Source organism: Sus scrofa, chromosome 6, assembly GCF_054392235.1.
Source record: "Sus scrofa isolate SSC_HxYL_T2T_F1_AM1 chromosome 6, Sscrofa_HxYL_maternal_Yorkshire_Landrace_v2.0, whole genome shotgun sequence".
NCBI classification, from domain to species: domain Eukaryota; kingdom Metazoa; phylum Chordata; class Mammalia; order Artiodactyla; family Suidae; genus Sus; species Sus scrofa.
The window spans coordinates 88022777-88085994 of NC_139388.1; the positions used below are offsets into that span (position 1 = coordinate 88022777).

At 52.1% G+C, this 63218-nt stretch overlaps 6 protein-coding genes across 11 annotated transcripts; 4 read left to right on the top strand and 2 right to left on the bottom strand.

Annotated features, from left to right (window-relative positions):
* The first annotated feature begins 12785 nt into the window (after positions 1 to 12785).
* Positions 12786 to 15869, top strand: FAM110D (family with sequence similarity 110 member D). Of its 2 annotated transcripts, NM_001243479.2 has the most exon segments (3): positions 12786 to 12871; positions 13874 to 14055; positions 14659 to 15869. In NM_001243479.2, coding segments are annotated over 2 exon segments (921 nt in total). In that variant the 5' UTR covers positions 12786 to 12871; positions 13874 to 14041; the 3' UTR covers positions 15566 to 15869.
* Positions 15870 to 17067: 1198 nt separating this feature from the next.
* On the bottom strand, positions 17068 to 20925 carry C6H1orf232 (chromosome 6 C1orf232 homolog). The gene is made up of 4 exons (XM_084963421.1): positions 20710 to 20925; positions 19079 to 19162; positions 18871 to 18968; positions 17068 to 17420 (listed from the first exon to the last, which is right to left on the bottom strand). Exons 1-4 carry the CDS (start codon positions 20791 to 20793, stop codon positions 17138 to 17140), a joined length of 549 nt encoding a protein of 182 aa, XP_084819547.1. The 5' UTR covers positions 20794 to 20925; the 3' UTR covers positions 17068 to 17137.
* Positions 20926 to 22356: 1431 nt separating this feature from the next.
* ZNF593 (zinc finger protein 593) lies at positions 22357 to 24720 on the top strand. The gene is made up of 3 exons (XM_021095611.2): positions 22357 to 22613; positions 22848 to 22910; positions 22994 to 24720. The coding sequence occupies exons 1-3, from the start codon at positions 22414 to 22416 to the stop codon at positions 23133 to 23135; spliced, it is 405 nt and encodes a 134-aa protein (XP_020951270.2). The 5' UTR covers positions 22357 to 22413; the 3' UTR covers positions 23136 to 24720.
* ZNF593OS (ZNF593 opposite strand) lies at positions 23619 to 29877 on the bottom strand. Its single transcript, XM_084965701.1, has 3 exons — positions 29714 to 29877; positions 24034 to 24181; positions 23619 to 23765 (listed from the first exon to the last, which is right to left on the bottom strand). Exons 1-3 carry the CDS (start codon positions 29875 to 29877, stop codon positions 23619 to 23621), a joined length of 459 nt encoding a protein of 152 aa, XP_084821827.1.
* On the top strand, positions 29819 to 40035 carry CNKSR1 (connector enhancer of kinase suppressor of Ras 1). Of its 2 annotated transcripts, XM_021095612.2 has the most exons (21): positions 29819 to 29927; positions 32911 to 33068; positions 33170 to 33351; positions 33946 to 34030; positions 34451 to 34492; positions 34572 to 34676; positions 35230 to 35280; positions 35394 to 35462; positions 35731 to 35832; positions 35926 to 35996; positions 36075 to 36151; positions 36304 to 36410; positions 36489 to 36519; positions 36862 to 37034; positions 37875 to 37948; positions 38094 to 38165; positions 38433 to 38506; positions 38652 to 38713; positions 38793 to 38892; positions 38977 to 39158; positions 39412 to 40035. In XM_021095612.2, exons 1-21 carry the CDS (start codon positions 29876 to 29878, stop codon positions 39679 to 39681), a joined length of 2139 nt encoding a protein of 712 aa, XP_020951271.1. In that variant the 5' UTR covers positions 29819 to 29875; the 3' UTR covers positions 39682 to 40035. The 2 variants fall into 2 exon arrangements, with proteins under 2 accessions (XP_020951271.1, XP_020951272.1); XM_021095613.2 differs by lacking the exon at positions 34572 to 34676.
* On the top strand, positions 39019 to 59296 carry CATSPER4 (cation channel sperm associated 4). 4 transcript variants are annotated; one of them, XM_084958411.1, is made up of 12 exons: positions 39019 to 39158; positions 40744 to 40888; positions 41017 to 41091; positions 41560 to 41703; positions 46166 to 46267; positions 53856 to 53953; positions 54104 to 54224; positions 54425 to 54558; positions 56575 to 56749; positions 57537 to 57748; positions 58076 to 58241; positions 58839 to 59296. In XM_084958411.1, exons 2-12 carry the CDS (start codon positions 40817 to 40819, stop codon positions 58887 to 58889), a joined length of 1350 nt encoding a protein of 449 aa, XP_084814537.1. In that variant the 5' UTR covers positions 39019 to 39158; positions 40744 to 40816; the 3' UTR covers positions 58890 to 59296.
* The last annotated feature ends 3922 nt before the right edge of the window (positions 59297 to 63218 follow it).

Genomic DNA, 63218 nt, shown 5'->3' on the forward strand with positions numbered 1-63218 from the left:
GCAACTCCAGATCCTTAACCCCTGGGGCCAGGGATGAAACCCATGTCTTCATGAATACTAGTCGGCTTCCTTACCACTGAGCCATAACGGGAACTCCAAGAGAGTCACATTATGTATGGACCCTTGGAATATTGGAGCTGGGAAGAGAGCCTACTGGTTAAGGCAGATAGGGAAAGCCTCTAGAAGGCTGAAGCCTGCCCTCTGGTGGATGAACCTGGAATAACTTGCTCAAACACATATCTCCACTTTCTGGGTGGCCTTGGGCCCTCTTCCTGATGGAACTTGGGAAGGAGTATTAGTGGGAGGAATAGCCATCACCACTGCAGCTGCTCTAGTCATCTCCCTCCTCCTCTACGCATCCATGTTCCCCTCACCCTCAGCTACCACTGAGGCTTACATGGTGGCATGATCCGTGGCATGGTCCTTCTCAAGCCAGAGTTAACTTACCAGTCCATATATAGTTACGACAGGGCTGGGAAGTACTAAGAAGCACCCAAGTAGATCACCTAGAATCCAGACTTATTTCGCCATGTCCCTACCATGTAGAAACAACCTATTTAAATGAAGTCAAACATTCCAGCCATGACAGTGAACCCACTTCTTGACTGCTGGTCCCTGGATACAAGAAGCTCAAAGCACTCAAGAGGCAGATGTAGCTTATAATTAAATGTAGTACGCCCTGTTTTTTTTGGGGGGGCCTCCCCGCAGCATATGAAGCTCCTGGGCCATGGATCAAATCCAAGCCACAGCCACAAACCAAGCCAAATTCACTGTGCCAGGCCAAGGATCCAACCCACATCCCAATGCTCCCACGCTACTGCCGATCCTGTTGCACCACAGCGGGAGCTCCAGTGTGGCCCCTTTGAGGACCAAGACCCTTAATCCTGCAGAGTGGCCAGGCTGGGAAGTGTAAGGTCTCCAGGGGGTTATTAGAGTAAGGATAATTGGAGTCATTCCTGCTTCACCCTTTGGTTCCTATACTCCTACATTCTTCCATATGGGGACATAGCACCATACAGGTCTTTGATTCAGCCAATGCTTTGGAACAAGTACTGCCCATGGGTGTCCCATTTGGCCAGAACTTTACACCCTCAGCTCCTTCAATCACTAGACGTGGGCCGCCCCAACAAGGTCGTGACCTTGGGGAAGGGAAGCAGCTGAGGCATTCAGCTAACTGCACTGCCCACAGATGGGGGCAGCGAGGCCTTCCCTAAGGGCATTGTGAGTGAAAGACCCAGTTATCCATGTTCCCCTCCTCCATGTTCCCCAACCCACACACCTTTTTCCTTAAACTTATTCTCCTCATGGTCCCAAGATGATAGAACAGTTCTAAAAAATCACATCTAGGGGAGGAAAAGAGCCATCCCATCAATGTCTCCTTGAGAGCAAGGAACACTTTCCCAGGACCCTGCAGCAGACTTCCCCTCTTGTCTCACTGGCCAGAAAGGGAAACTGCATGGTTTTGGAAAAACCTCTGGGGCCCAAAATTTATATCCCTTTGGTCCCAAGACCCACCCCTCTCAAGAGACTCTCTCTGACCCCCTCCACAGTCCCTCCAGGGTCTTTTCAAAATTCATCCATGAAGAGTTCCCATCAGTGGTTCAATGATAACGAACCCAACAATATCCATGAGGACTCAGGTTTGATCCCTGGCCTCGCTCAGTGGGTTAAGGATCCAGCATTGCCATGAGCTGTGGTATAGGTCACAGACATGGCTCGGATCCTGTGTTGCTGTGGCTGTAGTGTAGGCTGGCAGCTACAGCTCCAATTCGACCCAGTGCCTGGGACCTGGGACAAAAAAATGGTAATTCATTCACGAAAACAACATATTGAGAACCCACTGGGCACCAGGCACTATTCTAGATGCTTGGGGTATATCAGTGAACCAGAGATCCCTGCCTTCACTGAACTTACATTCTAGTGAGTGGGGGAAGTACTTATAAGCACAAATAAGTAAATTATTTAGTATGTTAGAAGTACTAAGTAAGTCGGTTTTGGAGTTCCCTTTGTGGCTCAGTGAGTTACGAACCTGACTAGTATCCATGAGGATTCGGGTTCAATCCCTGGCCATTCTCAGGGGGTTAAGGATCTGGCGTTGCCGCAAGCTGCGGTATAGGTCGAAGATTCAGCTCAGATCCAGCAGTGCTGTGGCTGCTGCAACTCCAATTCAACCCCTACCCTAGGAACTTCCATACGCTACAGGTGCAGCCCTAAAAAAAAAAAAAAAATGGAGCAAGTTTTTAAAAATCAAGAAGGGGCAAAGAAAAAGTAGAACAAAGTCAAAAGGATTGGGAATGCTGCAGAAAGGGGCTGACTGACTTAGTAAATAAGGTCAGGGTAGGTTTCACTGGGTAACATTTTAACCAAGTTCTAAAAGAAGTGAAAGAGGTCTCAGGGTGGAGAAGAAGAGCAAGGCCATTCCAGGTGAAGGGTCAAAGGCCCTAAGGTGGACATTCAAGAAACAGGCCGGGAGGCCAAGCGTACCTGAGGCAAAATGGATGAGAGGGAGGATAGTCGATATCCCGTCAGAGAGCTAACAGCAAGGTCACGTAAAATCATGCGAGGAGTGAGAATTTTGGCTTTCCCTCCAGGGAAACAAGGAGAAATTTTCTAGGATTTGAGCAGAAAAGTAGCATGCTTGACTTTTTTTTTTTTCGGCTGTGCTTTTGGCATGTGGAAGTTCCCAGGCCAGGGATCAAACCCAAGCCACAGCAGTGACCCAATCCTGCTGCTTCAGTGACAACACCAGATCCTTAACCTGCTGCATCACAAGGGAACTCCTTTAAAGGACTGATCGAGCTGTTATGTTGAGAATAGACTATTGGGGATGAGGTTAAAAGAAGGGAGACTTAGAGACTATTACCGCAATCCAGGCAAGAAAGGGTGATGGTTTGGACCCAAGTGGTAAGAGTGGAGTAGGATAGAAGTGATTAAATCTGATGGTCTTCTGAAGATGGAGCCAACAGATGCTGCTGCTGAATGAGACCAGCATGCGAGAGAAAGAGACATGTCCAAGATTATGCCAAGGTTTTGGCCTGAGCATTTGGAAGGATGCTGAGATGGAGTGGGATCAACTGAGATGAGGAAGGCAGTAGTGGAGAGATTTGAAGGCACTGAAGATAGAACAATAGTTTAGTTTTGGACATGCTGATTCTTGGGTTCCCAGATATTATCATCAATTCAAAGCTAATGCTAGTAGCTGCTGAAAGATCTGGATTTCCCCTCCCCCCTTCTTTGGAGGAAGATTTACAGTATATGTCTGTGGCAGTGCTACGAGTCCTCCCTTAAAGGACCTAACTCCCTCTTCAATCAGGATACCAGGTCTGTAAAATGGCTTAGATGTGGAAATTAGCTGAAAAGTTGAGATGCTCCATTAAACAACAATTTAAGTTGGTCTTCTGGCCATAAGACATGGAGATATTTGTTATTTAACTCAACAATATTTAATAAGTTGCTCATCTATTCCATTCCTAAGGACACACTGATCAAAGATCCCTGCAAGCCAAAACATTCTGAAGATCACTTCATCCTGCTGCTCATTACAGTTTAGCAGTTTAGTCACTTGGCCTCTGCTCCTCTAGGACCCCATCATCCCTAGTGAAGTCAGAGAGCCCGTCTTAGTGGTGCCTCTTTCAATATCCAAACTACAGAGGACATCCATCATAAAATTGTTCAAGGAAGAGCTCCCATTGTGGCTCAGCGGTAAGGAACCCGAATAGTAACCACGAGGACGCAGGTTCAATCCTTGCCCTTGCTCAGTGGGTTAAGGATCTGGTGTTGCCGTGAGCTGTGGCATTGGTCTCAGATGCGGCTTGGATCTGGTGTTGATGGCGTCATTTAGGGCGGCAGCTGCAGCTTCGATTCGATCCCTAGCCTGGGAACCTCCATATGTTGCAGGTGCAGCCCTAAAAAGACAAAAAAAAAAAAATGGTTCAAGGATACTGATGCTCTTCTTACTCATGTTTATCTCAACACCTAGGTGAAGAACTACTCTCTGTGAGCCCTTTTGGGAATGTCCTTGGTAGGAGGAGGGAGTACATGCAATTTCAAGTAATAAATCTCTGCCATTCCTATCTTTTTAGATATCAGACACATTCACCAGGAGAATGCTGGCATATCAACCTCACTGAATACAGATCACGTTGAGTATTGGGTCCAGTCAACCAAATAAGCCAACGCTGAGAGCTACTCTCAGCTGTAGAAGACAGCTCATTAAATCTAGAGTCTCTAGTAAAGGGGCTCATAGCAATACAATCAGTCTGATCCAGTCTTGTAGTCTTTCCTCCTTGATGCCACCTAAGCTCAACTCAGTTAGGTTCTCCAAGGGTAGAGGCCTGGCATCTGTCCTGGTAACAAGCACCCCAGGTAAACTTCCTGTACCCAGCCGGCATCCACCCAAGGAACAGCTTTGGGGAATCACTGGTCTAATCCACTTTCCTCTTTTTTTTTTTTTTTTTTTTTCTTTTTTGGCCACCTCGAGACCTATAACATTCCTGGGCCAGGGATCAGCCCTGAGCCACAGTTGGGACCTAAGCTTCATCAGAAGCTGTGGCAACGAGGGACCCTTAACCCACTGTGCTGGGACAGGCATTGAACCTGCATCCCAACGCTCCCAAGACACTGTCAATCCCATTGCACCACAGCAGGGGCTCCTCCACATTCCTCTTTTTAAAGATCAAAATCTAGGCTGGAGAGAGAAAGTGACTTGCTCCAGATCAAAAGAGAGTTCATGTCAAAGTCAGGACCATAACTTTGGTCTCCTGACTCCTTTTGGAAACCTCTGCTGCTCTTCCAGGCCAGCTTTACCACCAACCTGGAGGTCTCTGGCCAGCACACCTGAGAAATTAGTGTGGGAATGGGTGGGAATGGTGGGTAAACCAAGGTTGCACATGCTCAATGCCACGGCCACTGTAATGAAGGTGACTTAGTTTGGGAGGGAATGATGTGCTTCCTTCGGGTTGATTTTGGTTGTAAGTGACTGAAAAATCAACCCAACAGGGTTAAGCCAAAATCACATGTGCTGCCTTCCCCAACATAAAGACCACATATATGTCTGCCTAGGACATGAGATATGGAGACTCATCAAGATTGGTTTTTACCGTCTCCACTCACCACTGACTCTGTCCTCAAGCAGGCTGCCTCTCAGGGCTCTGTCTTCCCAGGTTCCTGCACAGCAGAGAAGAGAGGGAAACTTTATCCCAGCCATTGCAGCAAAAGTCCCACCAGCTGTAATCAAGTTACATGTCCATCTTTAAATGAAGTACTGTAGCCAGAGAAATGTGATAGGCTTTTTGACCCAGGCCTAGGTCAAGTGCCCCATGGAGCCATGTTACCCCCTCTGGGAGCACAGAGACTGAAAGTAGGAGAAAGGTGGCCAAGAATAGGGTGAGAATATCAGGAGAAAGATGAGTCATCCCTGAATGGCAAAACCTGCAAATGTTTACAGTGCTAGGAAGGATGGGGAAGCTGCTGAGGGCCATGGGGAAGGTGACCGTTGTAATCCAGTGGTGATGTGTAGGTGTCATGTGTAATGTTATAGTGGTGTGAGAGATAGTGGTTATATAATATCCACCTCTTGGAGTGTCTGCCTACCCCTCAACCCCCACCCTCTCTGAGAACTGCCCCCCTCACAAATAAAAGGGTAGGTCCTCCCCATCGGGTATGTTCAGTGTGACACGATACCTCTATGACCATAGCTCAGTGCCACCCTTACAAGTTGCTAGAGAGGCTCCTGCTCATTAAAGGGTCCTTGACATCAAAAGCACCCAAAATTCGTCTATTAAAAACCACATGGGGAGTTCCTGTCGTGGCGCAGTGGTTAACGAATCCGACTAGGAACCATGAGGTTGCGGGTTCGGTCCCTGCCCCTGCTCAGTGAGTTAACGATCCGGCGTTGCCGTGAGCTGTGGTGTAGGTTGCAGACGCGGCTTGGATCCCACGTTGCTGTGGCTCTGGCGTAGGCCGGTGGCTACAGCTCCAAATCTGCCCCTAGCCTGGGAACCTCCATATGCCGCAGGAGCGGCCCAAGAAATAGCAGCAACAACAACAACAAAAGACAAAAGACAAAAAACAAAAACAAAAACAAAAAACCACATGGGCATGTGCCACTCAGGAACCAGTGCTCAATGCTGCAGTGTAAGCTGTAACCAGCAACATCTGCTCAGCCCTAACACCACTCTGCCCCACAGAAACAAACACTTCTTCACATCCTCCAAACAAAGGGTGATTGCATCCCAATGCCAGAAGGTTTGCACTGAGGCTGACATTGCAGACAGTTACTGTTTGGAGTGTGGGGCAGACTGTTGAAAGCACTTAAGTAAGAGAAAAAATTAATTAATTAACTCATCAAATCCTTCCTCTCAGAGAGCTAGAATGCATAGATTCACACATAAAGAATATTGTTTCCCAGCAAGTGCTGAGTATCCATTTTCTTTTTTTTAAAAAAAAAGTTATTACTATTTTCTTGGCCCGTCGCAGCATGTGGAAGTTCCTGGGCCAGGGATTGAACCTGCTTCACAATAGCGACCCGAACCACAGCAGTGACAACACCAGATCCTTATCCCACTGAGCCACCAGGGAACTCCTAAGCACACATTTTTTTGCTTCACTTTCTTTTTTTTTTTTTTTTTTTTTTGTCTTTTTAGGACTGCACTTGCAGTATATGGAAGTTCCCAGGCTAGGGGTTGAATTTGAGCTGTAACTGTCAGCCTGTGTCACAGTCACAGCAACACCAGATCCAAGCCTCGTTGCTGTGACCTGCACCACAGCTCACAGCAACGATGGATCCTTAACCCACTGAGCGAAGCCAGGGATCAAACCTTCGTCCTCATGCTTACTAGTCAGATTTGTTTCTGCTGAGCCACGACGGGAAGTCCTTGCTTCACTTTCTGACTTCACTTTTTCCAGTGTATCACATGTTATCTGCAGTATTAGCATATGATGGCAATACTCTGCAATGTTACATTGTATTTCACATTTAAATTTGTAAATGAAGGAGAGGTATAATATGCAAGAAGCATGTTGCCAAGTTTTTAGTGTTATGAATTCAGACACTGTTTTATGAGAAGGTAAAAATTGTGATATAAGAGACAGGGATTTATACGATGCCATTAAAATACATTGAGGGAGCTCCTGTCGTGGCTTAGCAGTAACGAACCCAACTAATATCCATGAGGACGTGGGTCCGATCCCTGGCCCCACTCAGTGGGTTAAGGATCCAGCATTACCATGAGGTGTGGTGTAGATTGCAGACGCAACTTGGATCTGGTGTTGCTGTGGCTGTAGGCCAGCAGCTGCAGCTCTGATTTGACCCCTAGCCTGGGAACTTCCACATGCTGCCCATGCGGCCCTAAAAAAATTTTTTTTAATAAAATACATTGTAATATGTTCTGTGCAAATGATAATTTGTCATATACACACCATTGAAATGTTTGAACATGTTATGTAACATTCATAGTTCATCTCTAAATTTAAGTATTGCTTTAAGAAATTTATTTTCAATTCTAGCTGTTATTACCTCAGCAGAACAGTTCCCCCAAATTGGAACTTTAAAAAACTAAAAACAAAAACAGACTGAGGGGAGTCCCCATTGTGGTTCAGCCAGTTAAGCACCAATATTGTCTCTGTAAGGGTGGAGGTTCAATCCCTGACCTTGCTCAGTGGGTTAGGGATCTTGTGTTGTGTGGCGAAGGCCTGCAGTTGCAGCTCTGATTCCATCCCTGGCAAGAAACTTCCATATGCCGTAGGTATGGTGGTGGTGGGGGGAATAGAATGAGGAAAGCTTGTCTAATTAGGCATTACTGCCAGTAGAATACAAATTATGTGGAAATTTAATTATACCAACACATTGGTAATTTTGGTGAAATCAAAGCAAGAAAAATAGATCTTATGGAATGAAGATGTAATCATTCATGAATTATTCACATGTTTGTTTTTTCACTCATCTAACATTGCTGACCTGTTAATGAAATGCCCGTATATGTTCAATGATAATTAAATTTAGTCATCTTTGGTACTTGGATGACTTTCTCTGTATAAAAAAATCAAAACATATTTTTCAACATGACACCATGAAAGAGTATCTGTCAAGACAGGATAGATTTCTTGTCCCGGCAGTCTATAAGAAGCCCCTGATTCCTTTCCACGCATTCGCCTATTTTCTTGAGTGTAGGTTGGTTGTTTTTGTCCCTTATGCTCCATAGTTGGAGACAGTGGTAGAAGGTAGAATACTTGAGATGCTGATAAAGACATGATGATGGAGGTGTAAGTGGCTAGGTCGGGAGCCGGAATGCCTCACTGGAGCATCAGGGCTGCCCACCTAATCCTTGCTTGGGTCCAGAAGACTTGAAGTCTTGCAGACCCAAAAGAGAAGCAAAGCAGCAAGGCCAGCAGGCAGTGAGAACAGATGTGTTTGAGGCTGGCCTGAGAGGTAGAACCAAGTGAGGCCGTGCTGCTCAGTGGTTAAGAGCTGGCTCTAGACTCCCAGCTCCATCATCTGCAAGCTGTATGAGCCTGGGTGAGTTTCTTTGCCTTTCTACCTGTTTCCTCCCCCATTTCACATAGGGTTTTTATAAAAAGTTAGTGAGGTACTGAGTATCAAGCACTTAGCATAGTGCCTAGCACAGAGTAAATGGAGTTGGTTTTGCAATTTCAACTCTAGGTTGTAAACTCCTGAGAGCAGAACTCCGACCTATTTTATTCCTATTGTCAGGAGCAACTTCTGCGTGCCGGGGGCGGGGGCGGGGGGCGGTGTTTAACGACCCGGTCCTGGTTGCTCCCGCCTCCCGGGCCCGCCCCCGAGCCACGCCCCTGGGGGGAGAGGGCGCGGGAGCCGGGCTATTGTTGCCGCTGAAGCCTCTTTCCGAAACGGAAAGCCCTGAATTAGGGGTTAGCGGCTGTAATCTCTGCCGGCCTCACCCACGGCCCGCGGGGGCGGGCTCGTCCGGTGGGGCTGCGGCGTTTCGGACGCCAGCCTGAGCTCCCGTCCTCTCTTTACCTCTCCTCCTCTCACTGAGCCCCGTCCCCTGCTCTGAGCCCCCACCTCTTTTCTAAGCCGTCTTCTCTCACTGAGCCGGCCTTGTTCCGTGTCCCCATCTCCTCACCGACCCTCCTCTCTTCTCTGCACCCCGTCTTCTCTCTAAGCCCTTCTGAGCATCCCTCTCTCTCTCTTCTGGCTTAGCAGCTCCTTCCCTAGCCTCTTGCCCTCTTTGAGACCCTGACTCCTGCTGTCCTCTTGGCCTCTTGCTCTCACCATCCCTCCCCCACCCACTCCTCTCCTGCCTCCCACCCCCCTCCCTCCTTTCCATCCCACCCGGTCAGAAATCCCCTCTAGACCCAGATCAGATACCTCTCTTCTTTGGAAACATCCCACCCCACCCTGGGCAGAACAAATATCTCCCCCCGCCCCACTATGTCCCCTGCTTTGTTCACCTCTGTCACAGCAGCACTGCTCTCACGAGCTGTGATCAGAACTTCACATCTCTGTTGCATCCCACCCCTGAGGTAGGTTGAGCTCCCTGAGAGCAAAAGCCAGGTCTGACCCATCTGCTAGCCCCGTGGCACAGAGCAGTGTTCAAAATGACTTGTTGAAGCCAGCTGAGAGTGAGATTGTGGGATTAGAAAAAAAGACTTAGGCCAGAGGTGTCAGGAAGGAGTGTGGGGGGGGAGATCGAAGAGACAGACTCCTGTGACATTCATCAACTCCTGAGGCGCCAGGTGCTTTCTCAGGCACCACTTTATGTGCCACACAAGAGCAGCTCTTATTCCCATTTTACACAGAGGAAATTCAGAGAGGTTAAGTTCTTGCTTGAGGCCACACAGCCAGTGAGTGTTGGACCAGGATTAGAATCGAAGTTATCAAAATGTGATGGCTGTGGTGAAAGGGCTATAGCTGGCTGGTGAGGGAGATGACACACATTTCTCCTCTGTGACAATGTGGGCCTGGGGCCTGAGGCTGGATCTGAAGGGTCTGTCTCCCTAACCTGTTTCATCATTCCCAACACTGACCAGATCTGTGCCCCCATCCTCCTACCACCCTCTCTTGGAAGGAGCCACTTCTGACTCAGACCCATTCCCATCTATCCTCATCCTCAGGGCAATCCGGGAATGAGCTCGGAAATAGGAAGGAAACATCTCTCAGATCTCGCCTCACCCCTCAACTGAGGTCCTGGCTCTGGGGCTGGAAGGAGCCTCTTTAAGGCTCTCCCTGGAGACCATGACCAGAAAGACAGATGATCCAGTTCAAGTTAAGTGTGGCCAAGAGACAGGCAAGGCACCTAGAGCTCCGCCTCATTATCTCCCCCCACCGCCCACCCTCTCTCAGGACTGACTCCTTCAAGGCTCCCTCACCCAGAAAGCAGATCCGACCTGACCTCACCCCCATGACTCTCTCTCCGAAATGGTAGTTTGTGTCTATTGACATCCTGTGATAGGGTACTGTCACCCCTCAGACTGGGAGCTCCTGAGGGAGGGCTCTTGGACCACCCCCTACCCCAGAGGCCTGAGGGCAGGGCTCTGTCTCCTGCCTCTGACTGGGGGCTCCCGGGGCTGGGGCTGTATCTCCCTACTCTGAGCACTCCTGAGGGAAGTGGGCTCACTTCCAGTCACCCTCATCAGACCCAGGGCTACCCCAGGGCAGCACCTGTGTTACACTCTGAATCGCCTCTTTCTATAGCCCAGTATCTTTCCAGAGCTGAGAAGGCGGCCCCTGCCTGCCCTTCCACCCAACCCGGATGCTCCTTTGAGACCAAAGGGATGGGGGTTGTATAAGAGTCAGACACAACAGCCCCATCCTCCCCCTCCTTCACGGGCCAGGTTTCCTGCCATTGACAGCATCCCAGCTGGGCCCTGCCCAGCCTCCTGCTTAACCCCTTCATGGCTAGATCTCAGAGCCACTGGGCTGCACCTTCGACTTTCAGCTATAAGATTAAGAGAATGAAAGTATCTATTTATTGGGTTGTTTTGAGGATTAAATGTGTTAGTCATTGTGTGAAGTACTCAGAACAGCACCTAGCATATATTAGTATCAATGAAATTTAGCTATTATTCATAATTGTGTGAGTTTGGATAAGTCATTTCACTTGATCTGAGCCTCAGTCTCTTCAGCAGTCAAATAGAAAAAATCATAAAGCCTACCTCCCAAACATAGTCCTGGGGATGAATTGTGATAATGTCGGAAACTAAAATAACTCTGGCTGGGGTCGTCAGTGTTGGAAAATGAGACACAGGGACGAGGAGAAATCTCGACAAGGCTCTTTACTTCTGCAGAAGGGCGCTTTTTGGAACACCCACGCCCTTCTGCAGAAGTAAAGAGCCTTGTCGAGATTTCTCCTCGTCCCTGTGTCTCATTTTCTAACACTGACGACCCGAGCCAGAGTTATTTTAGTTTCCAACAATAATGAACACGAAAGCATTTTGTAGAGTGCTGTAACAACACAATATGGAACTATCATGGACCTACTCACACTCACACAATACTCCCTTTAACTAGGTAATAAAAATCTCTTGGAGTTCCCTGGTAGTGCAGTGGATTAAGGATCCATTATTGACACTGCTGTGGCTCAGGTCATAGCTGTGGCTCGGGTTTGATCCCTGGCCCAGGAACTTTCACATGCCATGGGAGCAGCCAAAAGGAAAAGAAAAAAAAAAAAAAATCTCTTACCTGGAGATGGGCCTTCTCATTTTCAAACTTATTACCTTACTTGACAGGCAGAAGGTGCAATGGAAAGAATGGATCAGGGTTGGAATTAGGTAAATCCCTCCTCCAATCCTGTTTCCTTACCTGTTAAGTGGGGTGGTCACCCCTGCTGAGCCCTCTCTTTAGGGTCCTTGGGAGGGACAAAGGAGATCAGAGAGCACTTGTATGAATATGCTTTGCAAACATTAAAAAGTGCTAGAAGGGAGAGAAAGGGATTTGATAAAAGTAGGCAGATCTGGGGGGAGGCAGGGACCCCTTGGGAGGGGCATTCCTCTTTGAGCTCTGGGTACTGCTGGGGAGAGAGGAGGAGCTCTCCTGGAACCAACATTTTGGGGACAGGGCTTCCCCTTGAGACATGAGGTGTCAAATAAGAAACTGTGCCAGCTCTAGAAGTCCCCAATGGGGCAGAGAAGGAAAGAAGTCCTTTACCCAGTAAAAGGCCCCAGTATCAGCCCTTCATCACCTCTTCCCAGCCAGTTCCATTTGTCGTCAGAGGACCTTGGGCAGAGGCACCTCTGGTGGGCTCCTTTGTGACCTTCATGCCAAGACTTGCTGGGAGGGGCTCACCCTGGATATCGGCAGCACCACTACCCCCCTTAAGTTGCAGATTCCTGGCCTCTCTCCTAGGGAGAGCAAACTTGACACCATCCACACACCTGGACAAGGCAGGTCTAAACCTGTTACAAAAGGAAAACAGCATGGTTAACTAGAACCCTGCCCTGCCTTCCCATCAGAACTAAGAGGATCTGCCAAGACCCAGCAGAGGGGGTTGACCCCATATAAATAGCATGTCCCCCACCCCCCAAGACCTGTGGAGGAAGTATGGGAATCAAGAGACTTTGTTTGGGGTGCTGGCTGTGCCCAAAGCTCACTGTGCCTCTCTGTGCAAATCACTTAACTTGCCAGGGCCTGTTGATTATCTGGAACATGAAGGAGCTGGACGTGGTCCAAAGGTCCTCCGCAGCACTGAGACTGTGACCAGGAAGGAGTTAACAGAGGCCAGGCTCCAGGTCAGGAAGGCAAGGGTTAATCCAAGGGGGGTGGAGGCTCTCTCTGCTTTTCCTGTGGAGAGTGAGGTTTGGCTGCCACCAAAGTTACTTCCAGTCGCTGCTGTCCCTCCTGCCCTCAGTCTAGACCTGCCTTGGGGACCCTGACATTCAGCCTCCCCATGCAGAGGTGAGTGTTTCCTAAGCCCAGAGCTGGGGTGGGAGGGCTCCCAGGCACCCAAGGGCAAGGAGGCTGGCACCAAGCCAGTGAGCACAATCCCCCAGCCTGCATCTGCATCCAGAGCCAAAGTTTGGGCCAAGTTTGGATCACTAACCCCAGTCCTATGAGAAGGTGGGCAAAGGGGTGGAGGGCACAAGATGTCTGCCAGGCGTCTAGGGGTGGAACGTCTGTGGTTGGGCACCAAGGCACCCCAGCAGGCAGAGAAGAGGCAGTGGACAGCAAACTATTTTGGTCCCTGTATTTAGGAACTTTTTATAGCCTCCTGCTTAGGGCTGGGAAGAGGACCGGACAGGAGAGTACCCATGAGGTCAGACCAGCACAGTGCCCTCCTGGGACCTTGGAATCTGACCTAGGCCAGGTTGAGTCCTTGGGAGGCAGGGAGGAGGGCACTTTTAGGCTCTCCTTGCTGCTTGGATTCCCAGTCCCCAGCTACTTATGGGCTGACTTGCTAGAAACTCAATGGGTGTGTGTGTGAGTGGGTGTGTGTGCGTGCATGCGTGTGCATACACAGGTTGCACTGGGGTGAGTGGAGTTGGCAGAGTCTCTGCCCCCATGACCCTCACATGAGGTCCCTTCCCCCCATCTCTGGCAAGTTCTGTCCCTTTATTGCCTGGGGACTGGAGGTCTCCTTAGCCCCCAGAACTGATGTGTCCCTCTCAGCTGAATGGAGGATGGGAGGACCAAGGGGAGCAGGGGTTGGGTGGAGTGTGCTGAGCCACGTGGGTGGCCCATTCTGTTACTGCCAAGGGAACTGTCAGCTCTTGATTTACAACCCCTCCTGGTCCTCCTTCCCCAGCAGAAGGGAGGTGGAGGAGAAGGGTCAGGGGGTCTCAGGATGAGAGACCCTGAGGGCAGATTTCTGGGAGTACAAGTTATTAGGAAGAATTAGTGGAAGGAAATTTTTAGTGAGGTAAGGGTCTCATTTCTAATGGAAATTGCTTGGTTTTATAGCAGCAGGAATAGAAGTGAAACGTAGAGGCAAGTTCTGATGGGCAAGTGAGAGATTCATTCTGAACTAGTTCTGGACTGCAAAGCAAGAGATCTGGGTTGCAGCCCTGGGCCCCAACTCTCAGACCTGAACAAACCCCTCCTCTCTGGGCCAATTTTCTCTTCTATGAAATGGAAATGCAGAGGTAAACAAGTTGATGTTTACAGCTGGGCATTCTGGAATCCCCTTGGCAGCGACACAGAATGGGTGGCAGGTAGCTAGCTGATGTGACGTGGTGACCACTTCCCTTTCCTCTGATGGCCCCGCTGGGCCTGGGTAGGGCAGTTGGCTGCAATTACTGGAGGCTGCTACCCTGTGGTTATATCTCTGACCTCTGTGCTTGGGGGTGGGATGGGTGGGTCCTACTGGAGCCAGCGTGTGGCTGGGAAGCCTCCTGTCTTGGACTCAAAGTTGCTAGGTTGGGAAGAGGTATTTTTTCCGGTTGAGGCCACTTTCGGGAATTGGGCCGGGACCAACCCCATTTCCTTTCCCAAGTGTCCTACTTGCTGATGCCTGCTTGGCATGGCCCTGTAGCCAGAACGGGGCACTCTCAAAGGGGTATGTGTTTCTGGGTGGCCAGGGAGCCCCTGCCCATTGTCTTTGAGGGGCACAGCACCAGCCCAGCCGAATTGGAATGGGGGAGGGGTGGCTAGCTGGTCCTATTCCCAGGAATGCCTGCAGGAGAGGGACAGGGACATCTCTCACTCCCCCCACCTCCCCGCCCCTAACCGTTACTCTTTCCCCGAAGGCCCCAGGGGGCCCCAGCCAACTGCTCTCAGCTCCTCAACCATCTGCCTACTTCCAGCGGCTTATGGGGCACTGTCCTGCCCAGCTCGTCTAAGATGCTCCTGGCCTCTCCCTCCACCCCGGCCAGGGGACGGACCCCTAGCGCCGTGGAGAGGCTGGAGGCCGACAAAGCCAAGTATGTCAAGACGCACCAAGTGATAGCTCGTCGCCAGGAGCCAGCTCTGCGTGGAGCTCCCGGGCCACTCACCCCGCACCCCTGCAACGAGCTGGGGCCCCCTCCATCGCCCAGGACGCCCAGGTCCGCCCGCCGGGGCAGTGGCAGGCGGCTGCCAAGGCCTGATTCCCTCATCTTCTACCGCCAGAAGCGGGACTGCAAGGCTTCGGTGAACAAAGAGAACGCCAAGGGCCAGGGGCTAGTGCGTCGCCTCTTCCTGGGCAGCCCCCGAGACGTCGCCTCAAGCAGCCCAGGCTCAACAGAGAGACCTGCGGCCCCTGGGGGTTGGGTTGCGCCCCAAGAAGCCCCGGAAACTGCGGGAAAGCGAGCGTTGTGCCCCACGTGCTCGCTGCCCTTGTCGGAGAAGGAGCGCTTCTTCAATTACTGCGGCCTGGAGCGCGCGCTCGTGGAAGTGCTGGGCGCCGAGCGCTTCTCTCCGCAGAGCTGGGGCGCCGATGCCAGCCCCCAGCCCGGAACGTCGCCACTGCCTGGCTCCGGGGACACCAGCGACTGGACGTCCAGTGACGGCGGCGCAGATCGCCGGGACTGTGCTGAGGGCGGCGGCTCGGAGGCGGCGGACTCCACGCGGGACGGGCGCCCCCAGGTGTCGGTGGTGGAGCGCAACGCGCGCGTCATCCAGTGGCTCTACGGCTGCCAGCGCGCCCGCGGCCCGCCACGCGAGTCCGAGGTGTGAGCGCCACCGCTCGCGAGCGAGCTCTCGTGGAGTCTGAGTTCCAGGGAAGGGCAAGGGGCACAGGCAGAGACGCCCTGCCTCTGACGCGCTAGGTTCTTTTGGGCAAGCCCTCCCCTCTGGATCTCGGTTTCCCCTTGTGAACCTTGGAAGGATGGGACAAAATGATCCCCGAGAGCCCTTTCCAGTGCAGACGGCAGAGTGGGAGGGGGCTGGCCTCGTGGCCCCTGTGGAGGCCAGTCTGGGGAGTGAAGACTGGAGTGGGAGATCAGAGAATCTGCTGAATAAAGTCAAAATGTTATCCAAACGGGAGGCCTGATTAGAGAGAGACTCGCGTGGGTTTTGGAGTATGGGTTCCAGGCTGTGTGACCCTGAGCAAGCACTCAACCTCTTGGCACTGCAGCTAAACCACTCCGTGATCAATGTATTTCTGAAATGGTCATAAAGTGCTTAGCAAAGTTCCCAGCACACAGGAAGTGCTCAATAGAGAAAGCTACTAGGACTACACTACCGAATTAGTACTAAAGTGATTTTGATCATATACACCACCGATCCTCCAGGTGGGTCCAAACTACAGCTGGGGACCAGGAATAGTGCGTTTGCTAAGTTTTGAGGTGGAATCTGCTCCAGAAATTTGGGGTTCATCAGCCCCTGAAAGTCCCCCATTCCTGGACCTTTGCTGCCCATTTTGTTTTTGTATGATTGGGGCTGCACCTGCAGCATGTGGAATTTCTGGGACCAGGTATCCAACCCACGCCAAGGCATCAACCCAAGCCACAGCAGTGACAACGCTGGATCCTTAACTACTGAGCCACCAGGGAGCTTCTTTGCTGCCCATTTTGGTTACTAGATATGAAGGGCTGAGGTGTGGAGGATCCACAACTGAGGACAATAGAGGACCTTTCCGACCAATATTTTGAAGCCTCACATCCTGTCCCTGTCTTCCTTTTCCTCAAAGACAAACAAGGTCACCTGTTTTTCTCACACGTTCACACCTCTAAATCTTTGTTCTTGCTCCTCCTCCTTTTCCCTGGGTTGCTTCCCCCTTTCTCTCCACTTATCCTAAGATTACATATATGCATCCTCTGTCAGGAATTCTGGATTTCCCAGAAGGCCTCATCTCCTCTGAGCCCTGGAGCACAGTCTTATTTTTGTTCCTCAACTTCTCACCTTCTATGGGACCCACGGGTAGTCTGTGTTCTCTTCTTAGTCACTCACTGACTGTCCCCTAGTACAGGGATAACGCACCTAGCAGGGCTACAGGAAACGTTTGTCAAGTTAGAAGGGGCTGGACAAAGCTGCGGGGCCTGTCCCCTAGGGTTTCCCAGATTCCTGGAAACTTGTACCCTAAATCTATCCTGACACCTGGGATGTCTCTGGTCATTTTCCCACCACGTTTGTGGAGGAAGAAGGGGGGCACCACTCTAGCTGGACCCCGCTCTGAGGTTGCCCACCCGAAAGCAGCCTTCCCCGTCTGGACAAAAAGCACGCAGTCACACGGGGTGTCAGGCCAGGGTTTTTATCACCGAAGGGGAGGAGCGGGCGCTCAGTGCAGCCGGCTGGCTGGCTGGCCGGCTAGTCACCCTTGGGCGCAGCTTTCACCCTCATCTCGGCCAGTTTGTGGGTGAGGAAGCCCCACTTGAAACCGGCTGCAGGGTCGCCTTCCCGCGGCTCGGGACGCTCGGCGGCCTCGTCTCCGGCTTCAGGGTCGGGATCCGGGGCGGGCTCTGCGCCGCGCAGCATGGACACCGCCGCCGCCTGCTGCTGCTGCCACCTGCTGGCGACCGCGTCCCAGAACCCGGGCCCGCGCGGCTGAATCGCCGCTGCTGCGGGCGAGGCGGACTGCGCGGCCAGCGGGCTGCGGGAGAGGGGCGGGGTCAGGGGCTGGCCGAGAGGCCCTGGGGAGGACAAAGGGCAGGAGGCGGGGTCAAGGGGCCTGTAGGGGGACCCCTGGGACCCGAGTGAAGTCCGGGGCTGAGGGGCCCGGGAGGCCGGGGGCGGGTCAGGGCCTGGAGGCAAGGGTAGGATTCAGAGGCACTGGGAAAGGGGGCTGGGGTAGGACCGGGTCAGGGGATTAGGTGAGTGGTCGGGATCGGGATCTCTGGAGAGAGAGCCTGGGGCAGGGGGTTAGGGAAGGTACTCGGGGAGCAGGGCGAGGCCAGAAGAGGGCAGCCAGAGGCGCCGGGTCTGGGAAGCTGGAGGAGGAGCCCTGAGAGGGACGGGCCGGAGGATACGGATGGACAGTGGGACCGGGACCGGAGGGTTAGATCCGGAGGAGAGGCGGGGTCAGACTCTGGAGACGTCTGTCCGGAAAGACAGGGGTGGAGCCCTGGGGAAAGAGGCCAGGCGGCGACTGGCTTCTGATTCTGGGAGAGAGGGAAAGAGGGTCCAGAAACATGAGAGACACCAGGAAGAAGGACGGGTGGAGCGATGCCGAGGGAAGGAGAAAGGCCTAGATCAGAGGCTTAGGGGAGAAGGCGACTAGGAAGGTAGCCGGGCGGTGCGGGGAAGGGCGACCCAGGAGCACTGATGAGGCTTGAGGCGGGAGCCTGCGTCTGAGGAGGTCTTGGAGAGCTGGGAGGGAGAAGGGATGTGTATCGAGGGAGAAAAGGAACCCTGGGGCAGGGGAGATGGGTGGGGCAGGGGGCCCCTAGGGGAGAGAGGAATAGGGGATGTCAAAAGGGAGTGTGATTGGGCTGGAGGAAAGGGCGGGGACGGAGTGTGTGCCAGAATAGATTCCGGAGGAAGGCAGGACCCTGGGTCCGACCCCCCACGCCCTCAGCAGCAAAGGCTTGCTACCACAGTGGCTCCTGAGCTATTAGCCTCAAGTCCTCAGGGAGCTCACTGAAAATATAGAGCCCAGGCCTCAGCCAACACCTGCTGAAACAGAATCTTTGAAGGAGGGTCTCAGAATTGTCACAGGTTCTAGGAGAAGAAGAGGGTTTAAGCCAATATTTGGGAACCACTGATCTGAACCACCCTCCGTTCCAAACATCTAGAGCTTCTCTCCTGGGTTCCCTGATTCATTGGGGAGATGACCCCTCCCACGTGGATGGGGAGAGAGGCATAATACCTTCTAGCATCTCAGTCCCAACAGCTGGCAAATTCCTCCCGAGAGCTAACCTAATCTCCCAGATATGCTGATTGGTCCTCTGGCTGACTAGAGAAATAGAAACAGCGGGAGGCTGGCCCGTCTCTAGTCCCCCATGGTCAAAAAGACAAACAGACCCAAAGGAAAAGACATGTAAGAAGGGGGACCCCAGACCAGACAGACCCCCCCCAACACACACAAACACACACACACATACTGGTCAGCACAGGGCTCTGGTGGCAGCAGCTTGTCCTCGTCTTCTTTGTTAAACAGAGACGACATTGTCAGCCAACCTTTCATCCCAACCCCCTGAACCTGGGGGGAGGGGCCAGGAGTCAGGGAGGGGCCCCAGTGCCACCTCCCAGGACTCCAGAGCAGTTTCTGCCAGGCTTCCCAGAGCTGAGGTGGAAGAAAGGAGAACTCACCCGGCGGGCCAGCTGTGACATGGGATTGAAGTCCTCTTCATTTGGTTCTGCCATCTCAGACTCCACTGACGCTGGGGTCTCCCTCTGGGACACAAGACCCCCCACCCAGCATGAGATAGGCCCCAGAGGAATGGAATTCCCATCCCCCCTGCTAGCCCGGTACACACAGACCAGGCACCCAAACCCCACAGAACGAAGCACACACCTAAACCCTTCACACCTTCCAAAAATGCATACAGGTGTACCCCTACGCAAAGCTACCAGTCACTCACGTGACCTGTAGAGTAAATCCCTGCAGACACATACCTGCCCACCCACAGACACATCCCATTCTCACCCCAAAACATGAAGGCAAGGGCCTGCAAGCCGATATAGACACACACGTGTGCCTGAGCATGCCTCCGCATGGCTACACCTCTTCGCCTGTACATGCATATATGCACTGTGAGGCACCGACACAAGGACATTTCCACAGTTATACCATTCACACCTGTGTACCTCACAACTGCAGACAGCTGCACAGAGGCCCACCCACACAGCACCAAAAACTGCTCCACCCATCCCCAGACCCCAAGACACAGATATGCACTCACATAGACTGTACAGCCATAATACCTGCAAATGCCTGTATGCCTCCATAGACTTCTGCCCCAAATGTAAACACCTGAAAATACCTGTACCCAGCTGACACCTGCACATACACTTTAATGGAACTCCACCCGGACGCCAACCCTAAGACTGACCTGCAGATCTTCTACACAGGGCCAGCCCCAGACACCAACCTGTCTAGATGTACACTTAGTCACACTCACATCCACACACACCAGATGACCCCAGAACTAGTTCCTGCCTCTGCCATATGTATTTGAGCAATTGCCACTTATCACAGCCTCCAGAGGTAAGACTGTTTTGGAGCCTTTTCAATTTTTCTTTTTCTTTTTATGGCGGCATATGGAAGTTCCCAGGCTAGGGGTCAAATGGGAGCTGAAGCTGCCGGCCTATGCCACAGCCACAGCAACACAGGATCCAAGCCGAGACTTTGACCTACACCACAGCTCGAGGCAACACCAGATCCTTAACCCATTGAGCAAGGCCAGGGATCAAACCCACGTCCCCATGGATACCAGTCAGGTTCTTAACCCGCTGAACCACAAGGGGAACTCTGAATTTTTTTTTTTTTTAATGCCGAGACAAACATGGTCGAAGTATGGTTCTGACCTGATGCTGCCACAGTGACCCGCGGTGTAATAACACCACTTCCCCCAGTTCCTGTACTGTGGGCTCGCTTCCTCTCAAGGCAGGTCATCCCGCTTCTGCTCAGTGCTGCCCATTAGAAAGTTGTGTCAAGCTGAGTGTATCCATGTGGCAGCCCGTAGGTTCCAAAAGGATCCATTCCATGTGGTATCCTTTGAGATCTTTGTAGACAGCGACCACTCTGCCCCTCAAATCTCCCTCGGTTTTCTGGAGTGTCCTGGCTTTCTGACACTGCACTATGCTGCATCATCCCTGAATTGCTAGTGGCTCCTGCACAAATCTCACTCTCCCAGAGCCTGTCCCTTGCCCTTCTTTGCACCTTTCACTCATGCTGCCCCTCTGCCCGTGCCCCATCTAGCACACAGGACAATACCCACCTCCTCTGCCAGGTCCTCCTCAGATTCGCCACTCAGGGTCTGTAGCACTTTGGATTTGTAGGTCTTCCAAAAGGCCTGGTTCATGGCTGCAGGGGAAGCGGGCCTGGCACCCAGGCACGGGAAGGTGGTGGCTCAGTGGGCACCCAGTGGGTCTGGCTCCAGGAACTTGGTGAGGCTGAGAACCTGTCCCAGGGATCAGGTGACCTCATTAAAGATGCACCAGCCTCCCCAGATGGCACAGTGCCCAGCAGATGAACCTGATCCAAAGGAGTCCGTGGTGAGAGCCAGCTTCTGCCACCTCACCCCTTGTCTTAGCCCATATTGGCCAGGAATGATGAAAACTTCTCTCTCCACAGAAGCCTCCTTCCTGGGCCTAGGAGTTCTTGAATTTGATTATTTGGAATGGCTCCAGAAAAGTCCTCTTCCATTCATGAAGTCCATTTACAAAGTCCTTGGGCTCAGGACCCACTGTGGTGCCCCGATGACTGCAGCCCTACAAGCTGCGCCCTTAATAGGGCCCTGCCCTATACCTACACTCAGCCTCTGTGAACCGGAATGGGAGGTCCCAAGGCCCATGGTCAGTGCCCTGGGCTTACATTTCACTGCTTTGTCTGGGCTGGAAAATGATTCCTCTCCCCAGGGATGCACGTGCCTCTCTCCCTGTTTCCTGGCAACAGGTTCCAAAGAACTGGAGCCCCTGAATTATTGCTGAGTTCCTCTGGTCAACCTGGAAGGCACCAGGTTCTGATGCGAGGGGAAAGGCTCTCTGGCTCTATTCCCACTCTGAGTACACAACACCTAGGTTGTACCTCTCTCTGCCTTTGATGCCAGGCCAAGCATCAAAAGATGAGAAAGTAGTCAAAGATGAGAGGTCCTTCTGTGAGGACCTCCTTTCCTTGTGAGAGGATCTGACCCCTCTTAAGACTAACAGGATGCCTTCCATGAGAACACGGGTTCAAGCCCTGGCCTCGCTCATTGGGTTAAGGATCCTGCATTGCCGTGAGCTGTGGTGTAAGTCACAGACTCAGCTCAGATCCCGCATGGCTGTGGCTCTGGCATAGGCCGGCAGCTACTGCTCCAATTAGACCCCTCGCCTGGGAACCTCCATATGCCGTGGGTGCGGCCGTAAACACACACACACACACAACTCACAGGATAGGAAAAACCGGGGACAGGTGAGAAGTGCCGAGGCTTTCTCAGGAACCTGAGATGTCTCAGCAAGTCCTGCGAGGGCCGCGATCCCAAACGTATTCATTTTCATTCATTTATTAATTCATTAACATCACATTGTTCAGTGCTTCCAGGGAGATGTAGCATGCCCCCCCACCCCCATCCCAACGCGGAGTCTAAGATCTGGGAGCCTGGAAGAGGTGATGGGGCCAGAGGACGGCACTGAGATAGGTTGGGCCAGGCGGGGCGGGTAGGGCAGCGGACCACCCTGAAGCCCCCAGGGCACGCACCACCCGCCCCTCCAGCGACCTAAGAGGACGCGCTTCCCGGAGCCCCGCCCCGAGTTCGGTCACTGACGTCGAGGGCCTCCTGAGGGCGCTCAAGGGCGCTGCTCGCGCGAGTGACGTCATCAGAGGCGGTCCGCCGGAGCCTGCTCAGTCCCCGGCGTCACATGGCGTCACTGCACAGTCCGGAAGCGCCCACACGTGTCCTCCCAACTCGGCTCTAGGCCCGTTGGTCCCGCTGTTACCAGCAATGGGTCGCTCTCGCCGAACCGGCGCACACCGAGCGCACTCCCTGGCCCGCCAGATGAAGGCGAAGCGGCGGCGGCCGGACCTCGATGAGATTCACCGCGAGCTGCGGCCCCAGGTTGCCACAAGGACCCGACCAGACCCCGGCGCCGAGCCCGACCCCGACCTGCCAGGGGGCGGCCTGCATCGCTGTCTGGCCTGCGCGTGAGTCCCGGCCGGCTGCGGCCTGAGGAGGAGAAGGGTCCGCCGTTCGGGCTGGGGGTGTTGAGATCCGGGCTCTAGGGAACGCAGGGTTTTCTTTCCTGGGATTCATGGGTCTGCTGGCCTCCCATCCCTTCAAGCCTGGAGCCTAGCATCGGGAAATGAGCTAGGGTCAGGGAGATAGGTGTACCTGAGAGGCATCACCTTCTCACTTCTCCTTACCCCCCATCCCTACAGGAGATACTTCATCGATTCTGCCAACCTGAAGACCCACTTCCGATCCAAAGACCACAAGAAAAGGTATAAGAAGAGAATTAATGGATGGGTGTCGGGCAGGCGGGACTCGAATCTGGTCAGCTCTCAGTTCCTGTTCTTTTTCCCAGGTTGAAGCAGCTGAGTGTGGAGCCCTACAGTCAGGAAGAGGCAGAGAGGGCAGCGGGTATGGGTTCCTATGTACCTCCCCAGCGGCTGGCAGTGCCCACAGAAGTATCCACTGATGTCCCTGAGATGGACACATCTGCTTGACAGATCCTGAGAATTCAAGGCAGAAGAGTTGCCCATGGACAGTGATGCAAGGGCCAGTCTGGGAGAGACTGTACCAGTCTGTTTTGGCCCGGGGTTTGGGGAGTGGATGGCCTCTTCCCAGTGCCCTCCCTCCCAATAAAATAACTGGATAAAGGGGGCTTGCCCCTGACTCTAACCCCCAGGCCACTACTCCAAACTCATGTCCTGTAAGTTTCTCTACTACTCCTGTGCATGGGACCCAGGCTGCTTGGGCTTTATCCAACTTTGGTACCTGTATCCTTACCTTCCCTCTGGGATCCTGGCATCTGAGCCGAAACCCCCCATTGGAGCCTAGGTGTGTGGGCTGGGTAAGATCAGGTTTATAACAACCCTGCTTCTAATGAGGGCAGGGAGCGATCCCCAGAAAAGAAGTAGGCTCCCAAGATTATAGCCGTCGCTGAGTTACATACCCCCCCAGGGCCCAGGTGGAGGCTGCCCGCTTCATCATGGGGCCTGTGGCGGCCGTCGCTGCCCCACCATCTTCCAGACTGCATAGCAAGAGCCGCCCAGCCCGAGGACAGCCAGCAGTGCAGCCACAATCCCAGCCAGTGGACTCCGGGGCTCTGCCTTCAGCTCCCCGGCTATCTGCATCTGGAAATGCACAGAGGGTCCGCCTGAGGGGTCACTTGAGACCTCTGGGAAGGTGGGGGGTGGAAAGGGGCTGAGTTAGGGGAAGGAGATATGGATGCCACTGCTGCCCCAGGGAGATTCCACCCCAATCCCTCTCGCTTCATTGCCCATCTAGGCCCCGGCTGCTCAGGCGGCAGGGAACGTGACAGCCTGGCTGCCGGGTGTCAACCCAGCCATGGTAGGGGGAGTAAGGGGTCGTTGGCAGAAGCCATTGGTTAAGGGTACGTACCTGTAGCACTCGAAAGTAGCCAGGGGTCAGGCGTGGAAATCGCATGGTGGGTGCTGCTAGTGTCGCTGGTGTCCTGTGGGGCGGAAGCGGGAATGAAGACCAGTGGCGTTTGTGGTACCAAGAAGCGGAAATCAGGGCGCAGGGTTTCCTGACCTCTCATACGCAAGAGAGCCATGCCCTCAGAGGATGCTCACCAGTGCCTGCCTTCCCAGGTCTGGCAGGGGGCGGAGCAGCTAGACCTTTAAATCTGTCCCTTCCCCCGCCTGCCCGCCCTGCCAGCCTTAGGAACAGCTGTCAGGAGAGATCAGCATCAGGCCTGAGCAGCACCTCCCCCAGCCACACGGGCAGTCCAGGCTGGGCAGGCAGGAGAGGTCTTGCCTGGGAGTATAGGGAAGTTTCAGACTGGGACCAGGTACGGGAGGGCCTCCCCAGCCCTGGCCTTGGCCCAGTCCCTGCTTTAGTCGATTGGATGTCACCAATCAGCTCTCAGCAGAGGCGGGATTGGGTGCCGTATTAGTACCCCCTTCCAACTGGAGTAGGCCTTTTTCACTTGGTTTCTCTTAATCAACCACACCTATGCTGGGGGAGGGCACATTGCACCCCTTTCCCTTGGAGGAGTCCCTGTAGGGACTTCCCAATCTTAGCTTGGGCACAATAATAAAAGATCTGCATCTACTGATAAAGAAAGCTGTCCAAATCGTGCTTTAAAAAAATAGTAGCTGACGGCTGGGCATTATTCTAAGTACTTTACGGGTATTATTTCATTTCACATTGATTATCTCATTAAAATGGGGGAAGCATTTTTGCAGAATAGCATGTAGAGATTCTGCATATAGAAAGAATGGAAGAGAAATGCAACTCAAAACTTCAATGAGGTACTACCTCACACGGGTCAGAATGGCCATCATTAGTAAGTCTACAAATAAAAATGCTGGAGAGGGTGTGGAGAAAAAGGGAACCCTCCTATATTGGTGGGAGTGTAAGTTGGTACAACCACTATGGAAAACAGTATGGAGATTCTTAGAAAACTAAATATAGAACTGTATGATTCAGCAATCCCACTCCTGGGCATCTATCTGGAAAAACTATAATTCAAAGAGAGATGCACCCCTATGTTCATAGCAGCACTCTTCATAACACCCAAGACATGGAGATAATCCATTCATCTGTCAATGAGCATTTAGATTAAGATGTGCAGGGAGTTCCCACTGCAGTCGAAATGAATCCAGCTAGGGACCATGAGGATGCCTGTTCAATCCCTGGCCTCGCTTAGTGGGTTAAGGATCCAGCATTGCCATGAGCTGTGGTGTAGGTCGAAGACGAGGGTCCCATCCCAAGTGGCTATGGTGTAGTCTGTCAGCTACAGCTCTGATTCAACCCCTAGCCTGGGAACTTCCATATGCTGCGGCTGTAGCCCTAAAAACCAAAAAAATTTAAAAAATGAATGAAATAGTGCCATTTACTGTAACATGGATGGACCTAGAGATACCATATAATATCACTTCTATGCGGAATCCAAAATATGGCAGAAATGAACCTGTCTACAAAACAGAAACGGACTCACAAAGAACAGACTTCTGGTTGCTAAAGGGAGAGGGAATGGGATGGACTGGGAGTTTGGGGTTAGTAGATGCAAACTACTGCATTTAGAATGGATAAACAAAGTCCTACTGTATAGCCCAGGGAATTATATCCAATCTCATGGGATAGATCATGATGGAAAATAATATACAAAAAAGCATGTACATAGGAGTTCTCATTGTGATTCAGCATGTTAAGAACCTGACAGTGTCCACGAGGATTCGGGTTTGATCCCTAGCCTCGGGTTCAGTGGGTTAAGGATCTAGCATTGCCCTAAGCTGTGGTGTAGGTCAAAGATGCTGTTCAGATCTTATGTGGCTGTGGCTGTGGTGTAGACCTGCAGCTCCCATTCAGCCCCTAACCCAGCAACTCCAATATGCTACAGGTGAGGCCATAAAAAAAAAAGAATATATATATATATATATATATGTATGACTGAGACACTTTGCTGTATAGCAGAAATTGGCACAACATTGTAAATCAACTATAGGTTGTTTTTTTTTTTTTAACAGTCTTTTTTTTCCTTTTCTTTTTTTCTTTTTTTTTTTTTTTTTTTGGTCTTTTTAGGGCCGCATCCATGGCATATGGAGGTTCCCAGACTAGGGGTCTAATCGGAGCTCTAGCTCTACATCACAGCCACAGCAACATGGGATCCGAGCCACGTCTGCAACCTACACCACAGCTCACGGCAATGCCGGATCATTAACCCACTGAGCAAGGCCAGGGATCGAACCCGCAACCTCATGGTTCCTAGTCGGATTCGTTAACCACTGAGCCACGATGGGAACTCCAGGTCTTTTTTTTTTTTTTTTTTTTTTAAGGAGTTCCCACTGTGGTGCCATGGGTTAAGAATCCAACTGCAGCAGCTCAGGTTGCTGTGGAGGCACCGGTTCAATCCCCGGCCCCTGGTGCAGTGGGTTAAAGGATTCAGCGTTGCCAGAGCTGTGGCATAGTTTGCAGCTGCAGTTCAGATTCAATCCCTGGCCTGGGAACTTCAATATGCTGCTGCTGTAGGCATTAAAAAAAAAAAAAAAAGAATGGAAGAACACTCAAAAAACTTAAATGGCCCACTCTAGGCGACAGGATGGGGCCATGCAGGGGAAAGGGCTTGTCCTCCTTCCACTTAATGACCTGCTGTTACCTTTAAAATGTTTACAGCACATACGTCTGAAGACCTTTTATAAACTTATAAAACCACCTTCAAAATAGAAGCTGCCATTTACTGTACCTCTAACTGCCCAGCCCCACCAGCTGCTGGGGGCCCAGAGGAAAGGCACTGGTGTGGTTGTCAGGCCCTAGATCTGAGTACAAGTGGCGAGTTCTCGTTCCTTTCTTCTACCGGACTGTGAGTTCAGGGACAGTAGAGGCTGGCTGGCTTCTCACCTCTCTCTTTTGTGCCAGCTCAGGGTGGGTGTTTGATGAAATCTAGATGGTGGAGATAGGTCTATGTTTATTGGGCTTCCCCAGAGTTCCACAGGGAGCCTAGTGGAGGAGGAGGCGGCAAAAAAGGGGAGGAAGCGGGAGTTCCCTTTGTGCCTCAGAAGGTTATGAACCTGACTAGTATCCATGAGGATGTGAGTTTGATCCCTGGCCTCGCGAACTGCGGTGTAAGTTGAAGACACAGCTCAGATCTGGCATTGCTAGATTCCTAGCCTGGGAACTTCCCTATGCCGCAGACCTTATTTATGAAAAGCATAAATAAAAAATAAAGGAGGAGGAAGCAGCATGGAGGTGTGTTGGACAGACGAATGGGGCAGACTGTGAAGCTGTGAGGCCAAGGACAAAGCCAGAGAGGTGAAAGCTGAGTTGCAAATTTGGCATCTACTGGTTCACAAATGAGTCCCCTTGAAGGAAGCCACCAACGATCTAGACTCAGGTTTGATGCCACATGTGAGGATGGGATGGGTCCGCTGAGCCACTCAAGCTCCAGGGAATTCAGTTGGTATGTGAAATTGTTAAATGATAGCAACACACACACACACACACATGTGCACACGCTACACAGACATCTGTGAGCCAAATTCGGACTTTGGGTCTCTGGATGACAGTCAAGTTCATGACAATCTTTGGAGGCCAGGTATTGAGGCACTGGTAGACATTAGGTGACACAGAGGGAGCAGACTTCCGGGCCCCTCCCCATAGAATTAAAGCAATAATAACTCAGATTTACCTCATGTTACAGATTTCAAAATACTTAAAGGACATCCTCACAGAGCTAAGATCTGGTTATCCCCCTTTTAGAGAGGAAGAAACAGGGTCCGAGAGGTGCAAGGGGTGGGCTCAGACACAGAGCGAGTGGAATTGATTCCATCTGATTCCAAAGTCCTGGGAGGCCCCTGGCCTGGGGCGATGATGCTGACAACTGCAGACACTTAGTATCCAGACATTGTTCTAAGAGGAAGGCTCTTAACCTGGACTTCCCAATTCAGAGGGTCTATAAACTTGGATGGCAAAAAAAGTGACGTATTTTCACTAACTTCTAAACAAAATTTACCATTTCCTTCTATATGGATTGAAGTATTAGCCTTCGGTGTGGCTTCATCACCAGTAGAAACCACAGATATTTTCATGACAAATTGTAGTTATTGCATGCCTCTCAAAATACTACTTATGCTCATAACTATTTCAAAATGGTGACAGTTATTAATACACTGCTAAATCACACTCTGTTTCAGACACTCCTGTGACATAGCTGCCATTGATTGTGCCCAGTAGAGGATCAGTGACCAAATGGTGAATCCACCTGCTCTGACATTGGTGACCCTGGCTTCTTCATTACTCCCTTGCATTCTTTATCTGTAGTTGTTTGCTGGTCAATAAGTGTGAGGAATTGAGTAAAAGACCAGCACCCACAGTTCAGTGTTATTCACGCTGAGCAACAACACAATAATATCGTTAGAAAAGGAAAATTTAACTTGCCAGTCTTGTTACTTAATGCTGATAAATAGCTATTACTATATAATACATTTGGATTTTTAATATGTTTTGGCAGTACGTGTCCTCTTTGTAATCTTTGGCATTTTGCTTTATGCTTTTATTTATTTGGAGGTTGGGTTTGTTGTTTATTTTTTTTCTTTTTATGGCTGTCGCTGCAGCATATGGAAGTTCCCAGGCTAGGGTCGAATCAGAGCTGCAGCTTCTGGCCTAGGCCACAGCAATGGCAACACCAGATCCAAGCCGCATCTGTGACATACCCTGGAGCTCACGGCAACACCAGATCCTTAACCCAGGGAGTGAGGCCAGGGATCAGACACTTTATTGTAGCCTTAACCCAGTGAACCATGAGGGAAACTCCACTGCTTTATGCTTTTTTTGTTGTTGTTGTTGTTGTTGTTTGTTTTGGTTTGGTTTTTTTTTTTTTTTTTTTTTTTTGTATTTTCTAGGGCCGCATCCACGGCATATGGAGGTTCCCAGGCTAGGGGTCAAATTGGAGCTACAGCTGCCAGCCTACATCACAGCCACAGCAACTCAGGATCTGAGCCACATCTGCGACCTCCACCACGGCTCATGGCAAAGCCGGATCCTTAACCCACTGAATGAGGCCAGGGATTGAACCCCCAACCTCATGGTTCCTAGTCGGATTACGTTAAACACTGAGCCACGATGGGAGCTCCTGCTCTACACTTTTAAAAGCATCATTGCAAAAAAGGATCAGGGTTTTCATCATGCTGCCGAAAGTGTCCGTGTGCAAAAAAAAAAGGGCTAAAAACCAGTTCTGAAGGTTTTAGAGCTATTCACACAGGCACTCTGCACAGCACCTCTCCCAAATAGGAACTATTACATCCACTCAGGGAAACTGATGCCTGGTGTGTAGGCTTAGCCCTTCATCACACAGCTAACAAGCTCAGAGCTGGGATTTGCACCCAGGCTCTGGCTCCCGAAAATCTGTGCTTTGCTGCTGTGCTCACTGCTCACTTTTTGGCCCCTTTTGGAGGACGCTGCCAGGTGAGGCCATTTGGGGGCAGGGATCCTCTTGAGATCAGCTGGGTCACACACCAGAGGCACACCCTGGCCCTGGCAGCCCAGCTGCCCTAGGATGCCTGAAGGGCGGGGCAGAAGGTGAACAGGCAGGAGGCCAATGGCTGTCGCAACGCCTCACCTGGTGAGCTCTGAGGGCCCAGGTATGCTGGTGGCCCCGCCCCCGGCCCGGCCCGGCCCGGCCCAGCCCGGCTCGGCCCCTCCCCAGGTCACGGCTCTGGGAGCGGAAATTCCTGCGCGGGCGAGACCGAACGGGTGCGGATCTGAGCGGCCGAACTTGGCCATGGAGCCAGTCGCGACCTGGACCCCCGGGAAGGTGGCGGCCTGGCTGAGAGGTGGGTGGGGCTGGGGCAGTGTTGGGCTTCAGGAGCACTGGGACCGGGAGAGGCAAAGGAAAACGACCTGCCCGGTTTTCCAGCTGGTTAGTCAGTCAACAAGTATTTACGGAGCGTCTGCCGTGAACCTGGCGGAAGAAAAACTAAGATGACCCTGGGAAGTCGGGGGGCCGAGTACCCAGAAGGGGTCTCTCATCGCCCAAGCAGCTCAAGAGGCTGCCAGGGTGGCTGTGGGGAGGCAGTGGTTGTGTAATGAAAACGGAGGGTGTTGCCCCAGCGGGCCCACCCCCACTGTATCTCCTTCATCTCCCCTCTGCCCCAGGGCGCAGTAGGCTGTTATTAAACCCATTTTTCAGAAGCGGAAACCTATGCACTGAGCCAGGAAGTGATTTGCTCTGGCTTTGGAAGAGGGCCGCCTGGGTGTCTTTTCCCTTCTCCCCACCTGCTCCCACTTGAGAGCAGAAGCCCTAGCTTGACTGAAGGGGTTGACATAGCCCCCCCACTCCGCGCCTCCAGGGGAGATGAGCCCAGATGGGTGAGGAAGGGCCCAGACTCTAAGTGAAGACCTTCTGACATGCAGCTGGGGGTGGGCAGGTGAGTCAGGACATCCCTCTGACAGGGAGCAGCTGAGTACACTGGGAGCAGGCTCGGGGTGACCAGCCCCAGAAAAAGCAGGGATTCAGGGCTGGAGTCAGACACTCAGACCGAGTTCCAGGCCCAGCCCCTCCACTCACGGTTTTGCAATACAGGTCTATTTTCCCTTCCCTAAAATGGGAAAGGCAGCTCTGATCTCATCAAGTGGACCAAATGAGACCATCACGACCAGGACCTGGCGCATTTAGCTCAGTGTCAGGATCTGTTGGGAGGGAGGCAGCCCAGTATATTCACAATACCTGGGAAGGGAGGTGCTCCAGGGCCCACTGCCATGGAGCAACAGGTTCATGAACCCCTAGTCACATGCTCTTTTTTTTTTTTTTGCTATTTCTTGGGCCGCTCCTGCGGCATATGGAGGTTCCCAGGCTAGGGGTCCAATCGGAGCTATAGCCACCGGCCTACACCAGAGCCACAGCAACGCGGGATCCGAGCCGCGTCTGCAACCTACACCACAGCTCACAGCAACGCCGGATCGTTAACCCACTGAGCAAGGGTAGGGACTGAACCCACAACCTCATGGTTCCTAGTCGGATTCGTTAACCACTGCGCCACGACGGGAACTCCCCTAGTCACATGCTCTTAATGTCACACAGGGAATGAGGGTCAGCTCTTGATCATGTGCACATACTCCAGTGACGGACCCTGGCTTTGAATGGCAGGGGTTCCTTCAAAGAGCAAGAAAGCTAGCTGTTAACTTTGATTTGTTTTCCCATCTGTAAAATGAGAATAACAGCATCTCTACCTCCTAAATTCACTAGATAGTTTTTGTTTGTTTTTTGTTTTTTTTTAGGGCCACACCTACAGCATATGGAGGTTCCCAGGCTAGGGGTCTAATCAGAGCTGTTGCTGCTGGCCTGCGCCACAGCCACACCAGATCCGAGCCACCTCTGTGACGTTCACGGGATCCGAGCTGCATCTGTGACCTACACCACAGCTCATGTCAATGCCGGATCCTTAACCCAGTGAGCGAGGCCAGGGATCGAACCCGCAACCTCATGGTTCCTAGTCTGATTTGTTTCCGCTGTGCCACGACGGGAACTCCTAGATAGTTTTCATATTTTTGAGTGTCTACCTTGTGCCAGGCCTGGGCTGGAATTAGAGATGAACAGTTGCTGAAGGCCCAGTCCTCGAAGAGCTTGTCATCAAGCAGAAGAGGCCGGTGCTCTGGTGCAGGGGTTGGTGGAGGCACAGAGGCAGTGAGAACAGGAAGTTGCCCCAACCCAGCCTGGGGAGTTGTGGGAGGCTGGAAGGAGTTAGATGAAAAAAGATGTAAAGGAGCTAGAAGAGCAGTCTAGGCAGAAGGAACAGCATATGCGAGGACCCTGAGGCAAGAGAGCCTTCCAGGAGCTGCAGTGAGTCAGTGCTCTGGATCTCAAGTGTTGAGTTTGAAGGGCTGGGCCAAGAAATGAGACCGGACAGGCAGGTGGTGGCCAATTATACAAGACCTTGCAAATCATGGTAAAAAGTCCGTCAATAATCATATGGGGGCTGCTATTTTCTTTTTTTTTTCTTCTTCTTTTGTGTGTGTGTGAGTGTCTTTTTGCCGTTTCTTGGGCTGCTCCCACAGCATATGGAAGTTCCCAGGCTAGGGGTCTAATTGGAGCTGTAGCCACCAGCCTACACCAGAGCCACAGCAACACAGGATCTTGAGCCGCGTCTGCAATCTACACCACAGCTCATGGCAGTGCCGGATCCTTAACCCACTGAGCAAGGCCAGGAATCGAACCCGCGACTTCATGATTCCTAGTCGGATTCGTTAACCACTGCGCCACGACGGGAACTCCAGGGGCTGCTATTTTCTGTCTACCATGAACCAAGAGAGTGGGTCCAGAGCTTGACTTGCGTCATGTTATTTAATACACATGCTTAGAAGGTAGGTGTTTTTATTAGCCCCACGTGACAGTGAGGAAACTGAGGCACGGAATAATTAAGTTATTTGCTCAAGTGCTATCACTCGGGTCGCTCTGACTCCAAAGCCCCATCAAGCATGACTTGAGCAAGCTTCAGAACACCTGGGGATTTGTTAAAACGCAAAGTGCTGGGCCCTGCCCCTGAGTTCTGGTTCAGCAGGTGTGGGGTGGGGCTGTGGATATGTCTTGCTAACAAATTCTCCTGTGAGGCGGCCGCTGCGGCTGGTCTGGGGGCCACCTCTGAGAGCTGCTGCCCTATGGGATCCTCCCTCTCAACTCAGTAGCCTTATCTGTGAAATGGGCAGGACAGAGCACAGCCTGGGTCTCAGGGTTGTCAATAGGAAAAGGGCTTTTGTACTGCCGGGCAAGGCCCTGACACCCCTGGCTCCCTGCCACACTGACCCCCATTCTCCCTCCAGGCCTCGATGATTCCCTGCAGGACTATCCCTTTGAGGACTGGGAGTTGCCTGGCAAGTACCTGCTCCAGCTCTGCCCCCGCAGCCTGGAGGCTCTAACTGTGTGGCCTCTGGGCCATCAGGAGCTCATCCTAGAAGGGGTGGAACAGCTCCGGGCCCTGGTGAGTGCCTGGTGGCCACACTGGCTGCAGCTTCCACCTCCTTTGGAAGTGCTGATGGGAGGCTGGCCGCTGCCAGGAATTAACCTGCCCCTCTGGTACAGAGCTCCGGGCTACAGTCGGAGAACCTGCAGAGCCTGACAGAAAGGCTGCTGGAGAGGATCCGGGCATTCCAGGGCTTAGTCCAAGGTCACCTGGGGGGCTGTGCCGAGCCCCCTGCCGATGTCCTCAACGCAGCCGTCGAGCTGGTGCATGAGGCCCGTTCCCTCCTCTTCTGGCTCAACAGGTACCTCGGGCTCCCCCCAGGTCTGTGTGAAGGGTAAGGGGCCCCTTCTCATCCTTGGCCTCTTCCAGGACCTGGGAGAGAAAAATAGAGCTTGCTCAGCTATGGTGGAAGCGGGCAAAGAAGCTAATTGGTCTGTGTAGGGGCACTGGGATGTCTGAGTTCCCACGCCACTTCCAGCTTGTAACCATGACAATCGCATCAACGACATTGCATCCAGAGCTCTCCACCCACTTGACTGGCTAATGCTTGTCCCATAGGTCCCAGCTCTGATGTCACCTCCTCAGGAAAGCCCTCCCTGTTATACACTCTGAGAGCTCCCTACACTTCACAGCAATAGAAGTTAAATCATTATTGATGTGATTACATGTTTAATATCTGCCTCTCCAGTGCCTACAACAGGGCCTGGCATTTAGTAGGCACTTGACAATCAAGTCCTGTCTTGAGATGTAGAGTCATCTCATTTATCCCAAATCAAAACCCATCAGAATGGGGATTTTTCCCCAAGTCCCAGATGCATAGTCAGCTCAGGGTGGTCCACTGACTTGACTGTTGGGCTCAGTCCCCTAACCACTGCTCCATCCTTCCCCCTGCCAGGTACCTCTTCTCCCACTTAAATGACTTCTCATCCTGCCAGGAGATTGGGGAGTTGTGCGGGGAGCTGGGCCAGGCCTTGCAGGAGGTAGGAGAACCAGGGGCCAGGCTTGGCCCAGGCCATAGAGACCAAATCAGGCTACAGCTTTTTATAACTTGTGAATCAGCAGAGGATCAGGTGTGAGAGCAGGAAGAGGCGAGGGTGGAAGGAGAAGAGGCCCAGCCACTGGGTAGGGGGTGATGGGGGTGTGGGGGCTCCTAACGGGCTGGGGTAGCTCAGGAAGTTTAACTCAGGAGGGGGAGGAGCAGGGGAGGGCGTGTGTGGTGACTTCTAGGTGCCTGGCCTCCAGGGATGAGAGCTTGAGGCCAAACCTCTGAGGCCATGTAGTTCTGGGAAGGGGGCCAGAGTATGGGGCGCAGGGAGGGCCTTCAGGGAACCTCCCTACCCTTGGGAGAAGGCAGTACACCCTACTCAGGGTAGGCCTCTGCTCTCTCACTCTGCTTCCAGGACTGTCCAGCGGCTGAGAAGGAGAGCAAAGTCCTGAGGATTGTGAGTCCGGGGGCTGAGTGGGGCATCGGGGTGGGATGGGAGGGGGCTCGGGCTAGACATCCTGCTCTCCCTCCGCCAGTGCAGCCACGTGGCTGGGATCTGCCACAACATCCTGAGCTGCAGCCCGGAGGAGCTGCTGGAGCAGAGGGCCGTGCTAGAGCGCGTAGAGCTGGATGATCCTTCCGTGAGCCTTGACCTCTCAACTCACCTCTGACCCCGGCAGCCTTGCCTGGGCCCTGAACCCAGGTTCTAGGATCCACAGCATCCTCTGCTATTGCAGCTGGAAGGCTCTTTCTGTAGAGATGTCCACGGCCCAGAGGACTTCGCTGGGCTCTTATCCTTATTCAGCCCCTTCTCCAGTCCTGAAGGGCTGCAGTTGGGGTGGCCTCAGGCGACACATCCCAGCCAGCCCTGGGACACGGAGAGGGGAGAGGACCTGAACTTTTCTGCTTTAATCTTTGACCAGTTGGGAAAACCCCATACTCTCACACTCCTGTCCCAGCTTAGCCCTTCAAGAGAGTTGCTAAGAATTTCATCCCTCAGAAATCAGCTCCCCTCAGCTCTTGTGGGAGGAGGAGGCAGAGCCCAGAGAGGAGCAGCGGCAAGCCCCAAGTCACACAGCATGTTGGGCTGTGCCAGCTCTGTCCCCCATTCCACCCACCTATGAGTCCTGGTGCCCAGCGGGGTCCTGCCCTGCGGCCCCCACACCCTCAGTGACTGCAGCCTCTGCCTCACAGGGCCTGGAAATCCACACCACCAGCAACTGCCTGCACTTCGTGGGCACCCAGGTGAGAGCCCTGCCCCCTTCTCAGCAGCCCACCCCCATGCCCCCTTACCTGCTGGCCAAGCCAGCTTCTGGCCCCGTGAGGGTGCAACTTCTGAGCCCCACACTCCCCATCAGGTTCCCGCCAACTCCCGGCTGCAGATCCTGCCTGGAGACGAGATTGTCCAGATCAATGAGCAGGTGGTGGTGAGTGAGGGGAGGGGGCGTGCTGGGAGAAAGGAGGGTCCTGCGTAGAACTCAGGTCTGTGGGTGGGGAGGTTCCCTTGGGAAAACCAGGGTTTGAGAGCTGCCTTCTGCGAGGGGGGACCAGCTCTCACATGTCAGAGGGGCTCGTGAAGGCTTCCTGGAGGACGAGGTGAGGCTGAGCAGGAGGCGGAGAGAGTGCTGTCGGGTCACCTCCTGCCCGGCTCAAGCCAGCCCAGCATCCCTGCCCTGCCCCTGCCCTGTCCCTCAGGTGGGCTGGCCCCACAAAAACGTGGTGAGGGAGCTGCTGCAGAAGCCAGACGGGGTCAGCATAGTGTTGAAGAAGGTCCCGGTGCCAGAGAGCCCCCCACAGGTACATGCCACCCAGCCCTGCCCCCCGCCCCCGCTGCTTTCAGGCCCCCAGTCTGTTGCCAGCTCCATCACCGTGTTTCTGCTTGTTCCTCAGACCCCTCCTCAGGCCCTGGGCTCCGCACACCCAGTGAGCCCATCACTGGCTCCACTCCTGCCGTCTCCCAGGTAATGGGCTCCGCCCTGGGTGGAGTGCATCCTGGCAGGTGAGCCATGGCTCACCTCGTCTCTCCCTGATCTCTCTAGGACACCATCCAAAGACGTCTTTGCCTTCAACCTGACTTCAGACCCAAGTCCTGGGCCCAGCCCTGCTGCCTGGACAGGTAATTTCAAAGCCTCACCAGTTGGCAGATGCCCCAGGCAAGGCATGTGGGGTTCCTGGCTCCGACCCTAGATTCTGACCACCACCCACCCCTACTGTTGGGCCTGGGTCTGAGCCCATGGACCCTCCCTCTCTCTCCTCCCTCCCTGACAGACTCTACCTCCCTTGACCCCGAGTCCCTGCCCAGCCCCCCGGCAACCCTAGCCACACTCCCAGCAGGGGTAGCAGACACACCGGAGCCCCCAGAAGACCCTGCCAAGGTAAGCTCAGGGGCTCAGCGAGGAGGGGTGTGTGGCTGTGGACCCAGACCCTTCTCTAACCTCCTGTGTTCCTTTCAGAGTCCTGTCCTTGGTCGCAAGAAATCAAAAGGTATGAGACGCACCTGACCGGGGCGGGTGGCGGGGGGTCCCCTGACATGAGGCACTCTTACAGTGCTGGACAAGACCACCCCCAAGACATACTTCACACACAGCCTCTCCCAGAACAGCTCTGTGTCTGGGCAAACAGCTCATCCTCTGATCTTCAGCCTCCTTGTCACTAAAATGGAAAGAGTCAGCCCTACCTGGGAGCTGACGACACCTGTAACATTCCAAGCACAGAGCCTGGGTTCAGAAATATCAGCTGGGGGTGCCTGTGGGGAGTGAGGGAACCGGTATGGGGGCCCGGGACGCCTTGCCAGCCCCTCACCAACCAGCCACTGTGCTGCTGCAGGCGTGGCAACGCTGCTGAGCCGCCGGCGGGTGTCCTGCCGGCAGCTGGGCCGGCCCGACTGTGACGGCTGGCTCCTGCTACGCAAGGTGCCCGGGGGCTTCATGGGCCCGCGCTGGCGCCGCTGCTGGTTCGTGCTCAAAGGACACACGCTCTACTGGTACCGCCAGCCCCAGGTGAGATCCCATTCACACACGCAGGTAAGCGAGTCACCTTGGGGCCCTGGCTCTTGTCCCTCCTCCACCATCCACTCCCATCTGTGGGCCCCAGACCCTCTTGGCCCCATTATTCCCATCTGTAAAACGGGACACTCTTCAGAGAGAGAACTGAGGTGGTGCGTGTGTAAAAGCAGTCTGGAAAGGGTATCACAGGCCGCGGAGAATCACTCTGATTCTGCTTGCTGCTCCTTCCCATTCTGTTAGTCTGTTCATCTTAGTGATGGGCCATTCGAGCAATTGTTTTCCCTCAGCTACCATCCAGGTGTCTATTGTGTACCCAGCTCTGGGCTGGGCACTAGGACACAGGGAAGAATTGGAGTTCCTGTTACTCAGGCTGGTGGGGGAGAGGGCTGAATACACCATCAGGAACAGTCCAGGGACACGTGCCATGATGGAGGAAGAGCCCAGGGGATGGGTGGGAGCCCAGCAAAAGCAGCTAGGCCACCTGAGGAATGGCAGCGGTTTCCTGAGAAATCAAGGCCTGAGGGTTAGTCAAATGGAAAGGAGACAGAAGACCAGGCAGAGAGAAGAGCGTTTGCAAGGCTGCTCGTCTGTGTCTGTTGATGGAGCAGATACCTGAGTGGGCTCCTCTTCCCCGGCAGTTTCTCTGCATCTTTGGCTTCCCCTTCCGGGCTCAGAGGCACCCCTTGGTCACCCCTCCTGCCCTCGCCCCAGGTTCCCGCTCTGGGCACTGAGGGATCTGCAGTTAGAGAGCCCAGGAGATGCCCTCTTCCCTCCACTGCCCTCAGGAGCCTGAACGGGCCTCCCAAGCTGACCCTCACACTGTAATCCCCCCAGGATGAGAAGGCCGAGGGCCTCATCAACGTCTCTAACTACAGTCTGGAAAGTGGACAAGATCAGAAGAAAAAATAGTTAAGTCTTGGGGTGCGACAGGCTCGGAGTGGGGAGAGAGGGGAGAGGTAGGCAGGCTGGGGGTGGTGGGAGATGCCGGGTCCAGCCTCTCTGGGTTCTGGGTGGGCACCCCCAAGTGAGCGAGGCCCCTCTGCTCCCTGGCAGTGTGTTCCAGCTCACCCATGACGTGTACAAGCCCTTCATCTTCGCTGCTGACACCCTGACAGATCTGAGCAAGTGAGTGCCACCCCCTTCACTCCCACAACTCGCATGTGGGTGCTTGGCGGCTGGGCTCAGGAGCCTGGATGCAGATCCCGGCTCTCTGATAGCCGCTGGTCCAAGACACTCACCTCTCTAAACCTCAGTCTCATCTTCTATAAGATGGACTGATAAGAATTGCTGTCTCTCCGAGTTGCTCTGAGGAGTAAATGAAAGATGATATAGGTGAACGCCCCTGGCCTACAGGAAACGGAAATTCCCTGAGACCCCTTTGCCCCTGCACAGGTGGGTGCGCCATCTCATTACCTGCATTTCCAAGTACCAGTCTCCAGGCCGTGCCTCCCTGCCCCGAGAGGAAGGTGGGTGTCCCCAGGGGTGGGTCTCTCCTGAGCCTCTGCCTTCCCTCCAGTGGGGACTGGGAACTCAATTCCCAGAGCCCACTCCCTGGCCTGCCCAAACCCTGCGAGGCTCCGTGGGTTCTCCAACCGCCCCTGTCCACCCCAGATTGCTACAGCGAGACGGAAGCCGAAGACCCTGATGATGAGGCTGGGTCCCGCTCGGCCTCGGTGAGTAGTGGGCTAATGGGCCAATAGCAGGGTGTGAAGCTCAGACTGACAGCCTCCTCTCCTTCTGCCCTGCCTGCAGCCCAGCCTGGCCCAAGCTGCGAGTCCGTCCCACGGAGACACGTCACCTGCAGCCACCCCCACGCAGGGCAGCCCACGGACCTCCTTCAGCCCTCCGACAGGTGCTGCGCCCGGGTGGGCTGGGAGCCGAGATGCAGGGCTCGGGGCGGGACGGGCACTCCCTCATCCTGCTCCCCTCCCCACAGACAGCAGCGAAGGGGCACTGGAAGGAATGGTCCGGGGGCTGAGGCAGGGTGGCGTGTCCCTCCTGGGCCAGCCGCAGCCCCTCACCCACGAGCAATGGAGGAGCTCTTTCATGCGGCGGAACCGAGACCCGCAGCTCAATGAGCGGGTGCACCGCGTGCGGGCGCTGCAGAGCACGCTCAAGGTCAGCGGGGCCGCTGGGCGCTGGCAGGGGCTGGGCCACCGGCTTTAGGCTAGGTTCCTGGCCCTCACCTCTGGGCTATGCTGTGGACTGGGTCACGTTCTAGGTTCCCCAAGCCAGGCTCTTGATTTGAGGATCGGGGCTGGCCCGGGTCAGGTGCCGGGTTCTAGGCGCTGGACTCCAGAGCTCGCTCTGGGCTGGGGCTCCGTGCCCTCCCTGGGTGGTCAGGACCCCTTAGTCCCTACTCTCTTGCCAGGCAAAGCTGCAGGAGCTGCAGGCCCTGGAGGAAGTGCTAGATGACCCCAAGCTGACAGGAGAGAAGTTCCGCCAGTGGAAGGAGCGGAACCAGGAGCTCTACTCAGAGGGCCTGGGGGCTTGGGGGGTGGAGCGGGCTGAGGGCAGCTCCCAAGTCCTGAACTCTGACCCCAGAGAACAGTCTTCCCAGCCCCTGCCCTCTGACCTTAAGGAGCACACCCATCGCTGTCCCCTGACCCCAGAGAGTGACCTCCGACCTCCTGACCTCTAACCCTGGCCAGTACTCTAGTTCCTGATCTCTGGCCCTGAGGACCACCTCAACCCCCAGACCCTGACACGTCTAGGACAGAATATCCCTGGATTCTGTTCTCATCTGGAAATAGTGCTAATCCATGGTTCTGCCTCCACCTGAGCTCCTGCCATTTCTGCTCCCCTCTCCCCTGGCGTGGCCTGACGTGAGCTTTGTGCCAACGAAGGAGCAGGAGGCTGGGCTGAAAGAATGCTCACCCCATACTCTGACCTGTGGGGGAACAGACCTGCCCCCTCCTTCCCTGGCACTTCTCCCTTCCCCAAGCCAGTCCATACGGGTATTCACTTTACAACTAAATAAACACTTTCAACTACATCAAGTCAGTTTCTCTAACATAAACCTACATGCGCCTTTGACATCAGCATTAGAATCTGGAACTGGCTTCCCAGAGGGGCTCTGAGGTAAAAAGCTGTCACATGGGGGTGGATGCTATTGGTAACTAGCCCACTTTGCAGCCCACTGGCCTGGGCTCTGTACCTGAAGCTCCACACCTGCCAAGACAGATTGCTGACCCATGGATGGTGGCAGCTTCTATTTGTGCCCATCTCTCCCCCACCCTTTGGAGAGCGGATGGTGCTCTCCTGCCCTATCCCCAGGAGGGGAAAAGCCAGCCTTTTGCTCTACAGATGGGGAAACATCCCTCACATGCAATAGCATGACAGGCAGCCCTGGAGCCTGGGGTGAAGGGATGGGGTAGCTGGCGGGCAGGGGTGCAGGCTGATGTCTCCTGCCAGGAGGGCCCCAGAACGAAACATTTTCTCCCCATCTCTCCTTAGCCAAGTCTCACCTCCAGCTCTACCTCCAGAGCAAGGACATGCTCCTGTGTTTCCATCCAGGCTGCATGGAGACCTGACCCGCTCTCATCAGCCTCTGACCTCTGACCCCACCCAGCCCCTTGGTGTCCGTGGCCTCCTCCGTGGGGTGTGGAGGGGGGTCAGTGGGAGGAGCTTCCCTGGGTATGGGAGTTCCTTGGTGGAATGCAGACAGCTGGAGGTCACAGAGGCCTCTATGATATCACCACAGGGTGGCGGAGGTGCAGAGAGCAGGACCACTTGGAATGAGGTTTCTTTGAGGACTGGGGGGAGACTGAGGACGTATGGCGTATAACCAAAGTACCTGGTGGCAGCATGAGACCAACACCACCAATATCAAGCCTTTGAACTGCTTGGTAGGTGGCCGCTGCCTGGCCCCCACTGCCCGAGCTGGGCATCCTGGGGTGCAGCAGGGCACTGGAGGACCACACTGGGCCCGGAAGGGCAGTGGCTGCACTGATGGGCCCTCTCCTCACCCTTGCAGAGGGCCCCTCACAAGCCCTATGTTCGGCTGGAGGAGCAAGTGCTCATCAACCGCCGAGACTTCACAAGCAGGAAGGTATGCACGAGGCCGGGGCTGCAGCCTGCGGGGGCCTGCCGTGATCCTTACCCGCAGTGACCCCGCAGTGCCCCTCTGCATGGGGAAGCAGGTCCATGGAATAACTCTGCCCCTTCTGCCAGCAGTGATCCCTGCCATGACCCCACCCCTGTGGCATGTTAGTAACAGCCTGGCTGTGCCCCCACCACACACACAGGAGCCCCTTTATAATGACAGTGACTCCCCAGCAGAGACCCCAAAAGAGTCTCCCTTGCAATGACCACAGCGAAGACCTCCCAGCAGTGACCCACTTTAGTGGCCACTTGGGTAGTGACCGCTACGCTGATGCCCCCATTCCATGGTCCCCTCTCAGGCAACTTCTTCCCACAGGAGTGGCCCCCAAGAGTCCCTATTCACTGAGAGCAAACTTCCAGGCAGAGGCCTCCTACAGTGACACCTGCCTGAAGGAAGTCCCCCACCCTCTCCCAGGATACCTGGGACATGCAGGAGTTCATCACTCGCATGTATGTCAAGCAGCTGCTCCGACACCCGGCCTTCCAGCTGCTGCTGGCCACGCTGCTGGTGGTCAATGCCATCACCATCGCTCTCCGCACCAACTCCGCCCTTGGCCAGGTGGGACTTCAGCCTGATTTCCGTCCCCACTGATCTAACGGGCCTGAGCAAGGCACTTCCCTCCCTGGGCCTCAGCCTCCTCATCTGTTCATGATGCTTGGTTTGGATGCTCTCCTAGCGCCTGTCAGCACTGTCCTTCCAGGGGTCTAGAGATCAAGGAAGACTTTGTGGTGGAGGGGGCCCAGCTTTGAGAAATGCATTGGATTTGCAGAAGAAGGGCAGGAGAAAAATGGTGTAGGCAGAGACAGGCAAACGGGTGCCTTGTGAGGAAGGGTGTCCCATTTTAATGGACAGTCACTAAGAAAGACTCACTCCGCACTGAGCACGGCACTCAGAACCAGGGTTCCAAATAGGAACACGTCATACCCAGTTCTGTCTCAGACACAACCATGTGATGACAAATGCATGGGTGTCACAGACTATGTGGACACTCAAAGGAGGCGGCGGACCCAGTCTGGGGGTCAGGAGAAAGGGGCATTTAAGCAGAGAGCAAAGAATGAGCAGGGGTTGGCCAGGCAGAGTGAGGTGGGGAGAGGGTTTGGGTCAGAAGCAGCCACATGGAAGTGAGTTCTGTGTGTCTAACTTGAAGTCCACTCTGACTTGGGTCTCTTTTTTGGCGGTGGGGGGGGGGGGCTTGTTTTGTTCTATTTTTACTGCACCCATGGCATGTAGAAGTTCCTGGGTCAGGGATTGAACTGGAGCCACAGCAGTGACATCAGATCCTTTTTTTTTTTTTTTTTTTTTTTTGCTTTTTAGGGCCTCACCCATGGCATATGGAAGTTCCCAGGCTAGGGGTCGGGGGGTGGTATCAGAGCTACAGCCACTGGCCTACACCACAGCCACAGCAATGCTGGATCCTTAACCCACTTAGCAAGGCCAGAGATGGAACCCACATCCTCATGGATCCTAGTCAAGTTTGTTAACTGCTGAGTCACAAAGGGAACTCCCAACACCAGATCCTAAACCACTAGGCCACCAGGGAATTCTGACTTGGGAACTCTGTTCAGTGGGTTGGGGATGTGGTGTTGCTGTGAGCTGTGGTGTAGATGAGGACATGTCTCGGATCTGGCGTTGCTATGGTTGTGGTGCAGACCAGCAGCTGCAGCTCCAGTTCGACCCCTAGCCTGGGAAATTCCTTATGCCACAGGCACAGCCCTAAAAAGACAAAATAAATAAATTTCTTACAAGGAGCATACTTTGTATATGAATCATGCTATCAAAAATCAATTTTTAAAGATGTCCAGTGTATTGACTAATGAGTTCATAGAGGTGGTCAGCAGCCAGATAACACAGGGTCTTCAAGTTATGTTAAGAAGAATTGGGAGTTCCCTTGTGGCATAGCAAGTTAAGGATCTGGTGTTTTCACTATAGCAGCCTGTGGCACAGATTCAAGCCCCAGCCCAGGAACTTACAGATGCCCCATGTGTGGCCAAAAAAAAAAAAAAAGAAGAAGAAGAAGAAGAAGAATGGGCTTTATCCTATGCCTTCAGAAAGCCAAGGTTTAAAGTATGGACGTGACATGACCAGAAATGAATTTTAGAAAACTTACATTGGCTGCACAGAGTGGACCGTAGAAGAGAGAGGCTGAGAATGAGGGGAGATGGAGCAGGCAGGACCGTGTTGCAGATGCTCAGGGGAAAGGTGATGGGGCTTGGACCAAGACAAAGGCTGTGTGTGAAAAGAGCTCACAGGCATTTGAAGCTCCCTAGATGTCAGATCCACAGGCCTTCTGATTGATTTTTTTTTATAATTTTTTTATTTTCCCACTGTACAGCAAGGGGGTCAGGTTATCCTTACATGTATACATTACAATTACATTTTTTCCCCCACCATTTGTTCTGTTGCAACATGAGTATCGAGACAAAGTTCTCAATGCTATTCAGCAGGATCTCCTTGTAAATCTATTCTAAGTTGTGTCTGATAAGTGATTGATTTTTTTTAATAGTAAACTCTTAGGGAGCACTTACTACATACATACATGCTACCTTGTGTGGAGGGAGGGAGGTTATTTATTCTTGTTTTTTGGCTGCATCCATGGCATGTATAAGTTCCCAATCCAGGGGTCGAATCCATATCACAGCAGCAACAATGCCAGATCCTTAACCTGCTGAGCCACCAAGGAATTCCTATCTTGTTTAACATATGTCATCATCTCACTCCTGTAGGTAAAGGGAGAGCAAGAAGTTATGTTTCTGGCTTGAGCAACTGTGTGGAGTGGTGCTTTTTGTGGGGACATGGGGACATAGGAAGAGCAGGTTTGGGCAGGACATCGAGGTCAGTTTGGGTTATGTAGAGTTTGATGCACCCTTGCGATATCCACACAGAGCTGTCTAGATGAGGAGTGGGTGGTCAAACCTGAAATACTTCCGAGAACACAGGGATGGAGGGGGCCACATGAGAGTGACTGGCATCTAGATAGATGGTTGCCAAAGCTAAAGGAAGGATGAGATTGCCTGGGACAGTGTTGAGGGAGAAGAGGACCAAGATGGATCTCTGAGGAGAGTCTCTAAGCAGAGAGCAGGAGGAGTGATCAGTGGAGGAGGAACCGGGGAGAGGGCACTGCCAAGGGATCCGGCGCAGGGTCAGATGAGCTCAGAGATGACGCAAGATAAGGACTAGGAAGCACGCCCTGGATTTAGCTCTTGTGACCTTGACAAGAGCTGCCTCTGAGGTGGTGGAGGCAGAAACCCAGTTGCCAAGGTTTGCACAATGAGCAGATTGGGAGACCGTCAATGGAACATAACATCAGTTCAGAACACAGATACCAGCATTTTGATGCAGAGTGAAAAAGGATGAAAAAGAGTGAAACAGAAATTGTGTTGGGGGGATGGAGAGAGAGAGAGAAAGAGACGGTATTATGGTGTAAAATGTAAAAGATATTTCGAGTCCCAGTCAAATATGCTAAAAACCCTGGTATAGGATATGTGCCCATGAAGGTAAAATTTTAGAGGCCTATGGATGCCAGACTGGTTCGAACCTCCTCCTACAGGCCATAGGGAGCCATGGAAGGTTTGGGGTGCAGTGAAGCAACTTTGATTTAGCCATAGATACTCATGACTTGGAGACGGCAGTGGCGGTGGGGGGGAGCTATTTAGGAACAGTCTTTCAATAAATAATAAGGAGAGTCTACTGGCTTCAGTGGTCAGCAGGGTGGACCTGAAGGACCCATAAGGGGAAAGAAAGCCCTTCTTTGTTGCAGGCAAGCATCCCTGACCCACAAGGTCCTTTGGGACTTTGGAATAGGCAGGGAGCCCATAAACATTAGTTTCCATCTGAGTTTAAGAAGCTCTGCCCGGGGAGTTCCTTTCGTGGCTCAGTGGTTAACAAACCCAACTAAGGAACCATGAGAATGCGGGTTCGATCCCTGGCCTTGCTCAGTGGGTTAAGGATCTGGTGTTGCCCTGAACTGTGGTGTAGGTCGCAGATGCGGCTTGGATCCTGCATTGCTGTGGCTCTGGCGGAGGCCAGCAGCTATAGTTCTGATTTAACCTCTAGCTGTGGGTGCAGCCCTAAAAAAAAAAAACAAAAACAAACAAACAAACAAACAAAAAACAGAGAAGAAGAAGCTCTGCCCATTCCCTTGTGACACAGTGGGTTAAGGATCTGGCATTTTTACTGCAGTGACTCGGGTCACTGCTGTGGCGTGGGTTCAATTCCTGGCCCAGGAACTTCCACATGGAACTTCCACATGCCATAGCTGGAGAGATCAGGATGCCGCCACATGTGACAGTGAGCCTTGAGGCGCTGAGTCTGTGGGCCATGGAGGTGAAGAAGGCGAGGAGCCCAGGTGACTTTGGTAACTGTCAGGGTGGAGTCAGGGAGCTGTTCATGTCACAAACTATAGCAGGGTCACAGCTTAACGGGAGGTTGAGTGAAAGTGAGCTGGGTTTTAAACAGAATTCAAAGTCATCTATCCATCAATCCATCCATATCTTGGATCCAGGAGTGGGGGCATATCCAGAAGTTTGGTCAGGCCTGGCCTGGGGGGTTTGGGAGCTGGAGCAGCCAGAGGGGTTGGGACAAGCAGAGAAGCAAGGATGGGGCTCAGTGTCCTCTCTCATGGGCCAGGGCTTTTCTTCCCAACTCTGGGGTCTGTTCTGCTTTTCCTCCACCTCCCTTTTGCTACTCTACAGGTTAGGAGCAAAGGTTTGTAGCCAGACAACAGCCTTTTTCACTAACAGTCTAGCTGTCCCACCTTTCTGATTCCTCAGGTGTAAGATGGGAATGAAACCGACTTTGTAGGACGATAGCGATGGTGACATGAAATAGTATTTTTGTGGTCTTAGCATGGTGCCTGGCACCTGCATGGAAGGTGTGCACTAAAGGAAGCTACAAAGATGCTGAGGATGAAGAGCAACAGGAATCTGGGCCTTCCCTTCCCCACAGACGTCCTCTCTCCCTGGCCTTGCCCAGGCCCCGCTCCACTGACCTCTCTGCCCTTCTTTTTCTGTCTTCCGTGTAGAAACACTATGAGTTGTTCTCTACCATAGATGACATTGTGCTGACCATCCTTATCTGTGAGCTTCTCCTCGGCTGGTTAAATGGCTTCTGGATTTTCTGGAAGGTGAGATGCTGGGTGCCCCCTGCCATCATCTCTGTTCCTCCTTAGGGACTGCACCCTGTCCATCCCCCATCCCGTGCACCTGCCTCTGCAAACTGAAGGGTGCATGTGTGTGCACACATGCAGCGAGAGAGACTGACTACATCTGAAATGTCTGTGATGCAGTAAAAAGTAGCTTGTACTAGAAGTGCAGCTTTCTTGGGTTCCAACCCCTGATCCAGGCTTCCCTAGTTCTTTGATCTTTGGAAAACTTTGAGACATGCAATGAGAGCATCTACCTTAATTTATAGGATTCAAGAGTAGGGAGTCGGCAAAGATTTTCAGTAAAGGGAGTTGACCTTAAAAATAAAACATTTATCAGGAGTTCCCATTGTGGCTCAGTGGTAATGAACACAACTATTATCCATGAGGATGTGGGTTCGATCCCTGGTCTCATTCGGTGGGTTAAGGATCTGGTGTTGCCATGAGCTGTGTTGTAGGCCAGCAGCTGCAGCTCCAATTCGACCCCTAGCCTAGGAACTTCCTGTGCTGCATGTGTGGACCTGAAAATAAAAAATAAATAAATAAATGAAATAGTTATAGGAGTTCTCCTTGTGGCTCAGCAGGTTACGAACACGACTATTATCCATGAGGATGTGGGTTCAATCCCTGGCCTTGATCAGTGGGTTAAGGATCCAGAGTTGCCATGAGCTTGTGGTGTAGGTCACAGACATGGCTCGGATCTGGCATTGCTGTGGCTGTGGTGAAGGGTGGCAGTTGCAGCTCCAATTGCGCCCCTAGCCTGGGAACTTCCATATACCTTGGCTTCAGCACTAAAAAAAAAGAAAGAAAGAAAGGTACCGAGATCAGACTTTCGCCCCCTAAAATTTAGGGCCCTAAGGGCAGGGATTATATCTCTATTATTAAGTCAGAAATTTTCAGGGTGTGGATTCTCTCTCCCACTAGACCAGAAGCTCTGGAGGACAGTCAGTGACTTTCCCTTCGGAGCTGTGGTGTAGATCACAGGCAAGGCTTGGATCTGGCATGCAGATGGGTGCAGCCCTAAAAAGCAAAACAAACAAACAAAAAAACCAGTTATTTTACCAGCAAATGGGTTTATTTGAGAATAGCAAAGGAGTTGCAATTCAGGACAAGCAACCTATAGCAAAAGCCATAGGCAAGTCCAACAATGGAGAGGAATGTTATTTCATAGAGAAAAAGGAGGAAGTTGGGAGGGGTTGTTTTGAACCAAAATCTACCGGTGAAAAGCGAGATTTCAGCTTGATGATGGTTTCTCGTTAGCTGAGTTGCTGGAGTAGTTGGTTTTTTGCAGGAGATGCAATGTACCTCCTTCCTGTAGGGGCCTATAATTGATGATTCTTTCCTCTTGGTGATTCTTCTGTTGAGGTCTATAATTGACAATTCTTCCTCTAATTTTTTTTTTCTTTAAGCTTTTTAAGGCCGCACCCGTGGCATATGGAAGTTTCCAGGCTAGGGGTCAAATAGGAGCTGCAGCTGCCAGCCTACACCACAGCCACAGCAACCCCAGATCTGAGTCGTGTCTGCATCCTACACCACAGCTCATGGCAAAGCCAGATTCTTAACCCACTGAGTGAGGCCAGGGATCCAACCCATTTCCTCATGGACCCTTGTCAGGTTGGTTACTGCTGAGCCACCCCTGGGACTCCTCTTCCTGTAACTGACATCTAGTAATATGTGTGAGAGCTCCCCCTTCTGGCCTCCCAACTCCACTGTAACGGGGTTTCCCTTTATTAATTTTCACAAGGGCCATATAAATATTTTAAGCTTCGTGGGTCATGTAGACGCCTTTGCAAATACTCACCTCTGCTGGGGGAGCACAAGAGCAGTTGTAGACAGTACATAAACAAATGAGAATCTCTGTGTTCCAAATAAACTTTATTTGGGGACACTGAAATTTGGATTTTTTTTTTTTTTAGGTCACCACCCGCGGCATTTGGAAGTTCCCAGACTAGGGGTCCAATTGGAGCTAAGCTGCTGGCCTACACCACAGCCATAGCAGTGAGGGATCCAAGCCACATCTGCCACCTACACCACAGCTCACAGCAATGCCAGACCCTTAACCCACTGAGCAAGGCCAGGGATCAAAACTGGTCCTCATGGATACTAGTTGGATTTGTTTTGGCTGCACCACAATGGGAACTCCTAAAATTTGAAACTTAAGATGCAAATTATTACATTTAGAATGAATAAGCAATGTGCCGTTGTATAGCACAGGGAACTATATCTGATCTCTTGTGATAGAACATGATGGAAGATAATACAACGTTGTGTCAACTATAACAAAAAACGTTTTTCCCCACATCTGTAGTTGTATAATGATCACAATCCAATACAAAAACTTTTTTTTTAATTTGAACTTTATGTAATTTTCATGTCACAAAATATTATTTTTTTACTTTCCCCCTAACTTTATTTATTTATTTATTTTGTCTTTTTGCTATTTCTTGGGCCGCTCCCACGGCACATGGAGGTTCCCAGGCCAGGGGTCCAATCGGAGCTGTAGCCACCGGCCTACACCAGAGCCACAGCAACGCGGGATCCAAGCCACGTCTGCAACCTACACCACAGCTCACGGCAACGCCGGATCCTTAACCCACTGAGCAAGGGCAGGGACCGAACCCGAAACCTCATGGTTCCTAGTTGGATTCGTTAACCACTGTGACACGACGGGAACTCCTCCCCCTAACTTTAAAGATATAAAAACCATTCTAAACCTGAGAGTCTTACAAAAAAGGGCTGTTGCCCAGATTTGGCCCTTGGGCTGCAGGTTGCTAATCCCTGTTCTGGGAGAATTGAAAATCTGTATGGGTGGGAACAGCCTTAACATTATATAAAACAAGACAAAGACTCAAACTCTTTGTTTGAATAGGACTTCTAGAGTCAAGGGATTTCTGGAGTTAAGGGATTTGTGTTGCCTTTGGGTATATGCAAGAAGAGGCTTAAAAAAAAAAAAAAACCCTGTCAAATCTTTATACATTCTATAAAAAGGAAGTATTCATTTAAATACCATTATCAGGGAGTTCCCGTCGTGGCGCAGTGGTTAACAAATCCGACTAGGAACCATGAGGTTGCGGGTTCGGTCCCTGCCCTTGTTCAGTGGGTTAACGATCCGGCGTTGCCGTGAGCTGTGGTGTAGGTTGCAGACGTGGCTCGGATCCCGCGTTGCTGTGGCTCTGGCGTAGGCTGGTGGCTACAGCTCCGATTCAACCCCTGGCCTGGGAACCTCCATATGCCACGGGAGCAGCCCAAGAAATAGCAACAACAACAACAACAACAGCAACAACAACAACAAAAAAGACAAAAAAAAATAAATAAGTAAATAAATAAATACCATTATCAAAGAGTTGCCATTTTGGCTCAGCAGATTAAGAACCCAACATACTCTTTGGGAGGATGCAGTTCGATCCCTGGCCTCGCTCAGTGGGTTAAGGATTTGGCATTGCCATGAGCTATGGTGTAGATCACAGGTGCAGCTCAGATCCTGCATTGCTGTGCCTGTGGCCTAGGCTGGCAGTTGCAGCTCCAATTTGACCCCTAGCCCAGGATCTTCCATATGCTGCAGGTGTGGCCATAAAAAGAAAGGGAAAAAAAAAAAAAACACCATTACCAGGATAATCAATTAAGAATTACAAGCTGGAGTTCCCATCGTGGCACAGTGGAAATGAATCCCATTAGGAACCATGAGGTTACAGGTTTGATCCCTGGCCTTGCTCAGTGGGTTAAGGATCTGGCATTGCCATGACCTGTGGTGGCTCTTATCCTGCGTTCTGTGGCTGTGGCCTGAGTCGGCAGCTATAGCTCCAATTGGACGGCCCTAAAAAGCAAAAAAAGAATTACAAGCTTTCCACCTTCCAGGGGTTAGAGATGTCACTTCATAGAACACAGAATGTAGAACCTAGAATAGTATTTCTGAAGTCCTGATGTCTTAAAGGCTGCTTTGTGAGAACAATACTTGGGAGGCTGTTTATTAACAGAAAATAGGATGAGGTGGTGCCTATTTACATGTCTCCACACTGGAGAAGAGCATGCTTTTTGTAAACATTTCAAATACACCACTTTTGGAGAACTAACTCTAGGATAGAGGCAGACATCTGTCCATAAGAGAGAATATTTCTTCCTTCCAGAGATTTCTTTTAGCAGCAGTTAGGAGAGCCTGCACTTTCAAGGCTAAGCCCCAGTGCCTCATTAGCATGAGAGAATTGGAGCCAGCCTGAGAATCTTGTGTTCCTGCAAGCCATTCTGCTTGTCCCCTCAGGGACAAGATTTCTCAGCCTCAGCATCATTGACATTTGGTCCGGATAATTCTTTGTTGTGGGGGCTGTCCCGTGCGTTGTAGGGTGCTCTGCAGCATCTCTGGCTTCTACCCACCTGATACCATTAGCACCTTCCTAGTTATGACAATCAAGAATGTCCCCAGACACAGAGTTCCCATTGTGGTGCAGTGGAAATGAATCTGACTAGGAACCATGAGGTCGTGGGTTCGATTCCTGCCCTTGCTCAGTAGCGTTGCTGTGAGCTGTGGTGTAGGTCACAGACGCAGCTTGGATCTGGCGTTGCTGTGGCTCTGGCGTAGGCCGGTGGCTACAGCTCCGATTAGACCCCTACCCTGGGAACCTCCATATGCTGCAGATGTGGCACTAAAAAGACAAAAAAAAAAAGAAAAAAAAGAATGTCCCCAGCCCTTGCCATATGTCCTGTGGAAGGCAAAACCACCCTCCAGAACTAATGGCTGAGAACTGATGTCCCAAACCCCAAACTTCATGTGGGGCCAGGCTCCCAGTGGCAAAAGCCAGGGCTTGTTGAGGCCCTCTGCCGCCTCCTTCCCCACCCTCACCCCAGACCGCTCCTTGTTGAATGGATGGACGGAAGGGGGAGCTGAGGGGCGGGAAAGGGAGAAGGCAGGGGATGGAGGAAAGGCTGCAAGTTAATATCTCAAATACTACCCAGCCACATGGGGATCCCCACAGTTTTGCCCCAGCACCCCCTCTTCTATGGCCCTCATGTGGTCCTTCCCTCCTCCTTACCTCCGTAGCTTATTAATTACTATTTTACCACCGAAATATTTCTCAACTTTCTCGCGGCCTCTGCATCGCTGCTACCCCTGTTCTAGCTCTCGCCTTGTCTTCTCTCACCAGGATGTTGCTATGGCTTCCTGTGTACCCCACCTGCCATCAAAGTAATTTTCCCAAGGCCGAAGACAAAGTACCCTTAAACTACTCCAGTGGCTCCCTATTGTCTACAGGATCAGGTCTAAATGCCTTATTGTGCTTAAGGCACATGGTGTGGCCCTTGCTTACTTTTGCAGCGTCATCACTCAGCCTCACCCTTGGGTGTTCTAGCTACATCCATCAAGCCGCTTGTAGCAGCATTCCCCAAAACACACACACACACACACACACACACACACACACACACACACACACACTCTGCTGTTACCCACCTTCATGCCTTTGTCTGTGCTGACCCCTAGTCTCCGAAAGCTCCCTACCACTTATTCACTTGCTTTCCTTCTACTTACAGGCCAAGACTCATTCAGATGTTTTCTCTTCCAGGAAGTCTTCCTGGACTAAACCAGGCTATGTCAGTTGCTCTATCTCTATAATACTGTGTACCTCTCAACCTGGAGTTAAAATTTACTGTCTATCCACCCTCCTCAAAATACTCTGTGAGGAGTTCGCGCTACAGCGCTACAGGATTGGCAGCGTCCTGGAGCTCTAGGATGCAGGTTCAATCCCCAGGCTGGCACACTGGGTTAAGTATTTGGTGTTGCCGTAGCTTAGGTCAGACAGCAGCTCGGATCTGATCCCTGGCCCAGGAACTCCACATGCTGTAGGGCAGCCAAAAAAGAAAATAAAATAAAACAAAACTGTGAGCCCAGCAGGGCATAAATCCTCTATCTTCAGGATCTGATTCAAAGTGTGGCATATAGTAGGAGCATAATACTGAATGGACAGAGGGATGATCTATAGACAGGCAGACTTGCGTCTCCTCGTGTATGTTTAGGCACCGACACTCTGAATGTGAGACCCTGGGAGGGCTTGTGTTTATTGGATTGCCCAATCAATTTAAGACTTTTTCCCCCCACTTAAAACAGTTTTCTGGGAGTTCCCATTGTGGCTCAATGGAAACAAACCCGACTAGTATCCATCAGGATGTGGGTTCGATCCCTGGCCTTGCTCAGTGGGTTAAGGATCCAGCATTGCTGTGAGCTGTGGTGTAGGTTGCAGACGTGGCTTGGATCCCATCTTGCAGTGGCTGTGGTGTAGGCTGGCAGCTGCAGCTCTGATTTGACTCCTAGCCTTCCTAGCCTGAGAACGTCCATATGCAGGCGCAGCCCTAAAAACAAACAAACAAACAAACAAAAAACCCAAACCAAAAAGTTTCCTTTTCCAATATTTAAGCATCTACATGTTGGTCCAAACTACACTGAGAGGCACACACAGAATTCTTGCTTCCATTCCTGTCCCTTCATCCCTTTCCTCACCCCTACCCTCTTCAGATAATCTTTGTTATTTATAGTCTCGTTTATCCTCCTAGTGCTTATTTTGCAATCATAAGCAAATACATATATATTTTTAGTCCTCCTTTCTCTAACAGCAGCATACTATAAAACACTCTTCTGCACTTGCGCCACCGAATGGATCTTTCTGTATCAGGACATGGAGACCTTTCTCATTTTTCCGTATTCCCTTGAAAGAATGCGTAGTAGTTTATTCAATCAGTGTTCCAATTGCTGGACACTTTGGTTGTTGTCGGCCTTCTACAAATAGCATTTTGTACTTGTACTAGAATTTGTAGGGGTCGGATTTCTAGAAGTGGGATCACTGGTCAAAGGTAAATGTAGATTGTTTGTTAGAGCAAATTCCCCTCTGAGGTGGTCTTGCTTGCATTTGTCATACCCGTGAGTCTCCTTCCTCCATCCCCATTCTGAAGAGTTTGTGCCATTCTGGACAGAGGGCTTGCAAAATGCACCTTTCTTCTATGGTGAGAGGCAGTTCACCTCTTATCTGGCTAATTGAATTGTTTTTGTTTTGGGGGTCGTTTGTTTTTTGGCTTTGCTCTCAGCATGTGCAAGTTCCGTAGGCAAGGGATCGAACCCGAGCCACAGCAGTGACAACACTAAGTCCTTAACCGCTAGGCCACCAGGGAATTCTCTGTTCCTTTGTCAATACTTTTTATTTTATTATTAATGGTAGTATGTGTCACACAGAGTGAAGCACCCAAACACTCTCAGGTCACCTAGTTGCAGGGCAAGGTCACTGTCTGCAGTATACCAGCCAAGGTGGGCGCTCAGCTTAGGAACTGGCTGTGTGTTTGTGAGAGGGTCCATTGTGTGTTTCAGACACTGCACGCACTTGGCTACTGACACGTGTGTGAGACAGCGAGCGCACAGGTGTTCTGTGGCATGTTTGGGTGACAGCAGGATGAGTAACAGCAGTGGATGGCAGATGACTGGCCCTGCTCTGAGAGGACCACGGAGTCCCCCATCCTAGGGGCCGGGGGAGGGCACACCCAGGATGAACCCACGGGCTGGGCCTGACAGACCCTGCTGGGGCTGGCCCACCCCCAGGACTGCTGGAACATCCTCAACTTCCTTATCATCTTTATCTTGCTCCTGGGGTTCTTCGTTAGTGAACTCCAAGTCATCTCTATTACCTACACCCTCAGGTAAGCTGGGGCCTCTGAGAAAAGAAGGGACCTGTCTGGGACAGAGAGGAGGGGGTTTTATCGGGTGGGGACCAGCTCTGCCTTTCTGGGCAGGTGAGGAGGAGGGGTCTGGGAGGGGCCGAGGGGCACCCCTGAGAGGCTCTGCCACAGGGCCCTTCGTCTGGTACATGTGTGCATGGCGGTGGAGCCCCTGGCCCGGATCATCCGCGTCATCCTGCAGTCGGTGCCTGACATGGCCAATATCATGACCCTCATCCTCTTCTTCATGCTGGTCAGTGCCTTTCCCCCACCCCCGGCCACCCCCCCTTCCCTGAACGGGCCCCTGGGTCAGTGGGGATACAGAGCTGTCTGGAGAAGAGGAGGGGTTATGGGTCTGAATCCCCGTGATTCCCTTGGCAGCTCATTTGCATGTCCTGTCCCCAAGGCGCTTGGGTGAAGGAAGTCCAAGTGGGTCTCTGGTCTTTCTGGCAGGTATTCTCTGTATTTGGGGTCACGCTCTTTGGTGCATTCGTGCCCATGCATTTCCAGAATATGCAGGTTGCCCTGTACACACTCTTCATCTGCATCACCCAGGATGGCTGGGTGGACATCTACAATGACTTTCAGTGAGTGCCCATGGGGCTTCCAGGGGCAGGGATGGGGGCGGCCTCAGCCCTACCTATAAGGCAGGGCTCTGTTGGGGCTCCCGGGGGCAAAAACTGATTGGGGAGGGAGAAGGATGCTTAATGGATGTATGACTCCAAGGCTTGGGATAAGGATGGCCCAGTAGGAGGGGGCTGCCTGGGGCTTTGAACTAGGGAAGAGCAGACTCCCGGGGGCTGGGGCCTCTGAGTTTTTCATCTACTTGCAGACCTGTCCCCAAAAAACCATACCCATTCAAGGCCCCACTGTAGGCCTGTTCAAGGCGATTTCTCCCATCAGGCTAAACAGCTGGGCAGCTAGGCCTTGGGCAAGAGAGCAGATTTGTGGTTGCACCAAGAGTTCCAGGGCAGACTCCCAGCCCACACCGGAACCCACCAAACTGCCTGGACTCCTGGGAACTTAGGGTCTCATTTCATTCATTCTGAGCTCCATGGCCCAAGGTCATTTTTGGCCACAGATGGCTGCCTGGGTTCTGTTCTTTACCTCTGTCCCATTAAGCATAAACCCTATTTCTTTCTAGTCCACTCTGGGGAGTGGGTCCCACTGACTGATTTCTTTTGATCTCCTTCATTTGCAAGTAGAAGCCTAGTTGGTAAACGGCTTTGGCACTCATTCCCCATTATGATGTAGGCAGTGGAAAAATCATGGCGTGTGCAATAAAAGTGGGCTTGGCTTTTTGAGTCTCTGCTCCACCACACCAGCCATGCAACCTTCTGAGCCTCAGTTTCCTCATCTGTCAACTGGGGATTTTTTTTTTTTTTTGGCTTTTTAGGGCTGCACTGGCAGCATATAGAGGTTCCCAGGCTAAGAGTCAAACTGGAGCTACACCTGCCGGCCTATGCCACAACCATAGAAATGCAGGATCCGAGCTGTGACTGTGACCTATACCACAGCTCTTGGCAATGCTGGATCCCCGACCCACTGAGAGAGAACAGGGATCAAACCCATATCCTCTCGGATACTAGTCGGGTTCGTTTCTGCTGTGCCACAGTGGGAACTCCCTGTCAACTGGGGATTATAATACAATATTAACCATGTCATGGATTGCTGTGAGGATTGATAGAGACTGGCACTGTGTACACACACACACACACACACACACACACACCACATAGCAAGAGAGAGAGAAAAAACTATTATTTGGGGAAATATTTTATGGGAGATTTACAGCAGGTGTGAACAGTGGGTGGGATTATTTTTCCTGTATATTTCCTTCTGATCTTTTTTTTTTTTTTTTTTTTTTTTTTTGTCTTTTTGTATTTTCTGGGGCTGCACCCGTGGCACATGGAGGTTCCCAGGCCAGGGGTATAATCTGAGCTGTAGCTGCCAGCCTATGCCAGAGCCACAGCAATGCCAGATCAGAGCCGCATCTGCGACCTACACCACAGCTCATGGCAATGCCAGATCCTTAACCCACTGAACAAGTCCAGGGATCAAACCAGCAACCTCATGGTTCCTAGTCGGATTTGTTAACCACTGAGCCACGATGGGAACTCCTCCTTCTGATCTTTCTACAATGAGCTCGAATTACCTTTTTTTTTTTTTTTTTTTGGCCGCACCTGCAGCACATGAAAGTTCCTGAACCAGGGATCAAACTCACAGTACAGCAACAACCCAAGAAGCCACTGCAGTGATAACTCCAGATCCTTAACCCACTGAGCCACAAGGGAACTCCTTGAATTAATTTTTATAAGAACAACATGACTAAAGAGTATAGCCAACAGGTTAAATTTGAGAAGGCTGATGTACAAATCCCCATCGTGTAGGGCTGGCTTGAGGACCGCCCACTGTCTGACAGGACAGCTGGTGCTCAGTAAAGAGCAGCTGTGGGGACAATTAGTGAGGTATTAGATCTGCACAACAGCAGTGAGGCAGCTGAAGTCCCAGTAGGCCTTGAGCTAATTTCCCCATCCTATAGATGAGGAAACTGAGGCCCATAGGGCCAGGGAGGTGATAGGACCCCTGACTGCCATCTCCAGGATGGAGACAAGGGATTACGCAATGGAGATTGGGGGCGCCATCTACTTTGCCATCTTCATCACCATCGGCGCCTTCATTGGCATCAACTTGTTGGTCGTCGTGGTGACCACCAATCTGGAGCAAATGATGAAGGCAGGAGAGCAGGGGCAATATCATCAAATAGCCTTCAGTGAGGTGAGTGAGATGAGGAGGGCAAAGCGGGGAGAGGGAAACTGTATATGAGTGCTAATGTTGTGTGTGTGTGTGTGCGCGCGTGTGTGCACCTGCGCCTGCCCACGCGCATGCACGCTTGAGGGCCTGGAGAAAACCAAACCTGAGACCTGGAGGCAGCATCCCCCACCTTAAGTGCCAACTCACCAGCTGGGGCTTCTGAGGGGTGTGGAGTTCCCGACTTGTCCTGTGGCAACTCAGAACTGAGTAGTTGGTGATCTTAAGGCATTTAACCAATCTGACCCTCAAGTTCTTCTCCTGTAAAATGGAAATAATAATAGCATTTGCTTCATAGGGCTATTAGGAGAATTTCATGGGTACCTGAACAGTACTTAGCCCATACTAAGAACTCAAGAAATGTGAGCTCTAGTATTATTCATGGGAGAGAGCTTCCAAAAGGCTGGAGAGTGGAGGGTGCAGTGCTGCCTCAAGTGTTAAGGGCTGTGGGCTGTGACCTGAGAGTAGATAGGGTCTCCGAATTTTGCTGGGTGGGATTTATCAAAAGTGAAATGGGGGAGGGGAGCACTAAGTTTTGAAAGGGGTGAGAATTTCCAGAGGGGCCGCAGATGGGCTTGGCATCCGAAGTTGAGCTCCCACAGCAAAGTAGGGAGGCTAAGACTGGTAGGAGCTGAAATGAGGGGCATTAGAACCCTACTGTCCTGAGGCTCATCCTCCCTGAAGCCAGGCAGGAAGGGGCCAGGGTAGGGGACAGGGCTGAGCTGTCCTTACCTCTCCATGTCCCCCTCCCCAGACAGGCGACGACGAAGGAGCCGGGAGTAACGAGCTGCCACTGGTGCACTGTGTGGTCGCCCGTTCGGAGATGTCTGGTGTCCCCCAGGAGCCGTTTATGGTGGGCCCCCCGTTGAACCTCTCGGAAAACACATGCGACAACTTCTGCTTGGTGCTCGAGGCAATACAGGAGAACCTGGCGCAGTACAAGGAGATCCGAAATGAGCTCAACACGTAGGGCGGGTACTGGGGTTACCCCGAGTCTCGTGAGTCAGGGCTGAGTGGAGCCTCAGATTCTTCCGGCCTCAGGCCCTCACCATTTTATAAGGCCAACCTTGGGGCCCGGAGAGGTTAAGTGACTTGCCCAGGTGTCCCCAGCGGACGGTGGAGGAGCTGGGATCCTGACCTCCTGGTTCCTCCCATCTCACAAGAGCCTCGAGCTTCCGCCTGGGTCTCCATCAGAGTAAAGGGAGTGGGCAAAGCGGGGTGGTCACTAGGGAAGAGATGGGAGGGCGGCCCCCAACCCCCACCGTCGGAACGTACTCACCCCACCGCCCTCAGGATAGTGGACGAGGTACGCTCCATCCGCTTCAACCAGGAGCAGGAGGAGGAGCTGATGCACAAGCACTTGTCGTGGAGAATGTCGTTGGAGAGTAAGTCCTCCATGGACACCCGTGAGATGACTTGCCAGCAAGACCTGATCACCGCGCTCATCAACAGGGAAAAGGTGCAGCTTCCCGGCTTTACTTTCCTACTCAATCAGTGTTCACTTGGCCACCCAACCCCGTCCAGCCGTTGCCTCATTAGCCAAAGTTTCTACCTATTCCTAAATCTGGCCCGCCCCCTAAACTCCCAAGCACCCCAGCAGCCACCGCCAATCCGGTTAAGGTCCAACCTTTCTTTCTCTGGGAGGCTCCGCCCCTCCTGTAGGGCTCCACCCACTGGGCCATCTCAGTATTCATTTACTTGGTGGACTTGAGCTGCTCGATTCTTGCTTTATGGCAGATACTGGGGTCCACTGGAGGCCTAGGACCCCTAGGTCCTGTCTAGGATGCATAAGAGCAGCCTCCTCCTGAGGGAGAAAGATTCCAGGGAGAGAAAGACACACTCCCACATTATTTAGTATCTTTCTCTGCCTCCCACATCATCTGACTGGGAGCCCTGTGAATGTCCACAGCCTGGCTCCCATGGTCCCAGAGGAGACTAGGCAGGTTAGAGTTAGATGTGAAAGACTTCCCTGGGGGGCCTGGATGGGCAGCTGTTGAGCTGGAGGGTCTGCCATGTCAGGGTGGGGGGATTGACTAGAAGACCTCTTGTTTTGCAGGTTCAGGAATCCAACACAAATGTTCTCCTTAAACACAAGGCCAGCCGCTGAGAGGGCAGGACAGGAGCCAACAGGAATAAGCAAACACACCCAGCCACTGCATCTTCCTGCATCACTAGCACGACTTGGCACATCCTGGCCTGAGCCTGTCCTCTCCCTTACACCTGGGCAGATGCCTGGGGACATGAAGGGGTGGCATCTCTAGAGCTTGTGCTTGTGTGGCCCAGGTCCAGAGGAGCCAGGATGGAGAAGGATGCTGGATGAGAGTAGGAGCCCTATAGAAAGGTTGAGGAAAGAATGGGGTGCTGGCCAAGGCAGCCAGGACTTATCCTAAGGGTGGGCATCCCTGGTCCCCTGCTAGACCAGAGCTAGACGGGGTCTAAGTGGGTCCGAGCACCAAGAGGAGGAAGGTGAGGCCAGGAAACTGTATTGACAATAAACTTTTGTGTTGGGATTAATGTGTCTGACTGGTGGATCTCCAAGCCCTTGGGGCAACCTTGCCCCTCAAAAACCTGTTTGTCTGATGGAAGAGTCACTGACTGTCCTCCGGAGCTTCTGGTCTAGTGGGAGAGAGAATCCAAACCCTGAAAATTTCTCACTTAATCGTAGAAATACAATCCTTGCCCTTGGGACCATAAATTTTAGGGGTAAAAATCTGAGCCTCGTACCTTTTTTTTTTTTTTTTTTTTTTTTTTCTTTTTAGGGCTGCATCTGAAGCATATGGAAGTTCCCAGGCTAGGAGTCAAATTGGAGCTACAGCTGCTGGCCACAGCCACAGCCACAGCAACGCCAGATCTGAGCCACGTCTGTGATCTACACCACAGCTCATGGCAATGCCAGATCCTTACCCCACTGAGCAAGGCCAGGGATTGAACCCACATCCTCATGGATCCTAGTTGGGTTTGTTACTACTGGGCCACGAAGGCAACTCCCTGATCCTCATACCTTTCTAATTAAAGAGACAACCCTACAATTTCTCTCTTTTTGAAGGTGAAGGAGACTTGGCTGGTCCTCATTCTGGGGAGTTCTAGTCGGATGGGGTCACCACTGCCAAGTCTCACGGCTCTAGGAAATTCCATTCTCATACAATGGAGAATGACTAGACAAAGTGTCGGTCCTGGCAGGCTCCTGGGAGGAGAAGAGCACTGAAGCTTCCTGGAATAGAGCAGGAGGAATGTAAGGTTCAGGTGAATGAAGTTTGGTAGAGAATTTAGTACCTGCGAGATCTCTTTGGGACCTTCACAGGAAAAACCATTGAGAGCCACAGCAGGTTCCTGAGCAAGGCAGTGCAGCGTCTGAGAAAACCACAGCAGTTGTGAGTACTATGAAGAGCTGCCTTGGAGGATTCTTGTCCTTGAGCAAGTCACTGGCCTCATTTTGCCCATCCGTGCAGTGGTGAAAGGATAAGATTGATCGCCAGCCCTAAAATCACAAGGCCAACGCTTGGCCCCTGAGCCAGGAGATGGATGAGATCAGCCATATGGCTGAGACTTAGGTGCCTTGATGTGGCGTGAGAGGGAGGCTGGAAGGCCCAGAGCTCTGCCCAGCTGTTCAGCAAAAACTGACAATTACGGGCCTTGGGGATATTCACCAGTTGGAATGGAAGTCCTCAGAGGCCCACACTGATTGCAGCTGATGGGAAACTCCACCCTTCATCCGCTCCCATTAGCATTGGTTCCAGCCCTGAAAAGCCCCCTGGGGCCTGCTGGGAAGGAGTCTGGACAACTGGGGACAGGGTGGTACACTCAGCAGGCAGGTGAGAGGTGGCACCAGTGCCAACAGTGCCTCACTGTCTTGGAGCCACTCTCTGTGCCCCCTGTTCGTGCCAGGACTTCTTCCCAGTGCCCTCCAGGATCATCAACCAGCAGGACAATGGGCAGCCAGAGGCTTTTGCTGCTGGTGCTGCTGTTTTTTGGGGATGGAGTCCATCTTCCAGGTGAGTATGCACATATACCCTTTCCATCAATCCTTCTTTCGGGGCTCTCGCAGCCCTTCTTCTGGCTTTCCAGGGAGGGGAGAAGTGTGGTGGAAGATGAGGTAGTGTCCCCAAGAAGATCTTATAATGTGAGCATAGCCATCCCCCCACCCCGCCCCTAACTTGTCTGAAAGGTTTGGGGCACCAATGAGTTTAGAGGCAAGAACAAAGGGCTTCTGGCTCTGTCCATCCTTCCTCGTTCAGGATGCTGTCTTTGTCTGCTTCCTACATTTTGTCTGTCATCTCAGCTGACACCCAACCCCACCCCTATTTTTGGTCTTTTTAGGGCCGCACCCTCAGCATATGGAAGTTCCCAGGCTGGGTTCAAATCGGAGCTATAGCTGCTAGCCACAGCCACAGCAACACCAGATCTGAGCCGCATCTGCAACCTACACCACAGCTCTCGGCAATGCCGGATCCTTAACCCACTGAGTGAAGCAAGGGATCTAATCCGGATCCTCACTGGTACTAGTTAGGTCCATTACCACTGAGCCACGATGGGAACTCCTCAGCACCTGTTTTTTAACTGAAAAAAAATTTTTAATTTAAAAAACTTTCCTTTTTTGGCCACTCCATGGCATATGGAATTCCCAGGCCAGGGATCAGATCCAAGCTGCAGTTGTGACCTATGCTAGAACCTGTGCAGGGCTGGGGATTGAACCTGCAACACTCCAAAGATGCCACTGATTCCATTGTGCCACAACGGGAACTCCTATCTCCCTTTTCTGTCTGTCCTTTCTGTCTGTGCTGGGCCAATAGCTTGAGGTTTCAGTAGGCTGATCCCCTGTCAATCTGGCCCAGAATTGAGGGCCCAGGAGCTTGGACCCTTACTGCCCTCCCCCACCCTACTCCAGCAAAGATCATCTGCCACCCCAATGCCTCACTGAGCCCAAGGTAGGAGTGCAGCCCTGGATTCTGAGCTCCTAGGACAGCGTGGGGGAAGATATTGGGAGGCGGCAGGAAACTGCATGTCTCATCAACCCCTGAGTCATGACATTTCCACGGACAGGAGCATCCTTGGCAAAACACCCAGGAAACTGATCCCAGTTTGGGTGAGAAGCAAAGATGGGGATTATCATTACCAATAGGAGGTTCTACTTATTGAGCACCTACTGCCTGCTGCTTCGTGTGCATTATTTTATTTAATCCTCATGACCTTCAGTGAGGTGGGTGCTGTTATCATCACTATTTCTCAGTTGAGGAAACTGAGACTTAGACATGAAGTGAGTTGTCCCCTCATCACAGAGCTGGGATTCTGTCCCAGATTTGACTTTAGAGACCAGGTGACCAGGCCATATTTCTTGTCTTTCTTTTCTTTAAGGGCTGCACTTGCAGCATATGGAAGTTCCCAGGCTAGGAGTTGAATCGGAGCTGCAGGTGCTGGCCTATGCCACGGCCACAGCAACGCAGGATCCAAGATGCATCTGCAACCTACGCTGCAGCTTGTGGCAATACCAGATCCTTAATCCACTGAACAAAGTTAGGGATAGAACCCACATCCTCATGGATATTAGTCAGGTTCTTAACCTGCTGAGTCACAACGGAAACTCCCAGGACAAATTTCTTTACTTCTCAAAGTAGCTGCTGTGGGCAGGAAACCTCAATATCATATAAATGTCAATTATCACCAAATCTCTAATTGCAACACACCTTTTTTTTCCTTGCAACACACTTTTAATCAAAATCCCAACAGGGTTTTTGTAGAAGTTGATATGCAGATTCTAAGACATATAAGGGAGAACAAAAGGCCAGCAATACCCAAGAAAATTTTGAGCAAGATGGGAGACTCGATCTACCAGATACTGAAATTTACATTAAAGGAAGAGTAAGATAACTCGGTGTTGGTCAACAGACAAGCAAACCAATGAAATGAAAGAGCTTGGAAATCTACCTGGATGCATAATGACAGATGGCATGACTAATCGATCGGTGGGGAAAGGATGGACTTTTCCATAAGGGCAGGGATAGCTGGTAACCTACATGGAAAAAACAAAGTCAGATCTAGTGGAAACATCTCTCCCTGCAAATAAACACTTGAGGCCCTATAGCAAGACATGTGTTCCTTGCAGCCTAGATTTTGTTGCAAACAGATCCATGGATCACTAGAGTTTAGAGGACTCCTGGGATTTTTTTTTTTTTTTTTGCTTTTTAGGTCCACACTCGCGGCTCATGGAGGTTCTGAGGCTAGGGGTCCAATCGGAGCCACAGATGCCGGCCTACACCACAACTACAGCAACGCAGGCTCCAAGCCACATCTGCGACCTACACCACAGCCCATGGCAATGCCAGATCCTTAACCCACTGAGCGAAGCCAGGGATCGAACCCACAACCTCATGGTTTCTAGTTAGATTCATTTCCTTTGCGCCACAATGGGAACTCCAGACTCCTGGGATATTAAGCCCCA

Bases quoted from the DNA above. Each gene is read 5' to 3' on its own strand.
- CATSPER4 (XM_084958411.1), top strand. From the start codon at position 40,817: ATGGCGTATAACCAAAGTACCTGGTGGCAGCATGAGACCAACACCACC. The intron at 40,889-41,016 runs GTAGGTGGCCGC...TCACCCTTGCAG, and splicing joins TCAAGCCTTTGAACTGCTTG to AGGGCCCCTCACAAGCCCTA. The intron at 41,704-46,165 runs GTGGGACTTCAG...TCTTCCGTGTAG, and splicing joins CCAACTCCGCCCTTGGCCAG to AAACACTATGAGTTGTTCTC.
- ZNF593 (XM_021095611.2), top strand. From the start codon at position 22,414: ATGGGTCGCTCTCGCCGAACCGGCGCACACCGAGCGCACTCCCTGGCC. The intron at 22,614-22,847 runs GTGAGTCCCGGC...CCATCCCTACAG, and splicing joins CATCGCTGTCTGGCCTGCGC to GAGATACTTCATCGATTCTG. The intron at 22,911-22,993 runs GTATAAGAAGAG...TCTTTTTCCCAG, and splicing joins TCCAAAGACCACAAGAAAAG to GTTGAAGCAGCTGAGTGTGG.
- C6H1orf232 (XM_084963421.1), bottom strand. From the start codon at position 20,793: ATGAACCAGGCCTTTTGGAAGACCTACAAATCCAAAGTGCTACAGACC. The intron at 19,163-20,709 runs GTGGGTATTGTC...CTTGTGTCCCAG, and splicing joins AGGAGGACCTGGCAGAGGAG to AGGGAGACCCCAGCGTCAGT. The intron at 18,969-19,078 runs GTGAGTTCTCCT...CCCTCCCCCCAG, and splicing joins TGTCACAGCTGGCCCGCCGG to GTTCAGGGGGTTGGGATGAA.
- ZNF593OS (XM_084965701.1), bottom strand. From the start codon at position 29,877: ATGGCCAAGTTCGGCCGCTCAGATCCGCACCCGTTCGGTCTCGCCCGC. The intron at 24,182-29,713 runs GTGAGGCGTTGC...ATGAGAGGTCAG, and splicing joins GGGCCCTCAGAGCTCACCAG to GAAACCCTGCGCCCTGATTT. The intron at 23,766-24,033 runs GTACGTACCCTT...GTGCATTTCCAG, and splicing joins GCTACTTTCGAGTGCTACAG to ATGCAGATAGCCGGGGAGCT.
- CNKSR1 (XM_021095612.2), top strand. From the start codon at position 29,876: ATGGAGCCAGTCGCGACCTGGACCCCCGGGAAGGTGGCGGCCTGGCTG. The intron at 34,677-35,229 runs GTGAGCCTTGAC...TCTGCCTCACAG, and splicing joins TAGAGCTGGATGATCCTTCC to GGCCTGGAAATCCACACCAC. The intron at 35,281-35,393 runs GTGAGAGCCCTG...ACTCCCCATCAG, and splicing joins TGCACTTCGTGGGCACCCAG to GTTCCCGCCAACTCCCGGCT.